Source organism: Tachypleus tridentatus, unplaced genomic scaffold (genome assembly GCF_004210375.1).
Source record: "Tachypleus tridentatus isolate NWPU-2018 unplaced genomic scaffold, ASM421037v1 Hic_cluster_2, whole genome shotgun sequence".
NCBI lineage: Eukaryota > Metazoa > Arthropoda > Merostomata > Xiphosura > Limulidae > Tachypleus > Tachypleus tridentatus.
The window spans coordinates 67055039-67109074 of NW_027467782.1; the positions used below are offsets into that span (position 1 = coordinate 67055039).

Sequence of the window (54036 nt, forward strand, 5' to 3'; positions counted from 1 at the left end):
TTTATTCAACTGGTACAAACAACTATGAAGATTACTTCAACAAAACGTTTTATTCAACTGGTACAAAACAATGTACATTACTTACACAAAGGGTTTTATTTAGCTAATTTACAAACAACATTACTTTACAGAAAGTTTTATTCAACTGGTACAAACAATGTAATTACTTAACAAAGGTTTTATTTAGCTGGTACAAACAACATACTTACTTTACAGAAGGAAAGTTTTATTCAACTGGGTATAAACAATGTAATTCTTAACAAAGGTTTTATTTAGCTACATGGTACAAACAAACAGTACTTTACAAGAGAGTTTATTCAACTGGTACAAACACAATGTACAGTACTTAACAAAAGGTTTTATTCAACTGGTACAAACAACAGTACTTTACAGAAAGTTTTATTCAACTGGTACAAAGGCAACATGGCAAAGTCATCTTAACAAAGGTTTTATTCAACTGGTACAAACAACATAGTACTTATAAAAGGGTTTTTTATTCAGCTGGTACAAACAACATAGTACTTTTACAAAGGTTTTATTCAGCTGGTACAAACAACATAGTACTTACAAAAGGTTTATTCAACTTCAACTGGTACAAACAAACATAGTAATTTTACAAAGGTTTTATTCAGCTGGTACAAACAACATAGTACTTTACAAAGGTTTTATTCAGCTGGTACAAATGACATAATACTTTACAAAGTTTTATTCAACTGGTAACAACAATGCTGTAACTTCACAAATTGAGTTATTATTCAACTGGTGCATGTGAACTTATTTTACAAAATTGGTATTAGTTACTTGATATGATAGGATTAGATTTCTTTAAAAAGTAAACAAATCCTACCAGAAAACAGCAAGTCAAAATGTAGTAATAGCAGTTGTTGAAAGCAATATAAACGTTTTTTTCATGTGGGGTTTACTTAAAGCAAGTATCCTTTACTTTTTAGGCCACTAACAATGAAATGTAAGAATGTATCTCAGAACGGCTGGTATGGGTATTGACACTTTTATTGATAAGGAGAGAACAACGTTTCGACCTTCTTAGGTCATCTTTAGGTTAAGGTTGTTAAAGAGTTTGAATGTGACCGTTGACAGACACCGCCTTAGGGGCGAGTAGTATAAATGGATGCAAGGTTAGGGAAGCGCTGCATTAAGATGTGTTAGGCTATTAATTAGTATAGGTATAAATAAATTTTAAGGTTAGTATTTGTACTTGTTTGTTGGCTTTCTCATATATGTGTAGAAAATAGTTTTTATACATTCTGTGCAAACTGTAAATGAGGTTTGTTGTCCATTAGTATCTGTTTTCTCACTCTCCATCAACTTGTGTCTAGTCTACAAAACTTTGACACTGATCTACACTAAATCGTGTAGTTTGTCTTTTAGCTAGTTGCACCTCAAAAGTATTTGTAAAGACTTGTAAAAATACGCAAGTATAGGTGAGATGTGAAGAGAAATATCCATTTTAAGTAACAACATTATTTGTAACTTCCTTAAATTGGAGGACACGCATTGATGTAACTGATAATGCATGCTGCGTATCAGTTACATCATAAATGAACGCTTCATAAAGGGTTCCCTCAAGCACATTTAGTGCTTCTAGAAAATAACACTTTCAACAGGTTGTAGGGTTACAATTTTAATAACAATTTGCAAAAAAAAAACAAAAAATCATAGTTGGGGTTTTGAGAAACCCAGTCTGAGAAAATATTTTAAGAGTCGTTTTAGTTTTGCCACATTATGAATCTCTGCTAGTGTGTAAAAGTTTGCTACAAAAGTTGTAATTTTATAAAGATCTCTTGTTTAATGATACATATGTAAAGCTATCTAGAATATTTTATTAATTTGTCTTTAAAATAACATTTATATTAAGTACACATGAATGTTTGATTTGTTGTCAACAAATAAAATCTTTGTGAACTTTTAGATTTGTTGAGTGTATGGAATGTGGACGGAAACTTCATCAGATATGTGTTTTATATTATGAGAACATTTGGCCTGAAGGGTGAGTATTGGTGCAACATTACTATTTTTACTGTTTTGTACAGTGTTGTGTTTTGTGTAAGAGAGAGATTGTTATGAGAGGTTTGATAATGTAATTGTGCAATAATCAAATAAATATTTGACCCAAACACAATAAAATATGCAGTTGTAATTTAGTCTTAGAAATTAAAACGTTTTTTTGGATAGTAAATGAAATAAATGTATACATTTCTACTGGGACTTGTGCATCATAAGCTATTACTGAGTGTGTTTGTTCATACACCTGTTTAAAAGGCAGCATGCCTTTTGTTGTGTTATGTTTCTTTGAGGTATTGGGTCTATTAACTGACAGATTTGTCTTGTGGGAACTAGTTAGCTCTGTTTCTAAAGTTTATATTTGTCTTGTGGGAACTAGTAAGCTCTGTTTCTAAACTCTATATTTGTCTTGTGGGAACTAGTAAGCTCTGTTTCTAAACTCTATATTTGTCTTGTGTAGGAACTAGTAAGCTCTGTTTCTAAACTCTATATTTGTCTTGTGGGAACTAGTAAGCTCTGTTTCTAAAGTCTATATATGTCTTGTGGAACTAGTAAGCTCTGTTTCTAAACTCTATATTTGTCTTGTAGGAACTAGTAAGCTCTGTTCAAACTCTATATTTGTCTTGTAGGAACTAGTAAGATCTGTTTCTAAACTCTATATTTGTCTTGTGGAACTAGTAAGCTCTGTTTCTAAAGTCTATATTTGTCTTGTGGGAACTAGTAAGCTCTGTTTCTAAACTCTATATTTGTCTTGTGGGAACTAGTAAGCTCTGTTTCTAAACTCTATATTTGTCTTGTGGGAACTAGTAAGCTCTGTTTCTAAAGTCTATATTTGTCTTGTGGGAACTAGTAAGCTCTGTTTCTAAACTCTATATTTGTCTTGTAGGAACTAGTAAGCTCTGTTTCTAAACTCTATATTTGTCTTGTAGGAACTAGTAAGATCTGTTTCTAAACTCTATATTTGTCTTGTGGGAACTAGTAAGCTCTGTTTCTAAAGTCTATATTTGTCTTGTGGGAACTAGTAAGCTCTGTTTCTAAACTCTATATTTGTCTTGTGGGAACTAGTAAGCTCTGTTTCTAAACTCTATATTTGTCTTGTAAGAACTAGTAAGCTCTGTTTCTAAACTCTATATTTGTCTTGTAGGAACTAGTAAGCTCTGTTTCTAAACTCTATATTTGTCTTGTAGGAACTAGTAAGCTCTGTTTCTAAACTCTATATTTGTCTTGTGGGAACTAGTAAGCTCTGTTTCTAAAGTCTATATTTGTCTTGTGGGAACTAGTAAGCTCTGTTTCTAAATCTGTTTCTAAACTCTATATTTGTCTTGTGGGAACTAGTAAGCTCTGTTTCTAAACTCTATATTTGTCTTGTGGGAACTAGTAAGCTCTGTTTCTAAACTCTATATTTGTCTTGTGGGAACTAGTAAGCTCTGTTTCTAAAGTCTATATTTGTCTTGTAGGAACTAGTAAGCTCTGTTTCTAAACTCTATATTTGTCTTGTAGGAACTAGTAAGCTCTGTTTCTAAACTCTATATTTGTCTTGTAGGAACTAGTAAGCTCTGTTTCTAAAGTCTATATTTGTCTTGTGGGAACTAGTAAGCTCTGTTTCTAAACTCTATATTTGTCTTGTGGGAACTAGTAAGCTCTGTTTCTAAACTCTATATTTGTCTTGTGGGAACTAGTAAGCTCTGTTTCTAAAGTCTATATTTGTCTTGTGGGAACTAGTAAGCTCTGTTTCTAAAGTCTATATTTGTCTTGTAGGAACTAGTAAGCTCTGTTTCTAAACTCTATATTTGTCTTGTAGGAACTAGTAAGATCTGTTTCTAAACTCTATATTTGTCTTGTGGGAACTAGTAAGCTCTGTTTCTAAAGTCTATATTTGTCTTGTGGGAACTAGTAAGCTCTGTTTCTAAACTCTATATTTGTCTTGTGGGAACTAGTAAGCTCTGTTTCTAAACTCTATATTTCTCTTGTGGGAACTAGTAAGCTCTGTTTCTAAAGTCTATATTTGTCTTGTGGGAACTAGTAAGCTCTGTTTCTAAAGTCTATATTTGTCTTGTGGGAACTAGTAAGCTCTGTTTCTAAACTCTATATTTGTCTTGTGGGAACTAGTAAGATCTGTTTCTAAACTCTATATTTGTCTTGTGGGAACTAGTAAGCTCTGTTTCTAAAGTCTATATTTGTCTTGTGGGAACTAGTAAGCTCTGTTTCTAAACTCTATATTTGTCTTGTGGGAACTAGTAAGCTCTGTTTCTAAACTCTATATTTCTCTTGTGGGAACTAGTAAGCTCTGTTTCTAAAGTCTATATTTGTCTTGTGGGAACTAGTAAGCTCTGTTTCTAAACTCTATATTTGTCTTGTGGGAACTAGTAAGATCTGTTTCTAAACTCTATATTTCTCTTGTGGGAACTAGTAAGCTCTGTTTCTAAAGTCTATATTTGTCTTGTGAGAACTAGTAAGCTCTGTTTCTAAACTTTATATTTGTCTTGTGGGAACTAGTAAGATCTGTTTCTAAACTCTATATTTCTCTTGTGGGAACTAGTAAGCTCTGTTTCTAAAGTCTATATTTGTCTTGTGGGAACTAGTAAGCTCTGTTTCTAAACTCTATATTTGTCTTGTGGGAACTAGTAAGCTCTGTTTCTAAACTCTATATTTGTCTTGTGGGAACTAGTAAGCTCTGTTTCTAAACTATATATATTTGTCTTGTGTTTCTAAAGAACTAGTAAGCTCTGTTTCTAAAGTCTATATTTGTCTTGTGGGAACTAGTAAGCTCTGTTTCTAAACTCTATATTTGTCTTGTGGGAACTAGTAAGCTCTGTTTCTAAACTCTATATTTGTCTTGTGGGAACTAGTAAGCTCTGTTTCTAAACTCTATATTTGTCTTGTGGGAACTAGTAAGCTCTGTTTCTAAACTCTATATTTGTCTTGTGGGAACTAGTAAGCTCTGTTTCTAAAGTCTATATTTGTCTTGTGAGAACTAGTAAGCTCTGTTTCTAAACTTTATATTTGTCTTGTGAGAGAACTAGTAAGCTCTGTTTCTAAACTTTATATTTGTCTTGTGGGAACTAGTAAGCTCTGTTTCTAAAGTCTATATTTGTCTTGTGGGAACTAGTAAGCTCCATTTATAAAGTCTATATTTGTCTTGTGGGAACTAGTAAGCTCTGTTTCTAAAGTCTATATTTGTCTTGTGGGAACTAGTAAGCTCTGTTTCTAAACTCTATATTTGTCTTGTGGGAACTAGTAAGCTCTGTTTCTAAACTTTATATTTGTCTTGTGAGAACTAGTAAGTTTCTAAAGTCTATATTTGTCTTGTGGGAACTAGTAAGCTCTGTTTCTAAAGTCTATATTTGTCTTGTGGGAACTAGTAAGCTCTGTTTCTAAACTCTATATTTGTCTTGTGGGAACTAGTCTAAAGTCTATATTTGTCTTGAACTAGTAAGCTCTGTTTCTAAAGTCTATATTTGTCTTGTGGGAACTAGTAAGCTCTGTTTCTAAAGTCTATATTTGTCTTGTGAGAACTAGTAAGCTCTGTTTCTAAACTTTATATTTGTCTTGTGAGAACTAGTAAGCTCTGTTTCTAAAGTCTATATTTGTCTTGTGGGAACTAGTAAGCTCTGTTTCTAAAGTCTATATTTGTCTTGTGGGAACTAGTAAGCTCCATTTATAAAGTCTATATTTGTCTTGTGGGAACTAGTAAGCTCTGTTTCTAAAGTCTATATTTGTCTTGTGGGAACTAGTAAGCTCTGTTTCTAAAGTCTATATTTGTCTTGTGGGAACTAGTAAGCTCTGTTTCTAAAGTCTATATTTGTCTTGTGGGAACTAGTAAGCTATGTTTCTAAAGTCTATATTTGTCTTGTGGGAACTAGTAAGATCTGTTTCTAAAGTCTATATTTGTCTTGTGGGAACTAGTAAGCTCTGTTTCTAAACTCTATATTTGTCTTGTGGGAACTAGTAAGCTCTGTTTCTAAACTCTATATTTGTCTTGTGGGAACTAGTAAGCTCTGTTTCTAAACTCTATATTTGTCTTGTGGGAACTAGTAAGCTCTGTTTCTAAAGTCTATATTTGTCTTGTGGGAACTAGTAAGCTCTGTTTCTAAAGTCTATATTTGTCTTGTGGGAACTAGTAAGCTCTGTTTCTAAAGTCTATATTTGTCTTGTGGGAACTAGTAAGCTCTGTTTCTAAACTCTATATTTATCTTGTGGGAAATAGTAAGCTCTGTTTCTAAAGTCTATATTTGTCTTGTGGGAACTAGTAAGATCTGTTTCTAAACTCTATATTTGTCTTGTGGGAACTAGTAAGCTCTGTTTCTAAACTCTATATTTGTCTTGTGGGAACTAGTAAGATCTGTTTCTAAACTATATTTATCTTGTGGAAACTAGTAAGCTCTGTTTCTAAAGTCTATATTTGTCTTGTGGGAACTAGTAAGCTCTGTTTCTAAACTCTATATTTGTCTTGTGGGAACTAGTAAGATCTGTTTCTAAACTCTATATTTGTCTTGTGGGAACTAGTAAGCTCTGTTTCTAAACTCTATATTTGTCTTGTGGGAACTAGTAAGCTCTGTTTCTAAACTCTATATTTGTCTTGTGGGAACTAGTAAGCTCTGTTTCTAAACTCTATATTTGTCTTGTGGGAACTAGTAAGCTCTGTTTCTAAAGTCTATATTTGTCTTGTGGGAACTAGTAAGCTCTGTTTCTAAACTCTATATTTGTCTTGTGGGAACTAGTAAGCTCTGTTTCTAAACTCTATATTTGTCTCTTGTGGGAACTAGTAAGCTCTGTTTCTAAACTCTATATTTGTCTTGTGGGAACTAGTAAGCTCTGTTTCTAAACTCTATATTTGTCTTGTGGGAACTAGTAAGCTCTGTTTCTCTAAAAGTCTGTATGTTTGTCTTGTGTGGGAACTAGTAAGCTCTGTTTCTAAACTCTATATTTGTCTTGTGGGAACTAGTAAGCTCTGTTTCTAAAGTCTATATTTGTCTTGTGGGAACTAGTAAGCTCTGTTTCTAAAGTCTATATTTGTCTTGTGGGAACTAGTAAGCTCTGTTTCTAAAGTCTATATTTGTCTTGTGGGAACTAGTAAGCTCTGTTTCTAAACTCTATATTTGTCTATATTTGTTTCTAAACTCTATATTTGTCTTGTGGGAACTAGTAAGCTCTGTTTCTAAAGTCTATATTTGTCTTGTGGGAACTAGTAAGCTCTGTTTCTAAACTCTATATTTGTCTTGTGGGAACTAGTAAGCTCTGTTTCTAAAGTCTATATTTGTCTTGTGGGAACTAGTAAGCTCTGTTTCTAAACTCTATATTTGTCTTGTGGGAACTAGTAAGCTCTGTTTCTAAACTCTATATTTGTCTTGTGGGAACTAGTAAGCTCTGTTTCTAAACTATATTTGTCTTGTGGAAACTAGTAGCTCTGTTTCTAAAGTCTATATTTGTCTTGTAAACTAGTAAGCTCTGTTTCTAAAGTCTCTATATTTGTCTTGTGGGAACTAGTAAGCTCTGTTTCTAAACTCTATATTTGTCTTGTGGGAACTAGTAAGCTCTGTTTCTAAAGTCTATATTTGTCTTGTGGGAACTAGTAAGCTCTGTTTCTAAAGTCTATATTTGTCTTGTAGTAAGGAACTAGTAAGCTCTGTTTCTAAAGTCTATATTTGTCTTGTGGGAACTAGTAAGCTCTGTTTCTAAACTCTATATTTGTCTTGTGGGAACTAGTAAGCTCTGTTTCTAAACTCTATATTTGTCTTGTGGCTCTGTTTCTAAACTAGTAAGCTCTGTTTCTAAAGTCTATATTTGTCTTGTGGGAACTAGTAAGCTCTGTTTCTAAATTTGTCTATATTTGTCTTGTGGGAACTAGTAAGCTCTGTTTCTAAAGCTCTGTTTCTATATTTGTCTTGTGGGAACTAGTAAGCTCTGTTTCTAAAGTCTCTATATTTGTCTTGTAGTAAGCTCTGTTTCTAAACTAGTAAGCTCTGTTTCTAAAGTCTATATTTGTCTTGTAGGAACTAGTAAGCTCTGTTTCTAAACTCTATATTTGTCTTGTGGGAACTAGTAAGCTCTGTTTCTAAACTCTATATTTGTCTTGTGGGAACTAGTAAGCTCTGTTTCTAAACTCTATATTTGTCTTGTGGGAACTAGTAAGCTCTGTTTCTAAACTCTATATTTGTCTTGTGGGAACTAGTAAGCTCTGTTTCTAAAGTCTATATTTGTCTTGTGGGGAACTAGTAAGCTCTGTTTCTAAAGTCTATATTTGTCTTGTGGGAACTAGTAAGCTCTGTTTCTAAACTCTATATTTGTCTTGTGGGAACTAGTAAGCTCTGTTTCTAAACTCTATATTTGTCTTGTAGGAACTAGTAAGCTCTGTTTCTAAAGCTCTATATTTGTCTTGTGGGAACTAGTAAGCTCTGTTTCTAAAGTCTATATTTGTCTTGTGGGAACTAGTAAGCTCTGTTTCTAAACTCTATATTTGTCTTGTGGGAACTAGTAAGCTCTGTTTCTAAACTCTATATTTGTCTTGTGGGAACTAGTAAGCTCTGTTTCTAAACTCTATATTTGTCTTGTGGGAACTAGTAAGCTCTGTTTCTAAAGTCTATATTTGTCTTGTGGGAACTAGTAAGCTCTGTTTCTAAAGTCTATATTTGTCTTGTGGGAACTAGTAAGCTCTGTTTCTAAAAATTTGTCTATATTTGTCTATATTTGTCTTGTGGGAACTAGTAAGCTCTGTTTCTAAAGTGCTCTGTCTCTCTAAAGTCTATATTTGTCTTGTGGGAACTAGTAAGCTCTGTTTCTAAAGTCTATATTTGTCTTGTGGGAACTAGTAAGCTCTGTTTCTAAAGTCTATATTTGTCTTGTGGGAACTAGTAAGCTCTGTTTCTAAACTCTATATTTGTCTTGGTGGGAACTAGTAAGCTCTGTTTCTAAAGTCTATATTTGTCTTGTGGGAACTAGTAAGCTCTGTTTCTAAACTCTATATTTGTCTGGTGGGAACTAGTAAGCTCTGTTTCTAAAGTCTATATTTGTCTTGTGGGAACTAGTAAGCTCTGTTTCTAAACTCTATATTTGTCTTGTGGGAACTAGTAAGCTTTGTTTCTAAACTCTATATTTGTCTTGTGGGAACTAGTAAGCTCTGTTTCTAAAGTCTATATTTGTCTTGTGGGAACTAGTAAGCTCTGTTTCTAAAGTCTATATTTGTCTTGTGGGAACTAGTAAGCTCTGTTTCTAAACTCTATATTTGTCTTGTGGGAACTAGTAAGCTCTGTTTCTAAACTCTATATTTGTCTTGTAGGAACTAGTAAGCTCTGTTTCTAAACTCTATATTTGTCTTGTGGGAACTAGTAAGCTCTGTTTCTAAACTCTATATTTGTCTTGTGGGAACTAGTAAGCTCTGTTTCTAAACTCTATATTTGTCTTGTAGGAACTAGTAAGATCTGTTTCTAAACTCTATATTTGTCTTGTAGGAACTAGTAAGCTCTGTTTCTAAACTCTATATTTGTCTTGTGAACTAGTAAGCTCTGTTTCTAAAGTCTCTATATTTGTCTTGTGGGAACTAGTAGCTCTGTTTCTAAAGTCTATATTTGTCTTGTGAGAACTAGTAAGCTCTGTTTCTAAAGTCTATATTTGTCTTGTGTAGAACTAGTAAGCTCTGTTTCTAAAGTCTATATTTGTCTTGTGGGAACTAGTAAGCTCTGTTTCTAAAGTCTATATTTGTCTTGTGAGAACTAGTAAGCTCTGTTTCTAAAGTCTATATTTGTCTTGTGGGAACTAGTAAGCTCTGTTTCTAAAGTCTATATTTGTCTTGTGAGAACTAGTAAGCTCTGTTTCTAAAGTCTATATTTGTCTTGTGAGAACTAGTAAGCTGTTTCTAAACTCTATATTTGTCTTGTGTGAGAACTAGTAAGCTCTGTTTCTAAACTCTATATTTGTCTTGTGGGAACTAGTAAGCTCTGTTTCTAAACTCTATATTTGTCTTGTGGGAACTAGTAAGCTCTGTTTCTAAAGTCTATATTTGTCTTGTGGGAACTAGTAAGCTCTGTTTCTAAAGTCTATATTTGTCTTGTGGGAACTAGTAAGCTCTGTTTCTAAAGTCTATATTTGTCTTGTGGGAACTAGTAAGCTCTGTTTCTAAAGTCTATATTTGTCTTGTGGGAACTAGTAAGCTCTGTTTCTAAACTCTATATTTGTCTTGTGGGAACTAGTAAGCTCTGTTTCTAAAGTCTATATTTGTCTTGTGGGAACTAGTAAGCTCTGTTTCTAAACTCTATATTTGTCTTGTGGGAACTAGTAAGCTCTGTTTCTAAACTCTATATTTGTCTTGTGGGAACTAGTAAGCTCTGTTTCTAAAGTCTATATTTGTCTTGTGGGAACTAGTAAGCTCTGTTTCTAAAGTCTATATTTGTCTTGTGGGAACTAGTAAGCTCTGTTTCTAAACTCTATATTTGTCTTGTGGGAACTAGTAAGCTCTGTTTCTAAAGTCTATATTTGTCTTGTGGGAACTAGTAAGATCTGTTTCTAAACTCTATATTTGTCTGGTGGGAACTAGTAAGCTCTGTTTCTAAACTCTATATTTGTCTGGTGGGAACTAGTAAGCTCTGTTTCTAAACTCTATATTTGTCTGGTGGGAACTAGTAAGCTCTGTTTCTAAAGTCTATATTTGTCTTGTGGGAACTAGTAAGCTCTGTTTCTAAAGTCTATATTTGTCTTGTGGGAACTAGTAAGCTCTGTTTCTAAAGTCTATATTTGTCTTGTGGGAACTGGTAAGCTCTGTTTCTAAAGTCTATTTTTGTCTTGTGGGAACTAGTAAGCTCTGTGTCTAAAGTCTATTCATCTAGAATTTTGTTATTTTTAAATGTATTTTTTTTTAATAATTTGTGTTTAAGATTCTGTGACTTCATCACTAACAACAGTAACTCATTTTTTCTGGAACAACCTGTAATCTGTTGGTAGTGAACAGTATTTAAACAAATTGGTAATTTCTGGAATAAACCTCTTTCTATGTCATATTCTCAGGATTAAAATCTCTGTCATATTCTTTTGATTAAACCTCTTTCTATGTCATTATTGTTAAAATTAAACCTCTTTCTATGTCATATTCTCAGGATTGAAACTTTCTATGTCGTATTGTCAAAATTAAACCTCTTTCTATGTCATATTCTCTGGATTAAACCTCTTTCTGTGTCATATTTTCTGGATTAAACCTCTTTCTGTGTCATATTCTCTGGATTAAAACTTTCTATGTCATAATCTCAGGATTAAACCTTTCTGTGTCATATTTTCAGGATTAAACCTCTTTCTATGTCATATTTTCAGGATTAAACCTCTTTCTATGTCATATTTTCAGGATTAAACCTCTTTCTGTGTCATATATCTCTGAATTAAAACTTTCTATGTCATATTCTCTGGATTAAACCTTTGTGTCATATCCTCAGGATTAAACCTTTCTGTGTCATATTCTCAGGATTAAACCTCTTTCTATGTCATATTTTCAGGATTAAACCTCTTTCTATGTTATATTTTCAGGATTAAACCTCTTTCTATGTTATATTTTCAGGATTAAACCTTTTTCTATGTTATATTTTCAGGATTAAACCTCTTTCTATGTCATATTTTCAGGATTAAACCTCTTTCTGTGTCATATTCTCAAGATTAAACCTCTTTCTATGTCATATTGTCAGGATTAAACCTTCTATGTTATATTTTCAGGATTAAACCTCTTTCTATGTCAAATTCTCAGGATTAAACCTCTTTCTATGTCATATTTTCAGGATTAAACCTCTTTCTATGTCAAATTCTCAGGATTAAACCTCTTTCTATGTCAAATTCTCAGGATTAAACATCTTTCTATGTCAAATTTTCAGGATTAAACCTCTTTCTATGTCAAATTCTCAGGATTAAACCTCTTTCTATGTCATATTTTCAGGATTAAACCTCTTTCTGTGTCATATTCTCTGGATTGAAACTTTCTATGTCAAATTCTCAGGATTAAACCTCTTTCTATGTCATATTCTCTGGATTAAACCTTTCTGTGTCATATTCTCAAGATTAAACCTCTTTCTATGTCATATTGTCAGGATTAAACCTTCTATGTTATATTTTCAGGATTAAACCTCTTTCTATGTCAAATTCTCAGGATTAAACCTCTTTCTATGTCATATTTTCAGGATTAAACCTCTTTCTATGTCTTATTTTCAGGATTAAACCTCTTTCTATGTCAAATTCTCAGGATTAAACCTCTTTCTATGTCAAATTCTCAGGATTAAACCTCTTTCTATGTTATATTTTCAGGATTAAACCTCTTTCTATGTTATATTTTTTCAGGATTAAACCTCTTTCTATGTTATATTTTCAGGATTAAACCTTTTTCAATGTATATTTTCAGGATTAAACCTCTTTCTATGTCATATTTTCAGGATTAAACCTCTTTCTGTGTCATATTCTCTGGATTAAAACTTTCTATGTCAAATTCTCAGGATTAAACCTCTTTCTATGTCATATTCTCTGGATTAAACCTTTTTGTGTCATATTCTTAAGATTAAACCTCTTTCTATGTCATATTGTCAGGATTAAACCTTCTATGTTATATTTTCAGGATTAAACCTCTTTCTATGTCAAATTCTCAGGATTAAACCTCTTTCTATGTCATATTTTCAGGATTAAACCTCTTTCTATGTCTTATTTTCAGGATTAAACCTCTTTCTATGTCTTATTTTCAGGATTAAACCTCTTTCTATGTCAAATTCTCAGGATTAAACCTCTTTCTGTGTCAAATTCTCAGGATTAAACCCTCTTTTATGTCAAATTCTCAGGATTAAACATCTTTCTATGTCAAATTCTCAGGATTAAACCTCTTTCTATGTCAAATTCTCAGGATTAAACCTCTTTCTATGTCATATTTTCAGGATTAAACCTCTTTCTATGTCATATTTTCAGGATTAAACCTCTTTCTATGTCATATTTTCAGGATTAAACCTCTTTCTATGTCATATTTTCAGGATTAAACCTCTTTCTATGTTATATTCTCTGGATTAAAACTTTCTATGTCATATTCTCTGGATTAAAACATTCTATGTCATATTCTCAGGATTAAAACTTTCTATGTCGTATTGTCAAAATTAAACCTCTTTCTATGTCATATTCTCTGGATTAAACCTCTTTCTGTGTCATATTTTCAGGATTAAAACTTTCTATGTCATAATCTCAGGATTAAACCTTTCTGTGTCATATTCTCAGGATTAAACCTTTCTGTGTCATATTCTCAGGATTAAACCTTTCTGTGTCAAATTCTCAGGATTAAACCTTTCTATGTCAAATTTTCAGGATTAAACATCTTTCTATATGGTATTGTCCACATTAAACCTCTTTCTGTGTCATAATCTAAGATTTCTGTATTGAAATTAGTATTGCAGAACTTTATTCTGAATCATTGTAGGGTAACTTGTATGGATAGATGAACAGCTATGTATGTATGTAACAAATAATTCAACTGGTTTGTTTCAGTTACTTTTAAAAAATCATAAGTTCATGTGAATGAAGAAAGGTCGTCAGATTAGCATACATAATGATAATTATATAATGAGTAACTGTACGTTCTGTGATGACGGATAACAAGAGAGTAACTCCATGGAACCATGGTGAAATTACATTTAAACACCAGTGTAATTGTAAAGGTGAACATAGGTTGTAAGTTACAGGTTTGTTGAAAGTTGGTTAATATGAAGAGTGCTTTTGTATTTCAGGTTTGTTTGTGATAATTGTTTAAAAACTCAAGGAAAGAAAGGAAGGAAAACAAGTTCACCAGTAAGAGTGAGTAAAGTTTTGTTGTTATTAAGATGAAAACTTTGTTGTAAGAGTGAGTAAAGTGTTGTTGTTATTAAGATGAAAACTTTGTTGTAAGAGTGAGAAAGTTTGTTGTTATTAAGATGAAAACTTTGTTGTAAGAGTGAGTAAAGTTTTGTTGTTATTAAGATGAAAACTTTGTTGTAAGAGTGAGTAAAGTTTTGTTGTTATTAAGATGAAAACTTTGTTGTAAGAGTGAGTAAAGTGTTGTTGTTATTAAGATGAAAACTTTGTTGTAAGAGTGAGTAAAGTTTTGTTGTTATTAAGATGAAAACTTTGTTGTAAGAGTGAGTTTTGTTGTTATTAAGATGAAAACTTTGTTGTAAGAGTGAGTAAAGTTTAGTTGTTATTAAGATGAAAACTTTGTTGTAAGAGTGAGTAAAGTGTTATTGTTATTAAGATGAAAACTTTGTTGTCAGAGTGAGTAAAGTTTAGTTGTTATTAAGATGAAAACTTTGTTGTAAGAGTGAGTAAAGTTTAGTTGTTATTAAGATGAAAACTTTGTTGTAAGAGTGAGTAAAGGTTGTTGTTATTAAGATGAAAACTTTGTTGTAAGAGTGAGTAAAGTGTTGTTGTTATTAAGATGAAAACTTTGTTGTAAGAGTCAGTAAAGTTTTGTTGTTATTAAGATGAAAACTTTGTTGTAAGAGTGAGTAAAGTTTAGTTGTTATTAAGATGAAAACTTTGTTGTAAGAGTGAGTAAAGTTTGTTGTTATTAAGATGAAAACTTTGTTGTAAGAGTGAGTAAAGTTGTTGTTGTTATTAAGATGAAAACTTTGTTGTAAGAGTGAGTAAAGTTTGTTGTTATTAAGATGAAAACTTTGTTGTAAGAGTGAGTAAAGTTTAGTTGTTATTAAGATGAAAACTTTGTTGTAAGAGTGAGTAAAGTTTAGTTGTTATTAAGATGAAAACTTTGTTGTAAGAGTGAGTAAAGTTTGTTGTTATTAAGATGAAAACTTTGTTGTAAGAGTGAGTAAAGTGTTGTTGTTATTAAGATGAAAACTTTGTTGTAAGAGTGAGTAAAGTTTAGTTGTTATTAAGATGAAAACTTTGTTGTAAGAGTGAGTAAAGTTTTGTTGTTATTAAGATGAAAACTTTGTTGTAAGAGTGAGTAAAGTTAGTTGTTATTAAGATGAAAACTTTGTTGTAAGAGTGAGTAAGGACTTTGTTGTTATTAAGATGAAAACTTTGTTGTAAGAGTCAGTAAAGTTTTGTTGTTATTAAGATGAAAACTTTGTTGTAAGAGTGAGTAAAGTTTGTTGTTATTAAGATGAAAACTTTGTTGTAAGAGTGAGTAAAGTGTTGTTGTTATTAAGATGAAAACTTTGTTGTAAGAGTGAGTAAAGTGTTGTTGTTATTAAGATGAAAACTTTGTTGTAAGAGTGAGTAAAGTTTTGTTGTTATTAAGATGAAAACTTTGTTGTAAGAGTGAGTAAAAGTTGTTGTTATTAAGATGAAAACCTTTGTTGTAAGTGAGTAAAGTTTTGTTGTTATTAAGATGAAAACTTTGTTGTAAGAGTGAGTAAAGTGTTGTTGTTATTAAGATGAAAACTTTGTTGTAAGAGTGAGTTAAGTGTTGTTGTTATTAAGATGAAAACTTTGTTGTAAGAGTGAGTTAAGTGTTGTTGTTATTAAGATGAAAACTTTGTTGTAAGAGTGAGTAAAGTTTGTTGTTATTAAGATGAAAACTTTGTTGTAAGAGTGAGTAAAGTTTTGTTGTTATTAAGATGAAAACTTTGTTGTAAGAGTGAGTAAAGTTTTGTTGTTATTAAGATGAAAACTTTGTTGTAAGAGTGAGTAAAGTTTTGTTGTTATTAAGATGAAAACTTTGTTGTAAGAGTCAGTTAAGTTTTGTTGTTATTAAGATGAAAACTTTGTTGTAAGAGTGAGTTGAAGTTTTGTTGTTATTAAGATGAAAACTTTGTTGTAAGAGTGAGTAAAGTTTTGTTGTTATTAAGATGAAAACTTTGTTGTAAGAGTGAGTGAAGTTTTGTTGTTATTAAGATGAAAACTTTGTTGTAAGAGTGAGTTAAGTGTTGTTGTTATTAAGATGAAAACTTTGTTGTAAGAGTGAGTAAAGTGTTGTTGTTATTAAGATGAAAACTTTGTTGTAAGAGTGAGTGAAGTTTTGTTGTTATTAAGATGAAAACTTTGTTGTAAGAGTGAGTAAAGTTTTGTTGTTATTAAGATGAAAACTTTGTTGTAAGAGTGAGTGAAGTTTTGTTGTTATTAAGATGAAAACTTTGTTGTAAGAGTGAGTAAAGTTTTGTTGTTATTAAGATGAAAACTTTGTTGTAAGAGTGAGTAAAGTTTGTTGTTATTAAGATGAAAACTTTGTTGTAAGAGTGAGTAAAGTTTGTTGTTATTAAGATGAAAACTTTGTTGTAAGAGTGAGTAAAGTTTTGTTGTTATTAAGATGAAAACTTTGTTGTAAGAGTGAGTAAAGATTTTGTTGTTATTAAGATGAAAACTTTGTTGTAAGAGTGAGTAAAGTTTTGTTGTTATTAAGATGAAAACTTTGTTGTAAGAGTCAGTTAAGTGTTGTTGTTATTAAGATGAAAACTTTGTTGTAAGAGTGAGTAAAGTTTTGTTGTTATTAAGATGAAAACTTTGTTGTAAGAGTGAGTAAAGTTTTGTTGTTATTAAGATGAAAACTTTGTGAGTATTAAGATGAAAACTTTGTTGTAAGAGTGAGTAAAGTTTTGTTGTTATTAAGATGAAAACTTTGTTGTAAGAGTGAGTAAAGTTTTGTTGTTATTAAGATGAAAACTTTGTTGTAAGAGTGAGTAAAGTTTTGTTGTTATTAAGATGAAAACTTTGTTGTAAGAGTGAGTGAAGTTTTGTTGTTATTAAGATGAAAACTTTGTTGTAAGAGTGAGTAAAGTTTTGTTGTTATTAAGATGAAAACTTTGTTGTAAGAGTGAGTAAAGTTTTGTTGTTATTAAGATGAAAACTTTGTTGTAAGAGTCAGTTAAGTTTTGTTGTTATTAAGATGAAAACTTTGTTGTAAGAGTGAGTAAAGTTTTTGTTGTTATTAAGATGAAAACTTTGTTGTAAGAGTCAGTTAAGTTTTGTTGTTATTAAGATGAAAACTTTGTTGTAAGAGTGAGTAAAGTTTTGTTGTTATTAAGATGAAAACTTTGTTGTAAGAGTCAGTAAAGTTTTGTTGTTATTAAGATGAAAACTTTGTTGTAAGAGAGTGAGTCAAGTTTGTTGTTATTAAGATGAAAACTTTGTTGTAAGAGTGAGTAAAGTTTTGTTGTTATTAAGATGAAAACTTTGTTGTAAGAGTGGAGTAAAGTTTTGTTGTTATTAAGATGAAAACTTTGTTGTAAGAGTGAGTAAAGTTTTGTTGTTATTAAGATGAAAACTTTGTTGTAAGAGTGAGTAAAGTTTTGTTGTTATTAAGATGAAAACTTTGTTGTAAGAGTGAGTAAAGTTTTGTTGTTATTAAGATGAAAACTTTGTTGTAAGAGTGAGTAAAGTTTTGTTGTTATTAAGATGAAAACTTTGTTGTAAGAGTCAGTTAAGTTTTGTTGTTATTAAGATGAAAACTTTGTTGTAGGAGTGAGAGATGAAAACTGTTGTAGAGTGAAAGTTTTGTTGTTATTAAGATGAAAACTTTGTTGTAAGAGTGAGTAAAGTTTTGTTGTTATTAAGATGAAAACTTTGTTGTAAGAGTGAGTAAAGTTTTGTTGTTATTAAGATGAAAACTTTGTTGTAAGAGTGAGTTAAGTTTTGTTGTTATTAAGATGAAAACTTTGTTGTAAGAGTGAGTTAAAGTGTTGTTGTTATTAAGATGAAAACTTTGTTGTAAGAGTGAGTAAAGTTTTGTTGTTATTAAGATGAAAACTTTGTTGTAAGAGTGAGTTAAGTTTTGTTGTTATTAAGATGAAAACTTTGTTGTAAGAGTGAGTAAAGTTTTGTTGTTATTAAGATGAAAACTTTGTTGTAAGAGTGAGTTAAGTGTTGTTATTAAGATGAAAACTTTGTTGTAAGAGTGAGTAAAGTTTTGTTGTTATTAAGATGAAAACTTTGTTGTAAGAGTGAGTGAAGTTTTGTTGTTATTAAGATGAAAACTTTGTTGTAAGAGTGAGTAAAGTTTTGTTGTTATTAAGATGAAAACTTTGTTGTAAGAGTGAGTAAAGTTTTGTTGTTATTAAGATGAAAACTTTGTTGTAAGAGTGAGTAAAGTTTGTTGTTATTAAGATGAAAACTTTGTTGTAAGAGTGAGTAAAGTTTTGTTGTTATTAAGATGAAAACTTTGTTGTAAGAGTCAGTTAAGTGTTGTTGTTATTAAGATGAAAACTTTGTTGTAAGAGTAAGAGAGTAAAGTTTTGTTGTTATTAAGATGAAAACTTTGTTGTAAGAGTGAGTAAAGTTTTGTTGTTATTAAGATGAAAACTTTGTTGTAAGAGTAAGAGGAGTAAAGTTTTGTTGTTATTAAGATGAAAACTTTGTTGTAAGAGTGAGTAAAGTTTTGTTGTTATTAAGATGAAAACTTTGTTGTAAGAGTGAGTGTTGTTATTAAGATGAAAACTTTGTTGTAAGAGTGAGTAAAGTTTTGTTGTTATTAAGATGAAAACTTTGTTGTAAGAGTGAGTTAAAGTTTTGTTGTTATTAAGATGAAAACTTTGTTGTAAGAGTGAGTAAAGTTTTGTTGTTATTAAGATGAAAACTTTGTTGTAAGAGTGAGTAAAGTTTTGTTGTTATTAAGATGAAAACTTTGTTGTAAGAGTGAGTAAAGTTTTGTTGTTATTAAGATGAAAACTTTGTTGTAAGAGTGAGTAAAGTTTTGTTGTTATTAAGATGAAAACTTTGTTGTAAGAGTGAGTAAAGTTTTGTTGTTATTAAGATGAAAACTTTGTTGTAAGAGTGAGTAAAGTTTTGTTGTTATTAAGATGAAAACTTTGTTGTAAGAGTGAGTAAAGTGTTGTTGTTATTAAGATGAACCTTTGTTGTAAGAGTGAGTAAAGTTTGTTGTTATTAAGATGAAAACTTTGTTGTAAAGTGAGTAAAGTGTTGTTGTTATTAAGATGAAAACTTTGTTGTAAGAGTGAGTAAAGTTTTGTTGTTATTAAGATGAAAACTTTGTTGTAAGAGTCAGTTAAGTGTTGTTGTTATTAAGATGAAAACTTTGTTGTAAGAGTCAGTTAAGTGTTTGTTGTTATTAAGATGAAAACTTTGTTGTAAGAGTGAGTAAAGTTTTGTTGTTATTAAGATGAAAACTTTGTTGTAAGAGTCAGTTAAAGTTGTTGTTATTAAGATGAAAACTTTGTTGTAAGAGTCAGTTAAGTGTTGTTGTTATTAAGATGAAAACTTTGTTGTAAGAGTGAGTAAAGTTTTGTTGTTATTAAGATGAAAACTTTGTTGTAAGAGTGAGTAAAGTTTTGTTGTTATTAAGATGAAAACTTTGTTGTAAGAGTGAGTAAAGTCTTTGTTGTTATTAAGATGAAAACTTTGTTGTAAGAGTGAGTAAAGTTTTGTTGTTATTAAGATGAAAACTTTGTTGTAAGAGTCAGTTAAGTTTTGTTGTTATTAAGATGAAAACTTTGTTGTAAGAGTGAGTAAAGTTTTGTTGTTATTAAGATGAAAACTTTGTTGTAAGAGTGAGTAAAGTTTTGTTGTTATTAAGATGAAAACTTTGTTGTAAGAGTGAGTAAAGTTTTGTTGTTATTAAGATGAAAACTTTGTTGTAAGAGTGAGTAAAGTTTTGTTGTTATTAAGATGAAAACTTTGTTGTAAGAGTGAGTAAAGTGTTGTTGTTATTAAGATGAAAACTTTGTTGTAAGAGTGAGTAAAGTTTTGTTGTTATTAAGATGAAAACTTTGTTGTAAGAGTGAGTAAAGTTTTGTTGTTATTAAGATGAAAACTTTGTTGTAAGAGTGAGTAAAGTGTTGTTGTTATTAAGATGAAAACTTTGTTGTAAGAGTGAGTAAAGTGTTGTTGTTATTAAGATGAAAACTTTGTTGTAAGAGTCAGTAAAGTTTTGTTGTTATTAAGATGAAAACTTTGTTGTAAGAGTCAGTTAAGTGTTGTTGTTATTAAGATGAAAACTTTGTTGTAAGAGTGAGTAAAGTGTTGTTGTTATTAAGATGAAAACTTTGTTGTAAGAGTGAGTAAAGTTTTGTTGTTATTAAGATGAAAACTTTGTTGTAAGAGTGAGTAAAGTTTTGTTGTTATTAAGATGAAAACTTTGTTGTAAGAGTGAGTAAAGTTTTGTTGTTATTAAGATGAAAACTTTGTTGTAAGAGTGAGTAAAGTTTTGTTGTTATTAAGATGAAAACTTTGTTGTAAGAGTGAGTAAAGTTTTGTTGTTATTAAGATGAAAACTTTGTTGTAAGAGTGAGTAGAAGTGTTTGTTGTTATTAAGATGAAAACTTTGTTGTAAGAGTGAGTAAAGTGTTGTTGTTATTAAGATGAAAACTTTGTTGTAAGAGTGAGTAAAGTTTTGTTGTTATTAAGATGAAAACTTTGTTGTAAGAGTGAGTTGTAAGTGTTGTTGTTATTAAGATGAAAACTTTGTTGTAAGAGTGAGTTAAGTGTTGTTGTTATTAAGATGAAAACTTTGTTGTAAGAGTGAGTTAAGTGTTGTTATTAAGATGAAAACTTTGTTGTAAGAGTGAGTAAAGTGTTGTTGTTATTAAGATGAAAACTTTGTTGTAAGAGTGAGTAAAGTTGTTATTTGTTGTTATTAAGATGAAAACTTTGTTGTAAGAGTGAGTAAAGTTTTGTTGTTATTAAGATGAAAACTTTGTTGTAAGAGTGAGTAAAGTTTGTTGTTATTAAGATGAAAACTTTGTTGTAAGAGTGAGTAAAGTTTTGTTGTTATTAAGATGAAAACTTTGTTGTAAGAGTGAGTATTAAGGAAGTGTTGTTGTTATTAAGATGAAAACTTTGTTGTAAGAGTGAGTAAAGTTTTGTTGTTATTAAGATGAAAACTTTGTTGTAAGAGTGAGTAAAGTTTTGTTGTTATTAAGATGAAAACTTTGTTGTAAGAGTGAGTAAAGTTTGTTGTTATTAAGATGAAAACTTTGTTGTAAGAGTGAGTAAAGTTTTGTTGTTATTAAGATGAAAACTTTGTTGTAAGAGTGAGTAAAGTTTTGTTGTTATTAAGATGAAAACTTTGTTGTAAGAGTCAGTAAAGTTTTGTTGTTATTAAGATGAAAACTTTGTTGTAAGAGTGAGTTAAGTTTTGTTGTTATTAAGATGAAAACTTTTTGTTGTAAGAGTGAGTAAAGTTTTGTTGTTATTAAGATGAAAACTTTGTTGTAAGAGTGTTGAGTAAAGTGTTGTTGTTATTAAGATGAAAACTTTGTTGTAAGAGTGAGTAAAGTTTTGTTGTTATTAAGATGAAAACTTTGTTGTAAGAGTGAGTAAAGTTTTGTTGTTATTAAGATGAAAACTTTGTTGTAAGAGTGAGTAAAGTTTTGTTGTTATTAAGATGAAAACTTTGTTGTAAGAGTCAGTAAAGTTTTGTTGTTATTAAGATGAAAACTTTGTTGTAAGAGTGAGTTAAGTGTTGTTGTTATTAAGATGAAAACTTTGTTGTAAGAGTGAGTAAAGTGTTGTTGTTATTAAGATGAAAACTTTGTTGTAAGAGTGAGTAAAGTTTTGTTGTTATTAAGATGAAAACTTTGTTGTAAGAGTGAGTAAAGTTTTGTTGTTATTAAGATGAAAACTTTGTTGTAAGAGTGAGTAAAGTTTTGTTGTTATTAAGATGAAAACTTTGTTGTAAGAGTGAGTAAAGTTTTGTTGTTATTAAGATGAAAACTTTGTTGTAAGAGTGAGTAAAGTTTTGTTGTTATTAAGATGAAAACTTTGTTGTAAGAGTGAGTAAAGTTTTGTTGTTATTAAGATGAAAACTTTGTTGTAAGAGTGAGTTAAGTTTTGTTGTTATTAAGATGAAAACTTTGTTGTAAGAGTGAGTTAAGTGTTGTTATTAAGATGAAAACTTTGTTGTAAGAGTGAGTAAAGTGTTGTTGTTATTAAGATGAAAACTTTGTTGTAAGAGTGAGTAAAGTGTTGTTGTTATTAAGATGAAAACTTTGTTGTAAGAGTGAGTAAAGTGTTGTTGTTATTAAGATGAAAACTTTGTTGTAAGAGTGACTTTGTTGTAAGAAGTAAAGTTTGTTGTTATTAAGATGAAAACTTTGTTGTAAGAGTGAGTAAAAGTTTTGTTGTTATTAAGATGAAAACTTTGTTGTAAGAGTGAGTAAAGTTTTGTTGTTATTAAGATGAAAACTTTGTTGTAAGAGTGAGTAAAGTTTTGTTGTTATTAAGATGAAAACTTTGTTGTAAGAGTGAGTAAAGTTTTGTTGTTATTAAGATGAAAACTTTGTTGTAAGAGTGAGTGAAGTTTTGTTGTTATTAAGATGAAAACTTTGTTGTAAGAGTGAGTAAAGTTTTGTTGTTATTAAGATGAAAACTTTGTTGTAAGAGTGAGTAAAGTTTTGTTGTTATTAAGATGAAAACTTTGTTGTAAGAGTGAGTAAAGTTTTGTTGTTATTAAGATGAAAACTTTGTTGTAAGAGTGAGTAAAGTTTTGTTGTTATTAAGATGAAAACTTTGTTGTAAGAGTGAGTAAAGTTTTGTTGTTATTAAGATGAAAACTTTGTTGTAAGAGTGAGTAAAGTTTTGTTGTTATTAAGATGAAAACTTTGTTGTAAGAGTGAGTAAAGTTTTGTTGTTATTAAGATGAAAACTTTGTTGTAAGAGTGAGTAAAGTTTTGTTGTTATTAAGATGAAAACTTTGTTGTAAGAGTGAGTAAAGTTTTGTTGTTATTAAGATGAAAACTTTGTTGTAAGAGTGAGTAAAGTTTTGTTGTTATTAAGATGAAAACTTTGTTGTAAGAGTGAGTAAAGTTTTGTTGTTATTAAGATGAAAACTTTGTTGTAAGAGTGAGTAAAGTTTTGTTGTTATTAAGATGAAAACTTTGTTGTAAGAGTGAGTAAAGTTTTGTTGTTATTAAGATGAAAACTTTGTTGTAAGAGTGGAAGTAAAGTTTTGTTGTTATTAAGATGAAAACTTTGTTGTAAGAGTGAGTAAAGTTTTGTTGTTATTAAGATGAAAACTTTGTTGTAAGAGTGAGTAAAGTTTTGTTGTTATTAAGATGAAAACTTTGTTGTAAGAGTGAGTAAAGTTTTGTTGTTATTAAGATGAAAACTTTGTTGTAAGAGTGAGTAAAGTTTTGTTGTTATTAAGATGAAAACTTTGTTGTAAGAGTGAGTAAAGTTTTGTTGTTATTAAGATGAAAACTTTGTTGTAAGAGTGAGTAAAGTTTTGTTGTTATTAAGATGAAAACTTTGTTGTAAGAGTGAGTAAAGTTTTGTTGTTATTAAGATGAAAACTTTGTTGTAAGAGTGAGTAAAGTTTGTTGTTATTAAGATGAAAACTTTGTTGTAAGAGTGAGTAAAGTTTTGTTGTTATTAAGATGAAAACTTTGTTGTAAGAGTGAGTAAAGTTTTGTTGTTATTAAGATGAAAACTTTGTTGTAAGAGTGAGTAAAGTTTTGTTGTTATTAAGATGAAAACTTTGTTGTAAGAGTGAGTAAAGTTTTGTTGTTATTAAGATGAAAACTTTGTTGTAAGAGTGAGTTAAGTTTTGTTGTTATTAAGATGAAAACTTTGTTGTAAGAGTGAGTAAAGTTTTGTTGTTATTAAGATGAAAACTTTGTTGTAAGAGTGAGTAAAGTTTTGTTGTTATTAAGATGAAAACTTTGTTGTAAGAGTGAGTAAAGTTTTGTTGTTATTAAGATGAAAACTTTGTTGTATTAAGTAAGGAGTCAGTTAAGTTGATGATGAAAACTTTGTTGTAAGAGTGAGTAAAGTTTTGTTGTTATTAAGATGAAAACTTTGTTGTAAGAGTGAGTTAAGTTTGTTGTTATTAAGATGAAAACTTTGTTGTAAGAGTGAGTAAAGTTTTGTTGTTATTAAGATGAAAACTTTGTTGTAAGAGTGAGTAAAGTTTTGTTGTTATTAAGATGAAAACTTTGTTGTAAGAGTGAGTAAAGTTTTGTTGTTATTAAGATGAAAACTTTGTTGTAAGAGTGAGTTTTGTTGTTATTAAGATGAAAACTTTGTTGTAAGAGTGAGTAAAGTTTTGTTGTTATTAAGATGAAAACTTTGTTGTAAGAGTGAGTAAAGTTTTGTTGTTATTAAGATGAAAACTTTGTTGTAAGAGTGAGTAAAGTTTGTTGTTATTAAGATGAAAACTTTGTTGTAAGAGTGTAAAGAGTGAAAACTTTGTTGTAAAAGTTTTGTTGTTATTAAGATGAAAACTTTGTTGTAAGAGTGAGTAAAGTTTTGTTGTTATTAAGATGAAAACTTTGTTGTAAGAGTGAGTAAAGTTTTGTTGTTATTAAGATGAAAACTTTGTTGTAAGAGTGAGTAAAGTTTGTTGTTATTAAGATGAAAACTTTGTTGTAAGAGTGAGTAAAGTTTGTTGTTATTAAGATGAAAACTTTGTTGTAAGAGTGAGTAAAGTTTTGTTGTTATTAAGATGAAAACTTTGTTGTAAGAGTAAAGTTTTGTTGTTTTGTTGAAAACTTTATGTAAGAGTGAGTAAACTTTGTTGTTATTAAGATGAAAACTTTGTTGTAAGAGTGAGTAAAGTTTTGTTGTTATTAAGATGAAAACTTTGTTGTAAGAGTGAGTTAAGTTTTGTTGTTATTAAGATGAAAACTTTGTTGTAAGAGTGAGTAAAGTTTTGTTGTTATTAAGATGAAAACTTTGTTGTAAGAGTGAGTAAAGTTTTGTTGTTATTAAGATGAAAACTTTGTTGTAAGAGTGAGTAAAGTTTTGTTGTTATTAAGATGAAAACTTTGTTGTAAGAGTGAGTAAAGTTTTGTTGTTATTAAGATGAAAACTTTGTTGTAAGAGTGAGTTAAGTGTTGTTGTTATTAAGATGAAAACTTTGTTTGTTGTAAGAGTGTTATTAAGTGAAAAGTGTAAGAGTTGTTGTTATTAAGATGAAAACTTTGTTGTAAGAGTGAGTAAAGTTTTGTTGTTATTAAGATGAAAACTTTGTTGTAAGAGTGAGTTAAGTGTTGTTGTTATTAAGATGAAAACTTTGTTGTAAGAGTGAGTAAAGTTTTGTTGTTATTAAGATGAAAACTTTGTTGTAAGAAGAGTTATTAAAGATGAAAAGTAAAGTTTTGTTGTTATTAAGATGAAAACTTTGTTGTAAGAGTGAGTAAAGTTTTGTTGTTATTAAGATGAAAACTTTGTTGTAAGAGTGAGTAAAGTTTTGTTGTTATTAAGATGAAAACTTTGTTGTAAGAGTGAGTAAAGTTTTGTTGTTATTAAGATGAAAACTTTGTTGTAAGAGTGAGTAAAGTTTTGTTGTTATTAAGATGAAAACTTTGTTGTAAGAGTGAGTAAAGTTTTGTTGTTATTAAGATGAAAACTTTGTTGTAAGAGTGAGTAAAGTTTTGTTGTTATTAAGATGAAAACTTTGTTGTAAGAGTCAGTTAAGTTTTGTTGTTATTAAGATGAAAACTTTGTTGTAAGAGTGAGTAAAGTTTTGTTGTTATTAAGATGAAAACTTTGTTGTAAGAGTGAGTTAAGTGTTGTTGTTATTAAGATGAAAACTTTGTTGTAAGAGTGAGTAAAGTTTGTTGTTATTAAGATGAAAACTTTGTTGTAAGAGTGAGTTAAGTGTTGTTGTTATTAAGATGAAAACTTTGTTGTAAGAGTCAGTTAAGTGTTGTTGTTATTAAGATGAAAACTTTGTTGTAAGAGTGAGTAAAGTTTTGTTGTTATTAAGATGAAAACTTTGTTGTAAGAGTGAGTTAAGTTTTGTTGTTATTAAGATGAAAACTTTGTTGTAAGAGTGAGTAAAGTTTTGTTGTTATTAAGATGAAAACTTTGTTGTAAGAGTGAGTAAAGTTTTGTTGTTATTAAGATGAAAACTTTGTTGTAAGAGTGAGTAAAGTGTTGTTGTTATTAAGATGAAAACTTTGTTGTAAGAGTCAGTTAAGTGTTGTTGTTATTAAGATGAAAACTTTGTTGTAAGAGTCAGTTAAGTGTTGTTGTTATTAAGATGAAAACTTTGTTGTAAGAGTGAGTGAAGTTTTGTTGTTATTAAGATGAAAACTTTGTTGTAAGAGTGAGTTAAGTGTTGTTATTAAGATGAAAACTTTGTTGTAAGAGTGAGTAAAGTTTTGTTGTTATTAAGATGAAAACTTTGTTGTAAGAGTGAGTGAAGTTTTGTTGTTATTAAGATGAAAACTTTGTTGTAAGAGTGAGTAAAGTTTTGTTGTTATTAAGATGAAAACTTTGTTGTAAGAGTGAGTAAAGTGTTGTTGTTATTAAGATGAAAACTTTGTTGTAAGAGTGAGTAAAGTTTTGTTGTTATTAAGATGAAAACTTTGTTGTAAGAGTGAGTAAAGTTTTGTTGTTATTAAGATGAAAACTTTGTTGTAAGAGTGAGTAAAGTTTTGTTGTTATTAAGATGAAAACTTTGTTGTAAGAGTGAGTAAAGTTTTGTTGTTATTAAGATGAAAACTTTGTTGTAAGAGTGAGTTAAGTGTTGTTGTTATTAAGATGAAAACTTTGTTGTAAGAGTGAGTAAAGTGTTGTTGTTATTAAGATGAAAACTTTGTTGTAAGAGTGAGTAAAGTTTTGTTGTTATTAAGATGAAAACTTTGTTGTAAGAGTGAGTTTTGTTGTTATTAAGATGAAAACTTTGTTGTAAGAGTGAGTAAAGTTTTGTTGTTATTAAGATGAAAACTTTGTTGTAAGAGTGAGTTAAGTTTGTTGTTATTAAGATGAAAACTTTGTTGTAAGAGTGAGTTAAGTGTTGTTGTTATTAAGATGAAAACTTTGTTGTAAGAGTGAGTAAAGTGTTGTTGTTATTAAGATGAAAACTTTGTTGTAAGAGTGAGTAAAGTTTTGTTGTTATTAAGATGAAAACTTTGTTGTAAGAGTGAGTAAAGTTTTGTTGTTATTAAGATGAAAACTTTGTTGTAAGAGTGAGTAAAGTTTTGTTGTTATTAAGATGAAAACTTTGTTGTAAGAGTGAAAAGTAAAGTTTTGTTGTTATTAAGATGAAAACTTTGTTGTAAGAGTCAGTTAAGTGTTGTTGTTATTAAGATGAAAACTTTGTTGTAAGAGTGAGTAAAGTTTTGTTGTTATTAAGATGAAAACTTTGTTGTAAGAGTGAGTTAAGTTTTGTTGTTATTAAGATGAAAACTTTGTTGTAAGAGTGAGTAAAGTGTTGTTGTTATTAAGATGAAAACTTTGTTGTAAGAGTGAGTAAAGTGTTGTTGTTATTAAGATGAAAACTTTGTTGTAAGAGTGAGTAAAGTTTTGTTGTTATTAAGATGAAAACTTTGTTGTTATTAAGAGAAAACTTTGTTGTAAGAGTGAGTAAAGTTTTGTTGTTATTAAGATGAAAACTTTGTTGTAAGAGTGAGTAAAGTTTTGTTGTTATTAAGATGAAAACTTTGTTGTAAGAGTGAGTTGTAAAAGTGTTGTTGTTATTAAGATGAAAACTTTGTTGTAAGAGTGAGTAAAGTTTTGTTGTTATTAAGATGAAAACTTTGTTGTAAGAGTGAGTAAAGTTTGTTGTTATTAAGATGAAAACTTTGTTGTAAGAGTGAGTAAAGTTTGTTGTTATTAAGATGAAAACTTTGTTGTAAGAGTGAGTAAAGTTTTGTTGTTATTAAGATGAAAACTTTGTTGTAAGAGTGAGTAAAGTTTTGTTGTTATTAAGATGAAAACTTTGTTGTAAGAGTGAGTAAAGTTTGTTATTAAGATGAAAACTTTGTTGTAAGAGTGAGTAAAGTTTGTTGTTATTAAGATGAAAACTTTGTTGTAAGAGTGAGTAAAGTTTTGTTGTTATTAAGATGAAAACTTTGTTGTAAGAGTGAGTAAAGTTTTGTTGTTATTAAGATGAAAACTTTGTTGTAAGAGTGAGTAAAGTTTTGTTGTTTTTGTTATTAAGATGAAAACTTTGTTGTAAGAGTGAGTAAAGTGTTGTTGTTATTAAGATGAAAACTTTGTTGTAAGAGTGAGTAAAGTTTGTTGTTATTAAGATGAAAACTTTGTTGTAAGAGTGAGTAAAGTTTGTTGTTATTAAGATGAAAACCTTTGTTGTAAGAGTGAGTAAAGTTTTGTTGTTATTAAGATGAAAACTTTGTTGTAAGAGTGAGTAAAGTTTTGTTGTTATTAAGATGAAAACTTTGTTGTAAGAGTGAGTAAAGTTTTGTTGTTATTAAGATGAAAACTTTGTTGTAAGAGTGAGTAAAGTTTTGTTGTTATTAAGATGAAAACTTTGTTGTAAGAGTGAGTAAAGTTTTGTTGTTATTAAGATGAAAACTTTGTTGTAAGAGTGAGTAAAGTTTTGTTGTTATTAAGATTAAGATGAAAACTTTGTTGTAAGAGTGAGTAAAGTTTTGTTGTTATTAAGATGAAAACTTTGTTGTAAGAGTGAGTAAAGTTTTGTTGTTATTAAGATGAAAACTTTGTTGTAAGAGTGAGTAAAGTTTTGTTGTTATTAAGATGAAAACTTTGTTGTAAGAGTGAGTAAAGTTTTGTTGTTATTAAGATGAAAACTTTGTTGTAAGAGTGAGTAAAGTTTTGTTGTTATTAAGATGAAAACTTTGTTGTAAGAGTGAGTAAAGTTTGTTGTTATTAAGATGAAAACTTTGTTGTAAGAGTGAGTAAAGTTTTGTTGTTATTAAGATGAAAACTTTGTTGTAAGAGTGAGTAAAGTTTTGTTGTTATTAAGATGAAAACTTTGTTGTAAGAGTGAGTAAAGTTTGTTGTTATTAAGATGAAAACTTTGTTGTAGAGTGAGTAGTTTGTTGTTTAAGAGAAAACTTTGTTGTAAGAGTGAAGTAAGTTTTGTTGTTATTAAGATGAAAACTTTGTTGTAAGAGTGAGTAAAGTTTTGTTGTTATTAAGATGAAAACTTTGTTGTAAGAGTGAGTAAAGTTTTGTTGTTATTAAGATGAAAACTTTGTTGTAAGAGTGAAAAGTAAAAGTTTTGTTGTTATTAAGATGAAAACTTTGTTGTAAGAGTGAGTAAAGTTTTGTTGTTATTAAGATGAAAACTTTGTTGTAAGAGTGAGTAAAGTTTTGTTGTTATTAAGATGAAAACTTTGTTGTAAGAGTGAGTAAAGTTTTGTTGTTATTAAGATGAAAACTTTGTTGTAAGAGTGAGTAAAGTTTTGTTGTTATTAAGATGAAAACTTTGTTGTAAGAGTGAGTAAAGTTTTGTTGTTATTAAGATGAAAACTTTGTTGTAAGAGTGAGTAAAGCTTTGTTGTTATTAAGATGAAAACTTTGTTGTAAGAGTGAGTAAAGTTTTGTTGTTATTAAGATGAAAACTTTGTTGTAAGAGTGAGTAAAGTTTTGTTGTTATTAAGATGAAAACTTTGTTGTAAGAGTGAGTAAAGTTTTGTTGTTATTAAGATGAAAACTTTGTTGTAAGAGTGAGTTAAGTTTTGTTGTTATTAAGATGAAAACCTTGTTGTAAGAGTGAGTAAGTTTTGTTGTTATTAAGATGAAAACTTTGTTGTAAGAGTGAGTAAAGTTTTGTTGTTATTAAGATGAAAACTTTGTTGTAAGAGTGAGTAAAGTTTTGTTGTTATTAAGATGAAAACTTTGTTGTAAGAGTGAGTAAAGTTTGTTGTTATTAAGATGAAAACTTTGTTGTAAGAGTGAGTAAAGTTTTGTTGTTATTAAGATGAAAACTTTGTTGTAAGAGTGAGTAAAGTTTGTTGTTATTAAGATGAAAACTTTGTTGTAAGAGTGAAAAGTAAGAGTGAGTTTTGTTGTTATTAAGATGAAAACTTTGTTGTAAGAGTGAGTGAAGTTTTGTTGTTATTAAGATGAAAACTTTGTTGTAAGAGTGAGTAAAGTTTTGTTGTTATTAAGATGAAAACTTTGTTGTAAGAGTGAGTAAAGTTTTGTTGTTATTAAGATGAAAACTTTGTTGTAAGAGTGAGTAAAGTTTTGTTGTTATTAAGATGAAAACTTTGTTGTAAGAGTGAGTAAAGTTTTGTTGTTATTAAGATGAAAACTTTGTTGTAAGAGTGAGTAAAGTTTTGTTGTTATTAAGATGAAAACTTTGTTGTAAGAGTGAGTAAAGTTTTGTTGTTATTAAGATGAAAACTTTGTTGTAAGAGTGAGTTATTAAGATGAAAACTTTGTTGTTATTAAGATGAAAACTTTGTTGTAAGAGTGAGTAAAGTTTTGTTGTTATTAAGATGAAAACTTTGTTGTAAGAGTGAGTAAAGTTTTGTTGTTATTAAGATGAAAACTTTGTTGTAAGAGTGAGTAAAGTTTTGTTGTTATTAAGATGAAAACTTTGTTGTAAGAGTGAGTAAAGTTTTGTTGTTATTAAGATGAAAACTTTGTTGTAAGAGTGAGTAAAGTTTTGTTGTTATTAAGATGAAAACTTTGTTGTAAGAGTGAGTAAAGTTTTGTTGTTATTAAGATGAAAACTTTGTTGTAAGAGTGAGTAAAGTTTTGTTGTTATTAAGATGAAAACTTTGTTGTAAGAGTGAGTAAAGTTTTGTTGTTATTAAGATGAAAACTTTGTTGTAAGAGTGAGTAAAGGTTGTTGTTATTAAGATGAAAACTTTGTTGTAAGAGTGAGTAAAGTTTTGTTGTTATTAAGATGAAAACTTTGTTGTAAGAGTGAGTAAAGTTTTGTTGTTATTAAGATGAAAACTTTGTTGTAAGAGTGAGTAAAGTTTTGTTGTTATTAAGATGAAAACTTTGTTGTAAGAGTGAGTAAAGTTTTGTTGTTATTAAGATGAAAACTTTGTTGTAAGAGTGAGTAAAGTTTTGTTGTTATTAAGATGAAAACTTTGTTGTGAAGTTAACTGTTGTTGTAAGATGAAAACTTTGTTGTAAGAGTGAGTAAAGTTTTGTTGTTATTAAGATGAAAACTTTGTTGTAAGAGTCAGTTAAGTCTTGTTGTTGTTATTAATGAAAACTTTGTTGTAAGAGTCAAACTTTGTTGTTATTAAGATGAAAAGTGAGTGAAAAGTTTTGTTGTTATTAAGATGAAAACTTTGTTGTAAGAGTCAGTTAAGTGTTGTTGTTATTAAGATGAAAACTTTGTTGTAAGAGTGAGTAAAGTTTTGTTGTTATTAAGATGAAAACTTTGTTGTAAGAGTCAGTTAAGTGTTGTTGTTATTAAGATGAAAACTTTGTTGTAAGAGTCAGTTAAGTGTTGTTGTTATTAAGATGAAAACTTTGTTGTAAGAAGTTAAGTTTTGTTGTTATTAAGATGAAAACTTTGTTGTAAGAGTGAGTTAAGTTTTGTTGTTATTAAGATGAAAACTTTGTTGTAAGAGTGAGTAAAGTTTTGTTGTTATTAAGATGAAAACTTTGTTGTAAGAGTCAGTTAAAGTTTTGTTGTTATTAAGATGAAAACTTTGTTGTAAGAGTCAGTTAAGTGTTGTTGTTATTAAGATGAAAACTTTGTTGTAAGAGTCAGTTAAAGTGTTGTTGTTATTAAGATGAAAACTTTGTTGTAAGAGTGAGTTAAGTTTTGTTGTTATTAAGATGAAAACTTTGTTGTAAGAGTGAGTAAAGTTTTGTTGTTATTAAGATGAAAACTTTGTTGTAAGAGTGAGTTAAGTGTTGTTGTTATTAAGATGAAAACTTTGTTGTAAGAGTGAGTTAAGTGTTGTTGTTGTAAGAGTCAGTTAGATGTTGTTATTAAGATGAAAACTTTGTTGTAAGAGTCAGTTAAGTGTTGTTGTTATTAAGATGAAAACCTTTGTTGTAAGAGTGAGTAAAGTGTTGTTGTTATTAAGATGAAAACTTTGTTGTAAGAGTGAGTGAAGTTTTGTTGTTATTAAGATGAAAACTTTGTTGTAAGAGTGAGTAAAGTTTTGTTGTTATTAAGATGAAAACTTTGTTGTAAGAGTGAGTAAAGTTTTGTTGTTATTAAGATGAAAACTTTGTTGTAAGAGTCAGTTAAGTTGTTGTTATTAAGATGAAAACTTTGTTGTAAGAGTCAGTTAAGTGTTGTTGTTATTAAGATGAAAACTTTGTTGTAAGAGTCAGTTAAGTGTTGTTGTTATTAAGATGAAAACTTTGTTGTAAGAGTCAGTTAAGTGTTGTTGTTATTAAGATGAAAACTTTGTTGTAAGAGTCAGTTAAAGTGTTGTTGTTATTAAGATGAAAACTTTGTTGTAAGAGTGAGTAAAAGTTTTGTTGTTATTAAGATGAAAACTTTGTTGTAAGAGTGAGTTAAGTGTTGTTGTTATTAAGATGAAAACTTTGTTGTAAGAGTGAGTAAAGTTTTGTTGTTATTAAGATGAAAACTTTGTTGTAAGAGTCAGTTAAGTGTTGTTGTTATTAAGATGAAAACTTTGTTGTAAGAGTCAGTAAAGTGTTGTTGTTATTAAGATGAAAACTTTGTTGTAAGAGTGAGTAAAGTTTTGTTGTTATTAAGATGAAAACTTTGTTGTAAGAGTGAGTAAAGTTTTGTTGTTATTAAGATGAAAACTTTGTTGTAAGAGTGAGTAAAGTTTTGTTGTTATTAAGATGAAAACTTTGTTGTAAGAGTCAGTTAAGTGTTGTTGTTATTAAGATGAAAACTTTGTTGTAAGAGTCAGTTAAGTGTTGTTGTTATTAAGATGAAAACTTTGTTGTAAGAGTCAGTTAAGTGTTGTTGTTATTAAGATGAAAACTTTGTTGTAAGAGTGAGTAAAGTGTTGTTGTTATTAAGATGAAAACTTTGTTGTAAGAGTGAGTAAAGTTTTGTTGTTATTAAGATGAAAACTTTGTTGTAAGAGTCAGTTAAGTGTTGTTGTTATTAAGATGAAAACTTTGTTGTAAGAGTCAGTTAAGTGTTGTTGTTATTAAGATGAAAACTTTGTTGTAAGAGTGAGTAAAGTGTTGTTGTTATTAAGATGAAAACTTTGTTGTAAGAGTGAGTGAAGTTTTGTTGTTATTAAGATGAAAACTTTGTTGTAAGAGTGAGTAAAGTGTTGTTGTTATTAAGATGAAAACTTTTTGTTGTAAGAGTGAGTAAAGTTTTGTTGTTATTAAGATGAAAACTTTGTTGTAAGAGTCAGTTAAGTGTTGTTGTTATTAAGATGAAAACTTTGTTGTAAGAGTCAGTTAAGTGTTGTTGTTATTAAGATGAAAACTTTGTTGTAAGAGTGAGTAAAGTGTTGTTGTTATTAAGATGAAAACTTTGTTGTAAGAGTGAGTAAAGTTTTGTTGTTATTAAGATGAAAACTTTGTTGTAAGAGTGAGTAAAGTTTTGTTGTTATTAAGATGAAAACTTTGTTGTAAGAGTGAGTAAAGTTTTGTTGTTATTAAGATGAAAACTTTGTTGTAAGAGTGAGTAAAGTGTTGTTGTTATTAAGATGAAAACTTTGTTGTAAGAGTGAGTTAAGTGTTGTTGTTATTAAGATGAAAACTTTGTTGTAAGAGTGAGTTAAGTTTTGTTGTTATTAAGATGAAAACTTTGTTGTAAGAGTGAGTAAAGTGTTGTTGTTATTAAGATGAAAACTTTGTTGTAAGAGTGAGTTATTAAGTGTTGTTGTTATTAAGATGAAAACTTTGTTGTAAGAGTGAGTAAAGTTTTGTTGTTATTAAGATGAAAACTTTGTTGTAAGAGTGAGTAAAGTTTTGTTGTTATTAAGATGAAAACTTTGTTGTAAGAGTGAGTAAAGTTTTGTTGTTATTAAGATGAAAAGTAAGAGAGTAAAGTTGTTGTTATTAAGATGAAAACTTTGTTGTAAGAGTGAGTAAAGTTTTGTTGTTATTAAGATGAAAACTTTGTTGTAAGAGTGAGTTATTAAGTGAAAACTTTGTTGTTATTAAGATGAAAACTTTGTTGTAAGAGTGAGTAAAGTTTTGTTGTTATTAAGATGAAAACTTTGTTGTAAGAGTGAGTAAAGTTTTGTTGTTATTAAGATGAAAACTTTGTTGTAAGAGTGAGTTAAGTTTTGTTGTTATTAAGATGAAAACTTTGTTGTAAGAGTGAGTAAAGTTTTGTTGTTATTAAGATGAAAACTTTGTTGTAAGAGTGAGTAAAGTTTTGTTGTTATTAAGATGAAAACTTTGTTGTAAGAGTGAGTAAAGTTTTGTTGTTATTAAGATGAAAACTTTGTTGTAAGAGTGAGTAAAGTTTGTTGTTATTAAGATGAAAACTTTTGTTGTAAGAGTGAGTAAAGTTTTGTTGTTATTAAGATGAAAACTTTGTTGTAAGAGTGAGTAAAGTTTTGTTGTTATTAAGATGAAAACTTTGTTGTAAGAGTGAGTAAAGTTTTGTTGTTATTAAGATGAAAACTTTGTTGTAAGAGTGAGTAAAGTTTTGTTGTTATTAAGATGAAAACTTTGTTGTAAGAGTGAGTAAAGTTTGTTGTTATTAAGATGAAAACTTTGTTGTAAGAGTGAGTAAAGTTTTGTTGTTATTAAGATGAAAACTTTGTTGTAAGAGTGAGTAAAGTTTTGTTGTTATTAAGATGAAAACTTTGTTGTAAGAGTGAAAAGTAAAGTTTTGTTGTTATTAAGATGAAAACTTTGTTGTAAGAGTCAGTAAAGTGTTGTTGTTATTAAGATGAAAACTTTGTTGTAAGAGTGAGTAAAGTTTTGTTGTTATTAAGATGAAAACTTTGTTGTAAGAGTCAGTTAAGTGTTGTTGTTATTAAGATGAAAACTTTGTTGTAAGAGTGAGTAAAGTTTTGTTGTTATTAAGATGAAAACTTTGTTGTAAGAGTCAGTTAAGTGTTGTTGTTATTAAGATGAAAACTTTGTTGTAAGAGTCAGTAAAGTTTTGTTGTTATTAAGATGAAAACTTTGTTGTAAGAGTGAGTAAAGTTTTGTTGTTATTAAGATGAAAACTTTGTTGTAAGAGTGAGTAAAGTTTTGTTGTTATTAAGATGAAAACTTTGTTGTAAGAGTGAGTAAAGTTTTGTTGTTATTAAGATGAAAACTTTGTTGTAAGAGTCAGTTAAGTGTTGTTGTTATTAAGATGAAAACTTTGTTGTAAGAGTGAGTAAAGTTTTGTTGTTATTAAGATGAAAACTTTGTTGTAAGAGTCAGTTAAGTGTTGTTGTTATTAAGATGAAAACTTTGTTGTAAGAGTGAGTAAAGTTTTGTTGTTATTAAGATGAAAACTTTGTTGTAAGAGTCAGTTAAGTGTTGTTGTTATTAAGATGAAAACTTTGTTGTAAGAGTGAGTAAAGTGTTGTTGTTATTAAGATGAAAAGTCAGTTAAGTGTTGTTGTTATTAAGATGAAAACTTTGTTGTAAGAGTGAGTAAAGTTTTGTTGTTATTAAGATGAAAACTTTGTTGTAAATGAGTAAGAAAGTGTTGTTATTAAAATGAAAACTTTGTTGTAAGAGTGAGTAAAGTTTTGTTGTTATTAAGATGAAAACTTTGTTGTAAGAGTCAGTTAAGTGTTGTTGTTATTAAGATGAAAACTTTGTTGTAAGAGTCAGTTAAGTGTTGTTGTTATTAAGATGAAAACTTTGTTGTAAGAGTGAGTAAAGTTTTGTTGTTATTAAGATGAAAACTTTGTTGTAAGAGTGAGTGAAGTTTTGTTGCTATTAAGATGAAAACTTTGTTGTAAGAGTGAGTAAAGTTTTGTTGTTATTAAGATGAAAACTTTGTTGTAAGAGTGAGTAAAGTTTTGTTGTTATTAAGATGAAAACTTTGTTGTAAGAGTCAGTTAAGTGTTGTTGTTATTAAGATGAAAACTTTGTTGTAAGAGTCAGTTAAGTGTTGTTGTTATTAAGATGAAAACTTTGTTGTAAGAGTCAGTTAAGTGTTGTTGTTATTAAGATGAAAACTTTGTTGTAAGAGTGAGTAAAGTGTTGTTGTTATTAAGATGAAAACTTTGTTGTAAGAGTGAGTAAAGTTTTGTTGTTATTAAGATGAAAACTTTGTTGTAAGAGTCAGTTAAGTGTTGTTGTTATTAAGATGAAAACTTTGTTGTAAGAGTCAGTTAAGTGTTGTTGTTATTAAGATGAAAACTTTGTTGTAAGAGTGAGTAAAGTTTTGTTGTTATTAAGATGAAAACTTTGTTGTAAGAGTGAGTGAAGTTTTGTTGCTATTAAGATGAAAACTTTGTTGTAAGAGTGAGTAAAGTTTTGTTGTTATTAAGATGAAAACTTTGTTGTAAGAGTGAGTAAAGTTTTGTTGTTATTAAGATGAAAACTTTGTTGTAAGAGTCAGTTAAGTGTTGTTGTTATTAAGATGAAAACTTTGTTGTAAGAGTCAGTTAAGTGTTGTTGTTATTAAGATGAAAACTTTGTTGTAAGAGTCAGTTAAGTGTTGTTGTTATTAAGATGAAAACTTTGTTGTAAGAGTGAGTAAAGTGTTGTTGTTATTAAGATGAAAACTTTGTTGTAAGAGTGAGTAAAGTTTTGTTGTTATTAAGATGAAAACTTTGTTGTAAGAGTGAGTAAAGTTTTGTTGTTATTAAGATGAAAACTTTGTTGTAAGAGTGAGTAAAGTTTTGTTGTTATTAAGATGAAAACTTTGTTGTAAGAGTCAGTTAAGTGTTGTTGTTATTAAGATGAAAACTTTGTTGTAAGAGTCAGTTAAGTGTTGTTGTTATTAAGATGAAAACTTTGTTGTAAGAGTGAGTAAAGTTTTGTTGTTATTAAGATGAAAACTTTGTTGTAAGAGTGAGTAAAGTTTTGTTGTTATTAAGATGAAAACTTTGTTGTAAGAGTCAGTTAAGTGTTGTTGTTATTAAGATGAAAACTTTGTTGTAAGAGTGAGTAAAGTTTTGTTATTAAGATGAAAACTTTGTTGTAAGAGTGAGTAAAGTTTTGTTGTTATTAAGATGAAAACTTTGTTGTAAGAGTGAGTAAAGTTTTGTTGTTATTAAGATGAAAACTTTGTTGTAAGAGTGAGTAAAGTTTTGTTGTTATTAAGATGAAAACTTTGTTGTAAGAGCGAGTTAAGTTTTGTTGTTATTAAGGTGAAAACTTTGTTGTAAGAGCGAGTTAAGTGTTGTTGTTATTAAGATGAAAACTTTGTTGTAAGAGTGAGTTAAGTGTTGTTGTTATTAAGGTGAAAACTTTGTTGTAAGAGTGAGTAAAGTGTTGTTGTTATTAAGATGAAAACTTTGTTGTAAGAGTGAGTAAAGTGTTGTTGTTATTAAGATGAAAACTTTGTTGTAAGAGTGAGTAAAGTGTTGTTGTTATTAAGATGGAAACTTTGTTGTAAGAGTGAGTAAAGTTTTGTTGTTATTAAGATGAAAACTTTGTTTTAAGAGTGAGTTAAGTGTTGTTGTTATTAAGATGAAAACTTTGTTGTAAGAGTGAGTTAAGTGTTGTTGTTATTAAGGTGAAAACTTTGTTGTAAGAGTGAGTAAAGTGTTGTTGTTATTAAGATGGAAACTTTGTTGTAAGAGTGAGTAAAGTTTTGTTGTTATTAAGATGAAAACTTTGTTTTAAGAGTGAGTTAAGTGTTGTTGTTATTAAGATGAAAACTTTGTTGTAAGAGTGAGTTAAGTGTTGTTGTTATTAAGGTGAAAACTTTGTTGTAAGAGTGAGTAAAGTGTTGTTGTTATTAAGATGAAAACTTTGTTGTAAGAGTGAGTAAAGTGTTGTTGTTATTAAGATGGAAACTGTTTTTTTTTACATTGTATTTTCTCTTTTATCTAGAATGTCATTCATTCTTTTATAAAAATATCACGTGTAATTGACGTGACCGGTACATGTTCTGAGTTTTCATAAGTTAAAACTAATCACAGATTTTCTGTTTTGTTTTCTCTCGGATATTCAAAGTAACATATATTCCTGTACACATCCTGATGAACTTGGTTACATTTCAAACCTTTTTCAAGGTATTTACAACTTTTGGTAAAGTCAGTCTTGGAGATAGAAATAACATGTCACATATTTGTTTTTAAAATACTGCAAAACTACATTCATCATAAAGTATTGTTGAAGTTATATACAGACAAGTTTTAAGTACTAAAAGATGTGTAAGACATTTACTATGCTTTGGTTTTTATACTTTTAAAGTACATTTAGTTTTTTGCACTAATAATATGAAGTGAAGATTGTGACAATTAATGCCAGTAGGCCCTAGGTGGACGAAATGTTAGCTTTATTTTTATCAGGTCGTTGACAATTATATAGGAACGTATAACATCATTAAGAACATAATACATTTCTTCCCTTTAAATCTTTTACATTTGGCTTTGTATAATATTCAACAGTTTGTTTTGTACACCTTAGATATTTATATCATAACTTTTGTTTTAATGTGTTTCTTCACAAAATTTGATATATTTTTAGTACAGACTGTAAGTTTTTGTACACAGAAAATCAAGTTTTCTAATGAAGTGTTTTTTACTAAAGATTTGTTTGTGAAAATATTGAGACTGTTTTGTTAATAGTCCGAGTGTGAACTGATTTCATGTTAAAATTAGAAAACTGTTCATCTTCCCCAAAATCTAGTGTATTATTTGGATAATTCCTAGAACCTCCTGAAACAACTGTGTTCTGTAAATGTTTATATTTTGTCTGTTATCTTCTCTACCCTATGTTGGGTCTCTCAATCTGTAAATGTTTGTGTTTTGTCTCCTCTACCCTGATCCCTGATGTTGGGTCTCTCAATCTCTAAATGTTTGTCTGTTATCTCCTCTACCCTAATGTTGGGTCTCTCAATCCTTAAATGTTTGTGTTTTGTCACCTCTACTCTGTGTTGGGTCTCTCAATCTGTTAATGTTTGTGTTTTGTCTCCTCTACCCTATTTTGGGTCTCTCAATCAGTAAATGTTTGTCTGTTGTCTCCTCTACCCTATTTTGGGTCTCTCAATCTGTAGATGTTTGTTTTGTCTGTTATTTCCTGTAACCTAATGTTGGGTCTCTCAATCTGTATATGTTTGTGTTTTGTCACCTCTACCCTATGTTGGGTCTCTCAATCTGTTAATGTTTGTGTTTTGTCTCCTCTACCCTATTTTGGGTCTCTCAATCAGTAAATGTTTGTCTGTTGTCTCCTCTACCCTATTTTGGGTCTCTCAATCTGTAGATGTTTGTTTTGTCTGTTATTTCCTGTAACCTAATGTTGGGTCTCTCAATCTGTATATGTTTGTGTTTTGTCACCTCTACCCTATGTTGGGTCTCTCAATCTGTAAATGTTTGTCTGTTGTCTCCTCTACCCTATTTTGGGTCTCTCAATCTGTAGATGTTTGTTTTGTCTGTTATTTCCTGTAACCTAATGTTGGGTCTCTCAATCTGTATATGTTTGTGTTTTGTCACCTCTACCCTATGTTGGGTCTCTCAATCTGTAAATGTTTGTGTAAATGTAAATAACTACAGATTATAACGTGTAAATGTAAATAACTACAGATTATAATGTGTAGTTGTAAATAACTACAGATTATAACGTGTAAATGTAAATAACTACAGATTATAGCGTGTAAATGTAAATAAATACAGATTATAACGTGTAGTTGTAAATAACTACAGATTATAACGTGTAGTTGTAAATAACTACAGATTATAACGTGTAGATGTAAATAACTACAGATTATGTGTAAATGTAAATAACTACAGATTATAACGTGTAGATGTAAATAACTACAGATTATAACGTGTAGATGTAAATAACTACAGATTATAACGTGTAAATGTAAATAACTACAGATTATAACGTAGATGTAAATAACTACAGATTATAACGTAGATGTAAATAACTACAGATTATAACGTGTAGATGTAAATAACTACAGATTATAACGTAAATGTAAATAACTACAGATTATAACGTGTAAATGTAAATAACTACAGATTATAACGTGTAGTTGTAAATAACTACAGATTATAACGTGTAGATGTAAAAATAACTACAGATTATAACGTGTAGATGTAAATAACTACAGATTATAACGTGTAGATGTAAATAACTACAGATTATAACGTGTAGATGTAAATAACTACAGATTATAACGTGTAGATGTAAATAACCGCCAGATTATAACGTGTAGATGTAAATAACTACAGATTATAAACGTAGATGTAAATAACGCACAGATTATAACGTGTAGATGTAAATAACTACAGATTATAACGTGAAGATGTAAATAACTACAGATTATAACGTGTAGATGTAAATAACTACAGATTATAACGTGTAGATGTAAATAACTACAGATTATAACGTGTAGATGTAAATAACTACAGATTATAACGTGTAGATGTAAAATAACTACAGATTATAACGTGTAGATGTAAATAACTACAGATTATAACGTGTAGATGTAAATAACTACAGATTATAACGTGTAGATGTAAATAACTACAGATTATAACGTGTAGATGTAAATAACTACAGATTATAACGTAGATGTAAATAACTACAGATTATAACGTGTAGATGTAACTAACTACAGATTATAACGTGTAAATAACTACAGATTATAACGTGTAGATAACTACAGATTATAACGTGTAAATAACTACAGATTATAACGTGTAAATAACTACAGATTATAACGTGTGATGTAAATAACTACAGATTATAACGTGTAAATAACTACAGATTATAACGTGTAAATAACTACAGATTATAACGTGTAGATGTAAATAACTACAGATTATAACGTGTAGATGTGAAATAACTACAGATTATAACGTGTAATGTAAATAACTACAGATTATAATAGATGTAAATAACTACAGATTATAACGTGTAAATAACTACAGATTATAACGTAAGAGAAATAACTACAGATTATAACGTGTAGATGTAAATAACTACAGATTATAACGTGTAGATGTAAATAACTACAGATTATAACGTAGATGTAAATAACTACAGATTATAACGTGTAAATGTAAATAACTACAGATTATAACGTAGATGTACAACTACTAGATTATAACGTGTAAATAACTACAGATTATAACGTGTAGATGTAAATAACTACAGATTATAACGTGTAGATGTAAATAACTACAGATTATAACGTGTAATGTAAATAACTACAGATTATAACGTGTAGATGTAAAATAACTACAGATTATAATGTGTAGATGTAAATAACTACAGATTATAACGTGTAGATGTAAATAACTACAGATTATAACGTGTAGATGTAAATAACTACAGATTATAACGTGTAGATGTAAATAACTACAGATTATAACGTGTAAATGTAAATAACTACAGATTATAACGTAAATGTAAATAACTACAGATTATAACGTGTAGATGTAAATAACTACAGATTATAACGTGTAGATGTAAATAACTACAGATTATAACGTGTAGCCAATAACTACAGATTATAACGTGTAAATAACTACAGATTATAACGTGTAAATAACTACAGATTATAACGTGTAGATGTAAATAACTACAGATTATAACGTGTAGATGTAAATAACTACAGATTATAACGTAAATAACTGTAGATGTAAATAACTACAGATTATAACGTGTAGATGTAAATAACTACAGATTATAACGTGTAGATGTAAATAACTACAGATTATAACGATGTAAATAACTACAGATTATATAATGTGTAGATGTAAATAACTACAGATTATATAACGTAGATGTAAATAACTACAGATTATAACGTGTAGATGTAAATAACTACAGATTATAACGTGTAGATGTAAATAACTACAGATTATAACGTGTAGATGTAAATAACTACAGATTATAACGTGTAGATGTAAATAACTACAGATTATAACGTGTAGATGTAAATAACTACAGATTATAACGTGTAGATGTAAATAACTACAGATTATAACGTAAATGTAAATAACTACAGATTATAACGTGTAGATGTAAATAACTACAGATTATAACGTTGTAAATAACTACAGATTATAACGTAGATGTAAATAACTACAGATTATAACGTGTAGATGTAAAATAACTACAGATTATAACGCCCGTAGATGTAAATAACTACAGATTATAACGTGTAGATGTAAATAACTACAGATTATAACGTAGTAGTTGTAAATAACTACAGATTATAACGTAGATGTAAATAACTACAGATTATAACGTTAGTAGATGTAAATAACTACAGATTATAACGTGTAGATGTAAATAACTACAGATTATAACGTGTAGATGTAAATAACTACAGATTATAACGTGTAGATGTAAATAACTACAGATTATAACGTGTAGCTGTAAATAACTACAGATTATAACGTAGATGTAAATAACTACAGATTATAACGTGTAGATGTAAATAACTACAGATTATAACGTGTAGTTGTAAATAACTACAGATTATAACGTGTAGATGTAAATAACTACAGATTATAACGTGTAGATGTAAATAACTACAGATTATAACGTGTAGATGTAAATAACTACAGATTATAACGTGTAGATGTAAATAACTACAGATTATAACGTGTAGATGTAAATAACTACAGATTATAACGTGTAGATGTAAATAACTACAGATTATAACGTGTAGATGTAAATAACTACAGATTATAACGTGTAGATGTAAATAACTACAGATTATAACGTGTAGATGTAAATAACTACAGATTATAACGTGTAGATAACTACAAATAACGTGTAAATAACTACAGATTATAACGTGTAGATTATAACGTAAATAACTACAGATTATAACGATGTAGATAACTACAGATTATAACGTGTAAATAACTACAGATTATAACGTGTAGATGTAAATAACTACAGATTATAACGTGTAGATGTAAATAACTACAGATTATAACGTGTAGATGTAAATAACTACAGATTATAACGTGTAAATAACTACAGATTATAACGTGTAAATAACTACAGATTATAACGTAAATAACTACAGATTATAACGTGTAGATGTAAATAACTACAGATTATAACGTGTAGATGTAAATAACTACAGATTATAACGTGTAGATGTAAATAACTACAGATTATAACGTGTAGATGTAAATAACTACAGATTATAGATATAACGTAAATAACTACAGATTATAACGTGTAGATGTAAATAACTACAGATTATAACGTGTAGATGTAAATAACTACAGATTATAACGTGTAAATGTAAATAACTACAGATTATAACGTGTAGATGTAAATAACTACAGATTATAAACGTAGATGTAAATAACTACAGATTATAACGTGTAGATGTAAATAACTACAGATTATAACGTGTAGATGTAAATAACTACAGATTATAACGTAGATGTAAATAACTACAGATTATAACGTGTAGATGTAAATAACTACAGATTATAACGTGTAGATGTAAATAACTACAGATTATAACGTGTAGATGTAAATAACTACAGATTATAACGTGTAGATGTAAATAACTACAGATTATAACGTGTAAAATGTAAATAACTACAGATTATAATGTGTAAATGTAAATAACTACAGATTATAACGTGTAAATAACTACAGATTATAACGTGTAGTTGTAAATAACTACAGATTATAACGTGTAGATGTAAATAACTACAGATTATAACGTGTAAATAACTACAGATTATAACGTAAAAAATAACTACAGATTATAACGTAAATAACTACAGATTATAACGTGTAGATGTAAATAACTACAGATTATAACGTGTAGATGTAAATAACTACAGATTATAACGTGTAAATGTAAATAACTACAGATTATAACGTGTAAACGTAAATAACTACAGATTATAACGTAGATGTAAAATAACTACAGATTATAACGTTATGTAAATAACTACAGATTATAACGTAAATATAACTACAGATTATAAATAACTACAGATTATAATGTGTAGATGTAAATAACTACAGATTATAATGTGTAGATGTAAATAACTACAGATTATAACGTGTAATGTAAATAACTACAGATTATAACGTGTAGATGTAAATAACTACAGATTATAATGTGTAGATGTAAATAACTACAGATTATAATGTAAATGTAAATAACTACAGATTATAACGTGTAGATGTAAATAACTACAGATTATAACGTGTAGATGTAAATAACTACAGATTATAACGTGTAGTTGTAAATAACTACAGATTATAACGTGTAGTTGTAAATAACTACAGATTATAACGTGTAGATGTAAATAACTACAGATTATAACGTGTAGTTGTAAATAACTACAGATTATAACGTGTAGTTGTAAATAACTACAGATTATAACGTGTAGATGTAAATAACTACAGATTATAACGTGTAAATAACTACAGATTATAACGTGTAAATAACTACAGATTATAACGTGTAGATGTAAATAACTACAGATTATAACGTGTAAATGTAAATAACTACAGATTATAACGTGTAGATGTAAATAACTACAGATTATAACGTGTAAATGTAAATAACTACAGATTATAACGTGTAAATGTAAATAACTACAGATTATAACGTGTAGATGTAAATAACTACAGATTATAACGTGTAGATGTAAATAACTACAGATTATAACGTGTAGATGTAAATGACTACAGATTATAACGTGTAAATAACTACAGATTATAACGTGTAGATGTAAATAACTACAGATTATAACGTGTAGATGTAAATAATTACAGATTATAACGTGTAGATGTAAATAATTACAGATTATAACGTGTAAATGTAAATAACTACAGATTATAAGGTGTAGATGTAAATAACTACAGATTATAACGTGTAGAAATAACTAACTAGATTATAACGTGTAGATGTAAATAACTACAGATTATAATGTGTAGATGTAAATAACTACAGATTATAACGTAAGTAGATGTAAATAACTACAGATTATAATGTGTAAATGTAAATAACTACAGATTATAACGTGTAGATGTAAATAACTACAGATTATAACGTGTAGTTGTAAATAACTACAGATTATAACGTGTAGATGTAAATAACTACAGATTATAACGTGTAAATAACTACAGATTATAATGTGTAGATGTAAATAACTACAGATTATAACGTGTAGATGTAAATACTACAGATTATAACGTGTAGATGTAAATAACTACAGATTATAACGTGTAGATAAAAAATAACCGTGATTGTAAATAACTACAGATTATAACAACGTGTAAATGTAACTACAGACGTGTAGATGTAAATAACTACAGATTATAACGTGTAGATGTAAATAACTACAGATTATAACGTGTAATGTAAATAACTACAGATTATAACGTAGATGTAAATAACTACAGATTATAACGTGTAGATGTAAATAACTACAGATTATAACGTGTAGATGTAAATAACTACAGATTATAACGTGTAGATGTAAATAACTACAGATTATAACGTAGATGTAAATAACCACAGATTATAACGTGTAGATGTAAATAACTACAGATTATAACGTGTAGATGTAAATAACCACAGATTATAACGTGTAGATGTAAATAACTACAGATTATAAAAATAACTACAGATTATAACGTGTAGATGTAAATAACTACAGATTATAACGTGTAGATGTAAATAACTACAGATTATAAGTAGATGTAAATAACTACAGATTATAAGGTGTAGATGTAAATAACTACAGATTATAACGTGTAGATGTAAATAACTACAGATTATAACGTGTAGATGTAAATAATTACAGATTATAACGTGTAGATGTAAATAATTACAGATTATAACGTAAATGTAAATAACTACAGATTATAAGGTGTAGATGTAAATAACTACAGATTATAACGTAGATGTAAATAACACAGATTATAACGTGTAAATGTAAATAACTACAGATTATAAGGTGTAGATGTAAATAACTACAGATTATAACGTGTAGATGTAAATAACTACAGATTATAACGTGTAGATGTAAATAACTACAGATTATAACGTGTAGATGTAAATAACTACAGATTATAACGTGTAGATGTAAATAACTACAGATTATAACGTGTAGATGTAAATAACTACAGATTATAACGTGTAGATGTAAATAACTACAGATTATAACGTGTAGATGTAAATAACTACAGATTATAACGTGTAAATGTAAATAATTACAGATTATAACGTGTAATTGTAAATAATTACAGATTATAACGTGTAAATGTAAATAATTACAGATTATAACGTGTAATTGTAAATAACTACAGATTATATAACGTAGATGTAAATAACTACAGATTATAAGGTGTAGATGTAAATAATTACAGATTATAAGTGTAGATGCAGATTATAAGGTGTAGATGTAAATAACTACAGATTATAAACGTAGATGTAAATAACTACAGATTATAACGCGGTAGATGTAAATAACTAGAGATTATAACGCGGTAGATGTAAATAACTACAGATTATAACGTGTAGATGTAAATAACTACAGATTATAACGCGTAGATGTAAATAACTACAGATTATAACGTGTAGATGTAAATAGCTACAGATTATAACGTGAGATGTAAATAACTACAGATTATAATGCGTAGATGTAAATAACTACAGATTATAATGCGTAGATGTAAATAACTACAGATTATAACGTGTAGATGTAAATAACTACAGATTATAACGTGTAGATGTAAATAACTACAGATTATAAGGTGTAGATGTAAATAACTACAGATTATAACGCGTAGATGTAAATAGCTACAGATTATAATGCGAGATGTAAATAACTACAGATTATAATGCGAGATGTAAATAACTACAGATTATAAACGTAGATGTAAATAACTGACCTGAAGATGAAGACTCTTCAAACGCTTGTCCTCTACACTTGTGTCTCCACAACAGACAATTGCTGTATATTCTTCAAAGTATTCATCATGAATACTCTGCCTTAACAACCTATCAAAGAACTATATTGATACCATAGAATTTCACTATAATTTATTAAGCTTAGTAACTGGGATTTATTAAAGTTTTAAAAGGTATGAAACGTGGAACAAACTAAAGATATAACCCACTTTCTCAAAGTCTTGGTTCAAAAGAACGCGGGTAGCCTTTTGACAGATTAAAATGGCTGAGAAAACCACTAGGGGAACATTTTAAGGTGTTGATTGCTTATTCCCATGCAATATATTAAAGTAAATATATATAAGGGACTGTTTCCAATAATGGAAAAGGGTGAATGTGGCCACCATGGTTTATTCAGGAGATAAGTCATATTTCTGCAAAATGAAAAGAAATGAAATTCTATGAAATTGTTATTTTATATTACAGCAGGATAACATTAGTAATTTGAGTTACTAATTGGTACAAAACTGTAGACTTTGTATTTTGAGATCACAAACATCTAATTCTAACCATGTGTTTCCTTCAGTGTACCATGTGACTCAAAAAACTGAATATTTAGGCATGTTCTTTGAATGTTTATTGTTAGATTAAGAAATTAACTCATGTACAAGATGAAAGTTTGAATTGTAATGTGTACAGTTTGATACCAGACTTATTGACATTGATTCATTAAATAGTAGTTTACTAGAATTTTGAGTGCAAGTCAGGAATCATAATGATCTATGGCAATTGACAGATTAGAATGTCCCCCTCATGGTTTTCCATTTTAATGTTTTCTCACAATGAGTCAAGGGTTAATCAGTTTCTATAAGCAGTAAGCCTAAGTTTGCATATCAGTTATGAATTGTTATTGTAGACTACTGATATATTCACATAGCATTGTGGAGTTCTTTCTTTGACACGACATTAACAAAATAACATTTCTCTCTTGAGGTGTATAAAGGTTAACAGACCTGTTTTATTGTATAGATAAATCATTAATAACATTACAGTAGTGTTACCTTCTGCCAGGCTAAGTATTGTGGCTCTGGTCAACACATGTCTAATCAAGCATGCTTTCATTAAACTGTTGCTTAACTTATGAGTTGTTTTCATTTAGGAATGCAGCAGACTAAGTTAGGAAATTATATAGAAACCGAGTAAACAACTTTTAAAAAAGAAAGAGGCAGGTTCAGCAGAAGTCACAATTAGAGTGGTAGCTAGTGAGAGAAAATTATGGAAGTAAAGCCTGGAATGAGGAGCAGGTATGTGGTTTTATGGTAAACATTGTTACCAGGTGTGTTTCTGTGGTAAAAATTGTTACCAGGAATGAGAAGCAGGTGGTCTTCTATGGTAAACATTGTTACCAGTGTGTGTTTCCATGGCAGACATTGTTACCAGGAACGAGAAGCAGAAGTGTAGTTCTATGGTAAACATTGTTACCAGGCACATGTTCCTCAAATGGCAACATTTGTTACCAGGAACCAGAAGCCATAGCGTGTTCTCTATGGCAAACACTGTTCACCAGGCACATTGCCTCTATGGCAAAATATTGTCACCAGGCAATATTGCTCTATGGTAACATTGTTACCAGGCACATTGCTCTATGGTGCAAACATTGCCACCAGGAAACGAGAAGCATGCGTGCGTTCTATGATAAACACTGCCACCAGGAACGAGCAGCAGGTGTGTGTTTCTATGGTAAACATTGTCACCAGGTGCGTGTTCTATGATAAAACATCTGCCACCAGGAACGAGAAGCATGTGTGTGGCTCTATGGTAAACATTGTCACCAGGTGTGGCTCTATGATAAACATTGCCACCAGGAACGAGAAGCAGGTGTGTGTCTCTATGGTAAACACTGTTACCAGGTATGTGGCTCTATGGTAAACATTGTCACCAGGTATGTTCTCTATGATAAACATTGCCACCAGTCAGGCGTTCTCTATGGTAAACACTGTCACCAGGAACGAGAAGCAGGTGCGGTTCTATGGTAAAACATTGTTACCAGGTGCCGTGTTCTCCATGATAAACATTGCCACCAGTTGCGTGGTCTCTATGGTGCAAACATTGTCACCAGGAACGAGAAGCAGGTGCAGGTTCCATGGCAAACATTGTCACCAGGAACGAGAAGCATGGGTGCGTTCCCATGGCAAACATTTCACCAGGAACGAGAAGCAGGTGCAGGTTTCCATGGTAAAACATTGTTACCAGGAACGAGAAGCAGGTGTGCAGTTTCCATGGTAAACATTGTCACCAGGTGCGTCTCTATGGTAACATTGTCACCAGGAACGAGAAGCAGGTGTGTTTCCATGGCAAACATTGTCACCAGGTATGTGTTTCATGGTAAACATTGTTACCAGGCATGCGTTCTATGATAAACATTGCCACCAGTCAGGTGTGTTCTATGGTAAAACATTGTCACCAGGACGAGAGAAGCAGGTGCGGTGGCTCTATGGCAAACATTGTCACCAGGCATGGCTCTTCTATGGTAAACATTGTCACCAGGTATGTGCCTCCATGATAAACACTGTCACCAGGTATGTGTTTCCATGGTAAACATTGTCACCAGGTATGTGGCTCTATGATAAACATTGCCACCAGCCAGGCGGCTTCTATGGCAACATTGTCACCAGGAACGAGAAGCAGGTGGTGCTTCCATGGCAAACACTGTCACCAGGAAACGAGAAGCAGGTGCGTGTTTCCATGGCAAAACATTGTCACCAGGTGCGGCTTCTATGGCAAACACTGTCACCAGGAACGAGAACAGGTGCAGGTCTCTATGGCAAAACATTGTCACCAGGCATGCGTCTCCCATGGCAACATTGTTTCACCAGGAACGAGAAGCAGGCGTATGCTCCATGGCAAACATTGTCACCAGGCGTGTTTCTATGATAAACATTGCCACCAGGAACGAGAAGCAGGTGTGGTTCTATGGCAAACATTGCCGTACCAGGTATGTGCTCTATGGTAAAACATTGTTACCAGGTATGCGGCTCCCATGATAAAACATTACCACCAGTCAGGTAGTTCTCATGGTAAATATTGTTACCAGGAACGAGAAGCCAGGTGCGTGGTTCCATGGTAAACATTGTCACCAGGCAGTGTTTCCATGGCAAACACTGTCACCAGGTGCGCTCTATGGTAAATATTGTCACCAGGAACGATAGCAGGTGCGTGGCTCTATGGCAAACACTGTTCACCAGGCATGCGTTCTCTGGTAAACATTGTCACCAGGCATGCGCTCCCATGATAAACATTGCCACCAGTGCAGCGCTCTCTATGGCAAAAAACATGGTCACCAGGAACGAAGCAGGTGTGCAGGCTCTACATGGCAAAACACTGTCACCAGGGTGCGCTCTCTATGGCAAACATTGTCAACCAGGAACGAGAAGCCATGGTGCAGGCTCTCCATGGCAAAACACTGTCACCAGGTATGCGTTCTCCATGGCAAACATTGTCACCAGGAACGAGAAGCAGGTGGCGGCTGCTCCATGGCAAAACACTGTCACCAGGCGTGCGTCTCCATGGCAAACATTGTCACCAGGAACGAGCAGCCAGGTGCGGAAGCTTTCATGGCAAACACTGTCACCAGGCATGCGTTCTCATGGCAAACATTGTCACCAGGAACGAGAAGCGCGGTTTCATGGTGCATCACCAGGCATTCCCCATGGCAAACATTGTGTCACCAGTGCGTGTTCTTACGATAAACATTGCACCCAGGAACGAGAACGCTAGCCATGTGCGTTTCTATGGAAAAACATCGTCACCAGGCATGTGTCTCTATGGTAAACATTGTCACCAGGCATGTGTTTCTATGATAAACATTGCCACCAGGCAGGCGGTTCTATGGTAAACATTGTCACCAGGTAATGCGCTCTATGATAAACATTGCTCACCAGTCAGGCGGCTCCTATGGCAACATTGTCACCAGGAACGAGAAGCAAGCGTGTGCTTTCCATGGCAAAACATTGTCACCAGGCGGTGGCTTCCATGGCAAACATTGTCACCAGGAACGAGAAGCAGTGTGTGGCTCTATGGCAAACATTGTCACCAGGGTGCGGTTTCATGGTAAACATTGTCACCAGGCATGCGGCTCTATGATAAACATTGCCACCAGTTGTGGTGCTTCCGTGGTAAATATTGTCACCAGGAACGAGCGGCCAGGTGCGGTTTCCATGGTAAACATTGTTACCAGGTGCGTGGCTCCATGATAAACACTTGCCACCAGGAACGAGAAGCAGGTGTGTGTCTCTATGGCAAACATTGTCACCAGGTATGTGCTCTATGGTAAACATTGTTACCAGGTATGTGCTTCCATGATAAACATTGCCACCAGTCAGGCGGTTCTATGGTAAATATTGTCACCAGGAACGAGAAGCATTGGTGTGTTTCCATGGTAAACATTGTTACCAGGTGTGTGTTTCCATGGTAAATATTGTTACCAGGAATGAGAAGCAGGTGTGTGTTTCTATGGTAAACATTGTTACCAGGTGTGTGTTTCTATGGTAAACATTGTTACCAGGTGTGTTTTCTATGGTAAACATTGCTACCAGGTGTGTTTCTATGGTAAACATTGTTAGTACTTCTCACTACATCACTTTATTGCTTACACATGTTTATAAAGATCTTTGTAAAATGTGTAGTTTTGTGTATTCATCTCTATTGTTATTTCATTCTGTTGTGTAAGTGGATTTTGCTGATGAAATGGTTACACATAAATGTTGATTTTGCTGATGAAATGGTTACACATAAATGCCCTCCTTCCTTAAATTCAAAGTAAGTTATTTAAATGTTTCTCCCAGATATGTAGAGACCGGACAACTCCCAGAACAGTTTCTACCGAGCCAAAGCACTTTTGCTTTTGAAGAAATAGATGGATTTGAAGTCTGTTTTTTGGTATGCATGTTCAAGAATATGGTTCTGAATGTCCAATGCCAAACACCAGGTAATAAACTCATAATTTGTGATACCTCTATGTGATAACAATCTGAATCACTACAGTAGTTCATTGTAATAAAAGTTATGTTTTATATCATAATGTGTATCAATTGATTGTGGGTAATATTTTGTTACGCTAAAACCCTATTACGTGTATATAATATAGTGTTGATAATGCTCAACCTCAAGCAGAAATCTCGTGTTCAGATACCAGAACAGGTTAGACTTTAGTTGTTTAGAGCGAGCTCTTTCAGAAACACATTACTATAATATTTTAAATTAACGCTTGTTAACATTGGAATTCAAACATTGAATGTGAAAGTGGCTCAACGGTTGGTGTTCCACCTCATTGGAAATCTCAACGCTCAAATCTCAGTATAGTCTGGATTGTTTGTTTATTTGTTTTTATTAGGTCTTTCAAGAGATTTTAAATTAACTCAGGAAATTGAAATATTGGTCAACATTCAAATTAAAATAAGACATGTTAGTGTCTTTTACTTGTAACAACCATGTTTGAATAAGACTATAAAATAATGCTTCAGAAAAATTGCAAAACAAACAAAAAACATAAAGCAACAGAAGTCCGATAGGTGGGATGAAAAATCAAGGAAGGTTACATTAATTAGGATGATGAAGAAGGGTGATTGATGAAGACAAAATGATGCTGTGTCTAGCAGTATGTTATGCGGAGCTTAGTTTTATGTAATATTTGGAATAGTGTAGCTGGTATAGAACAAGGTTCTGGTATTTTTGGTAGCTAGTATAGAAAATTAAAGTTACTGTTATTTGTTATTCCAATTTAAATATTATTGTTGTCTGTTCTTGAGATTTCATATCGCTACAAAGTTAGTAGAACTGTATATTTACAGCTATCACAAAAGAGATTATTTATATTTTAATACTAGCTTTGGTTTATATAGGAGAGTCTACATAGCTTACCTTGATAGTGTACATTTCTTTCTCAATCGAAGCAGTTCAGGACAGCAGTTTATCATGTAGATTCTCCTGGGATATTTAGACTATGTTAAACAGTTAGGTAAGCTGATTTAATGCTGTTAAACATGTGTAAAAAGTGTGATTTCTTATGATGATAAACATCAAGATACAAATATTTCCATGTTTATTCAAACTATAACTGTTGTGGGTGCTGTGAGTCTCTTGGAATAGATTAAAATTTTTAAAATAATTCTCTCATGTTCCAGCTGTTACTAAGTTCATTTTTTCTGAGTAACTTATAATTTTGTCACAAATAACCAACAGACCAATATTCTTTTAAATGTAAGTGTCGTGATTCTTGTGTTTTTTTCCTTAATTATACTAATATTGTGAGATTATTCACACAACAAAGGCCAATCAGAAAGAGTGCTTATACTGTTGTGATGTTTGTCAGTCCCATAATGTGATGCAACTTGTCTGTTTCCACAAGATACACCATGGCACACATCTGGGCATGTCCTCCCAGCGAAGGAGATGATTACGTGTTCCACTGCCATCCGCCAGAACAGAAAATTCCTAAACCAAAGAGATTACAGGAGTGGTACAGAAAGATGTTGGACAAAGGAATTATTGAAAGGGTTGTTTTGGATTACAAAGTGAGTATTAGGTGATCAAAGTTGATATGAATATGTTATTTTGTAATGTACAGTTTTTTTTTTGAGTACTGAAACTCAGGGCTTGGCATGGCCCAGTGGTTTTAAGGGGTTCAAATCCCCATTGCACCAAACATGCTCGCACTTTCAGCCATGGGGATGTTATAATGTGACGGTCAATCCCTTTATTTGTTGGTAAAAGAGTAGCCCAAAAGTTGGCGTGTGTGGTGATGACTAGTTTACTTCCCTCTGGTCTTACACTGCTAAATTAGAGATGGCTAGCACAGATAGCCCTCGAGCAGGTTTGCACGAAATTCAAAAACAAACAAACTGAGACTCAGAAATAAACGATTCAAACATTCACAAAGTTTCTTGTTTCTGAAGAGAATCTAGTCAAGTATCATATTTGTTACAGAGATTACCTTACCTAAGTATAAATTCTTCAGGAATCTGTGAATAATTACTACAGAAACCCTCAGCAAATGACATTCTGAGAGATTGGACTGGCCAAGTACAATTTTTTAAAAGAGTGTAGTGGTAACTTGTCTAGTAAATTTTAAGACCTAGTGCCACAGTCCACAGAATAAGCTGGACCAGTATATTGTCTACATACATTTTAGTAACAAAACTATATCTTTGAAACTTCTGATTACAAGCTGAAACTGAAATATCTCTTTTGGATAGATATTTACAGTTTTGTTAATTGAAATACAGTTTAAATTTTAGATTTCCAAATGTATCAAATGAGGGAACCAATCGTTATTGTATTGAGTGCAACGAAAAATAAATTCTCTACAATTAGTTTGTGGCTTGGTGGAAAAGCATTCTTAAAATGATTTGTTGTTTCATTTCTTATGTTGATTTATTTCTGTTTACATAACCAGGTACTTTATTTGTTCTTATATCCTGGCAAGAGTTGTGGAGTACTAATGTAGTGATTATCTGTGTATGTCTGGGTATTTTGTAACGGCTGGGTTTGACAGGTTGAACAGGACATTG

General features: G+C 30.1%; 1 long non-coding RNA gene across 1 annotated transcript; it reads left to right on the top strand.

Moving 5' to 3' along the window:
* Positions 1 to 1930: 1930 nt before the first annotated feature.
* On the top strand, positions 1931 to 47663 carry LOC143243099 (uncharacterized). Its single transcript, XR_013023884.1, has 3 exons — positions 1931 to 2008; positions 13746 to 13812; positions 47628 to 47663. It is a non-coding gene; the product is annotated as an uncharacterized LOC143243099 (long non-coding RNA).
* The last annotated feature ends 6373 nt before the right edge of the window (positions 47664 to 54036 follow it).